We start from the raw sequence: 72,089 nt of genomic DNA on the forward strand, positions 1-72,089 counted from the left end.
GAAGAATACTTGCAATTAATTTTGAGGGTTGATCAGAGTTCGATCGATGAGCTGTGTAATCGGTTCTCAAACTTGGCAGATGGGCCTGCTTGGATGGTAAAAGGAGAACTGACCATTTTCTTGGTTTCTCCTCTTTTCAGTCAGATCAAAGGGGTGTTGACAGTGACCAGTGACCAATTGTCTGGTCATCCTGTTTAGGGGTTGGTTGCTGGGAGTTGTCTACACTCATAACCATGTCCCAGGTACACTTTGTGATACATATTAATATCTCTGCATCTATAGTGTTTACAGAGTGCAAATATCCATATTATTGTTCAGCGTGAGATTTCCTTCCAAACAGATATAAACATGCCATGTCTCCAATGTCTAGTTTACCTAGGAGGAATAAGGGGTACCAGTGGTTTCCCATATGACCTGACATAGGGGTGTCTGGACTTGAAATGTTACAAATTATCTGAAGAAACTAAATATGTCAATATTATGGCTGTGCTATTATTACTTGAAAGTTATGAAACATACTGAAATTTCATAGTTATTCCACTGTTTAAGCTTTATATGCCTAAGGTAATTACGACCGGTATCTGCTGGTTCTCTGAATTGAGAGGGTGACAGTTTTAGAATAGGCCTGGACATCCTGCCAGGGCAGCATTAGCTGTTTTTATAGACCTAGCCTGGTTCTGCCTTCTCTTTTGAGATAACAGCTCCTTTGAAGGATAAACCTAAGAATTCCTGAACATCTGGGAGGAGGGAGCGTGTTCAGATTTTTCTGTAATGTTAAACTGTTAGCCAAGCTGTCATGGCTGCCCTAAGGTTCTCAAACAACATGGCCACTAGCTGCAGCTTGTTGTGTGTCCAGTACGTGATATTGTTACACCTACCCCCTTAGGTGGTTGCATGGGAGGGACCTACAATTTCCCTTCTGATGCGACCGACTCCTGCGGGCTTCATTGAATAATGGACAGGGCACTTGAGGCAGAACAGCGGGGGGGAAGAAGAGGACTTTCTTACCTCTCAAGGCCCCCTTTATCCAGATAGCATTCCTGCAGGCCCGCCAAACACACAGGGAGAAGAGGAGGAGGACTGTGTCAGCATGGCTGTAGAGGATAACACTCAGCAGCAGTCTTCAAGGGATGGTTTTCAGTCCCCAGAAACCCAAGGAGTTTCTTATTGGAGTTTTTATAGCAATAACTTGCATATAAGCCTTTAAAATTAGCACTTTTGATTTTTCACATTCGTGTTCCATAGACTTTAACGATGTTTGCGTGTTTGAACACATTTTTTGCATGTTCTGTTGCGAGTTGTTGAGCCCATCCCTACTCTCCTGCAGGCAAAGGACCCTGATGCTCTTTGCTCAGCACCCTATATACCCCTCTCAGCCCCCTGCTGGTCTCTCTCCTGGTCAGGAATTGGCTGAGACTTATATAGGGTCAGTCCAGACTCTTCTCTCTCCACCCAGTATGTTCCAGTGCCTTCTGAAAAGACAGGGGAGACAGGCAAGCCTTCAGATGCAGAGCCTAGAAATTACTAAATTTACCAACTAAACCTATACTTATGCCGCGTACACACGATCGGAATTCTCGTCGGAAAAAGCTCTGATGGTTTTCCTGTTAGAATTCCGACGGAATTCCGCTCAAACTGTCTTGCCTACACATGGTCACACCAAATTCCAACAAGAACGCAGTTACGTACACCACATATGATGGGACTATAAAAGGGAAGTTCAGCACCACGTTCGGCATCCTTTGGGCTCCTTCTGCTGATGTTGTGTTTATCACATGTTAGTAGAAATTTGGTTAGAGAAGATGCATGCTTTGCAGACTTCAAATTGTTCCTGCTCTTCAGTTTGTGCTTGTTGGTGCGTATCTGCTTATCAGTGCGTTTAGTCAGTTTGCATTCGTTTGTCATTGTGTGCTATTTTATATAGTACTCTTTGATTGTCAGTGCTTATTGTCTGCTTGTTGCTGATTTGCAGTTCGTTCTTTCAGGCCTCATCAGTGCTTTCTGTTAGTCCGTTCTGACCAGCCGACCGTTTTGAAGCGATGTTACGTGTACGTACTCGTTGTAGAGTTCGTGCTGTTCGGGGGCTTGGTGTTGGGGTTCTTCCTGGGACACAAGCCCAGTCCATGAACAGGGCGAGGAGGAGTTCATGGACCAAGAATTGCTTGCTCCAGCATGACCAATTCTCTCATATGCCTTTGCTGCGTGAGATGAGGGAGAATAATCCTGATGATTTCAGGAATTATCTCAGGGTGACAGACCTCATTTTTCACCGTCTGTTGGCTTTGCTGACCCCTTATATCAGCAGGCAGGATACCTGCATGAGGCAAGCCATCACTCCGGAGCAGAGGCTAGTTGCCACGTTGCGGCACTTGGCGACAGGGAGAAGCCTGCAGGGCCTCAAGTTCTCCACCGGCATCTCCCTCCAGGCTCTGGGGATCATTATTCCAGAGACCTGTTCTGCCATCATCCAGGTCCTGCAGAAGGACTATATTAGGGTAAGTTTTCTCCTTTAACATCACATTCTATGTATTTAATGTTTGCTAATGTATTGTATTTCTTTCATCATTCCATAATTATCATAATTGTAATAAGCTGTGAATTTCCTCTTTGTCCTCATACATGTTGGATTTTTGAATGCTCCTTTTTGTCCTTCATGCATATTTGCCTTCACTAACCTCCTCAGCATGCTTTCCTGGGCCCATATACTCCTAGTCTAGTCAATTAAAAATGTATTTTGTCAGCTCCATTGTAGTGCTTTACCCTAAAGACTCCCTAAAATGTGTACAAATATTGTTGTGCTTAAATTCATGCAGAGTTCCAGAGGCTTTTTTTGAGGGGCCCAAAATCATTTGGAACCCTCCCTCCACCCAACCGCTAAGTCAGCTGATACCAATCCTCTATCTGCTGACTTTGCCAAACCCATACACACTATACCTACCTCTTTTGTGGTCATATTTATGGATAAATTCACCAAAGCATGTAGTGCACGGGCCTGCCTCAATACTTTCAAATGCTACTGTTTAAATTTTTCTTCTCCTATTATCTTGATAGGTAATTTCAGAATGTAAAAATGTGCTTCCATTTATTATTATTTTTTTATGCCACTTCTTATTACCTGTCCAGTGGGCTGCCAATAGTGTAATTAAGGAGGGCCCGGCCAAAGTAACACACATGACCTTGTTACTCCATTACTTAGGGGAGAGGGTTACCTGTCCAGAACATACCTCCCCCTTACAATATTTCCAAGTGGCCATCAGGGGGGCGAGGAATCTGATAAGTGGACCTTATATTTTAGCCTTTAAATACTCTTTAGAAGAAATATTATAAGGATGTTGGCCAACAATGTTTGTGTATAATTTGATTGCCATGTTTCTGTGCAAAATTACTAATTTGATTTTTCTTTCTTGACTCCACAGTTTCCTTCAATGCCATAGGAATAGCAGACTGTGGCCTCTCATTTTGCCGAGCGGTGGGATTTTCCTAACTGCGGAGGGGCAATCGATGGGAAGCACGTCCACATCGTCTCACCACCCCATTCGAGGTCATACTATTTTAACTATAAGGGGTTTCATAGTATCGTGTTGATGGCGGTGGTGTCGTCTGTATGTGGATGAGGGGAGGAATGGCTGGATGTCGGATGGAGGAGTATTTGCTTGGACCGAGTTCTACCGATGTCTCGAGAGTGGTGGCTTGCGATTGCCACCCCAGGAGGAGAATGTCGAAGGACTGACGTTTGTCTTTGTCGCAGATGAGGCATTTGGTCTGGGTAAATATGTCATGAGGCCATTCCCCCAGAGGACCCGCATCCCGGAGAAGAGGGTTTTTAATTTTCAGCTGGCCAGAGCCAGAAGAGTTGTTGAGAATGCATTTGGGATCCTGGCCAGCCGTTTCCGCCTGTTTCAAACGGCCATAAATATGGCGGAATACAAACTTTGTTTTTTTTTGTTGCAACTATTTTGTTGTAACCATTGTGTTATTTTGTTGCATCCTGCACAACTTTTTGAAAAGAAATAGCCCAAATTATATGGTCTCAGTTGGGATTGAGGCTGGACTTCAGAAGGACTGGGAGGCATGCCTGAGAGGACTGGGATGGAGCAGTCTGGGGTGGATGCAAAGCCAGTCGGGAAAACTGTGGTGACATGGGCAGGAGAAAGGGGCAGCTGCAGCCAGGAGGGCTGGCAGGGCCTGAAGAGGTGGTACTGGGAGTAGTAGTCACAGATAGGACAGCTAGCACCATAGACTTCTATTTTTGCTACACCAATCAGGCCCGCGGTCCCTGCCTGTAAAGGACATTCTGCTAAGATCCAGCTGAGTCTGGAATAGATCCAGAACCTGTGCTAGCTGGTCCTGGGAGTAACTGTCTTCAAGCAAGTTGTGCTGGAGGTAGAAGAAGAAAGAAAGTGTATACTGGATATATATAGTTCAAGTCCCTAAAGAGTTCTACTGATCCTATCCAAGTTCAATTCCCCTAATAAAAAAACCAAAAAAAAGTCAAACAAAGCTGCAAGGGCTGCTTCTTGTCTCTGAAGTGAGTGGAAATTTGTGTGCCTGGCTGTGCAGGGTGGGAGATGACCATATACGCCAGCAGCCCCTACGGGGCTACCGCTAAACTGATATCACATTGGAATACCAAATACAGAAGCATTATGATGCAGTGACTTTATTTATAAATGTGCAGACACAACAACTCCTTTAGTCAAATGTGGCCATTACAGATATTTTGATCTGGCTGCTGCACTTAAAGAGGAAGTAAACCCTCCTGCTAAAAATAAAATAAAGACACACCCTGCAAGATAAAGGTATAATGAGCATACTAGCTCATTATGAATTACTTACCCGAGAACGAATTCCCAGCAGCCATCCTCGTCTTCCCTTCAGGCTGCCAACATGTCGCCGGAGCTTGCTTCCAGGTATTACGGCCCCGGCGCAGTGAATGGCTGGAGCTGCAATGACATCACTCCCACGCATGTGTGCTGGAACGGCACAGTACAACTGAAGCAACGGCACATAGTGCCATTGCTTCAGTTGGCTTAAGTGCGCATGGGCTGCATGACGTTGGCACATGCAAATACAGGGATATCTCCTAAACCGTGCAGGTTTAGGAGATATTCAGTGCAGCTACAGGCACACCTTATTATAGGCCTGCCTGTAGTTTAAAGTGATTATAAAGGGTTTACAGCCACTTTAAGGTCTTGTTGACTTGTGCTGCTAGGGGGTAAAACTGAGCCGTAGTTTAAACCCTTGGCCCCCTCCTCCCTGACTGCCAACCCTCACAGACTTACAGCTGCCCAATGCTATACACACAAATGTTAAACAGTATGTCTGACTTGGCAGGCATTACCATCGTCAAATATGACCAATGCGGCCATACTGCAACTGCCCATTAATTAACTGCCTGCAATGTTTGCAATTGGGGCACGGTGGGGCGGCATTTACAGGGTTAAATTAGGCAGTGAGAAGGTGACATGTTGCCTTCTTGCTGTCTGTCAAATGGCTCTGAAAAGCGGTCCACCCCAGATCGCATTTTAGAGGAGTGGTAAGGGCTGCCACACATGTGAACAAGCTTAATGGAGACTGAGACATGTACAATATAATGTGGGCAAAAAAAATACATTTTACAGTCATAATTGAGGGGTAACCGTGATAATAGTGGATAGAGAAATAAACATTATAACAGTGTCTGTGGAGGTAAGGAGGATAGTAACAAAAATCTAGTCACAAAGTAGGAAGACATGCAATATACGATATATGTTATAGACAAATGAATGCTCCATGTACTGTGGGGATTTTTTGTTTATTGAAATAAACTCATAAAGATTATTTACAACAGTCTGATCACATGCACGCACACATTATTCACGCCAGTTAATGTTATTTTTTCTTTTTTTTTTTCTTTCTGATACCGAGAAACAAACCACACCCAGATATAGATGAGATTATGATACAAAGAATTCAAGACGACAAATCCATGGTTAGTATTTATCACATGGATATCACATGTGCAGACATGTGCATTTATTTATAGTTGTGTGCTTGGGTAGACATTCAGCTACTTCATTCAGCATTAGCGTGCCATAATTATGCAATGAAGTAGTGTCTGATAATGTGCACGGCACGTGAATCCCTGACCTCATATAATTAAAAAATAATACTGAAAGACTGTTGATACATCTATTTGTAAAACTGGTCAAATTTCAATCCATGTATGGCCAGATTTAGCTCATCAGCAGTAAACTATGACTATGATTGTTTCTGGGTTATCCCATTAACCAATTCAGCCCCAGAAGATTTGGCTGCTCAATGACCAGAGCATTTTTTTTGCGATACGGCACTGCGTCGCTTTATATGACAATCGCGCGATCGTGCAACGCTGTACCCAAACAAAATTGGCGTCCTTTTTTCCCACAAATAGAGCTTTCTTTTGGTGGTATTTGACTATCTCTGTGGTTTTCATTTTTTGTGCTATAAACAAAAGAAGCAACAATTTTGAAAAAAACACAATATTTTGTACTTTTTGCTTTAATAAATATCTCCAATTTTTTTTTAAAAAAAAGCTAATTTTTTTCTCAATTTTTTTTGGTAATAAAAATCGCAAATAAGCTTATATTGATTAGTTTAGGCAAAAGTTATAGCTTCTACAAAATAGGGGATAGATTTATGACATTTTTATTATTATTTTTTTTTTACTAGTAATGATGGCAATGATGCGATTTTTATTGGGAATGCAACATTATAGCGGACACATCGGACACTTGTGACACGTTTTTGAGACGACTGACAATTATACAGTGATCAGTGCTATAAAAATGCGCTGATTACTGTATAAATGTCATTGGCAGGGAAGGGGTTAACACTAGGGGGCGATCATGGGGTTAACCGTGTTCCCTGTGTGTGCTCTAACTGTAGGGGAAGGGGACTGACTATAGGAGATGATAGATCATGATTCCTAGCTATTAGGAACTCACGATCTGTCTCTTATTACAGAACAGAACAGGGATTTGTGTGTTTACACACACACGTCCCTGTTCTGCCTCTCTTGCCTGCGATCGCTCATCGCGACCATTGGCCACGAGCATCGGCACCCCCCGCAGTGCAGTGGGCGCGCGCCTGCTATCCTGCTTAAAGGAGCCGAAATATAGCTACGACAGCTCGCAGGATCGTGCTGACCTGCCGCCGTATAATGACGGCAGCTGGTCGACAACCTGTTAAAAGTTATTTTTTTAAAGAAAATCTATTTAACCACTTCCTTCATATGACGTCCTCCCAAAACGTGCTTCACGCACGCCCTACAGGCCGCACTGCACGCTGCTGGTACCATGTGATCTGCTGTAATTGGACAATTGTAAACAATGAATGGCTTTGATTCATGCCATTCATTGTGTACAATTGTGTTACTAGCTGTGATCACATGGTACAGACAGCACCAATCACCCCTAATCACAAAAATAAACACTGAATGAATCAGTTTCATTCAGTAAAAATAGTTGATAATACCAGTGAAATTCACTGGTTTAAAGAGGTGAGTTTACTTCCTCTTTCATTCCCTGCAAAGGCAAAGCATAATGGACTACTATGCATCGCATAGTAGCCCATTATGTGTCACTTACCTGACACAGGAGCCAGCAAAGTCGCCGCTGTCCCCTGTAGTCCGCCGCATTCATCTTGTTGGTGGTGTCTCGCAGCTCCGCCGCTGTCATTCGTCGAAGCCGCGATGACGCCACTCCCGCGCATGCGCACGGGAGCCGACACGCGCGGCAGCTCCGTCGCTCAGAATGCCGCGCTCAGTGCGCCTGCGTGCCTGTTTTCGGGCAAATATCTCCTGAACCATATAGGTTTAAGAGATATTGCTTGGACCTACAGGTAAGCCTTAATCTAGGCTTACCTGTAGGTCAAAGTGGTTTGTAAGGGTTTACAACCACTTTAACCACTTTCAGACCGGACCAATTTGCTGGTCAAAGACCAGACCACTTTTTGCGATTCGGCACTGCGTCGTTTAAACTGACAATTGCGCTGTCGTGCGACGTGGCTCCCAAACAAAATTGACGTCCTTTTTTCCCCACAAATAGAGCTTTCTTTTGGTGGTATTTGATCACCCCTGCGGTTTTTATTTTTTGCGCTATTAACAAAAATAGAGCGATAATTTTGAAAAAAACGCATTATTTTTTACTTTTTGTTATAATAAATATCCCCCAAAAATATATAAAAAAACATTTTTTTCCCTCAGTTTAGGCCGATACGTATTCTTCTACATATTTTTGGTAAAAAAATCGCAATAAGCGATTATTGATTGGTTTGCGCAAAAGTTATAGCGTTTACAAAATAGGGATAGTTTTATAGCATTTTTATTAATAATTTTTTATTATTTATTTTTTTACTAGTAATGGCGGCGATCTGCGATTTTTATTGTGACTGCGACAATGTGGGGGACCCATCAGAAATTTTTGACACATTTTTGGGACCAATGTCATTTATACAGTAATCACTGCTATATAAATGCAGCGATTCCTGTGTAAATGACACTGGCAGTGAAAGGGTTAACCAGTGGGTGGCAGTGAAGGGGTTAAGTGTTCCTAGGGGTGTGTTACTAACTGTGGGGGGGTTGGGCTTTCATTTAGTGTACACTGATCTCTGCTCCAATCACATGGAGCAGAGATCAGCGTCACTAGTTGCTAGGCAGAATGGAAAAATTTTGTTTACACAGCATTTCCTCCATTCGGCCGCTCCGTGAGATGATCGCGGGGATGCCCGCGGCGATCGAGTCCGCGGGTCCCGCGACCGGACTCACGGGGGTCCCGACCAGCGCGGGAGCGTGCCGCCGGTGGCGCGCTCCCGATGGCAGGGCGGCATCGAATATTGGACCTACCTGTACGCCAATATGCCTGCTTGTGCCATTCTGTCGACGTACATCGTCGTGCGCTGGTCGGGAAGTGGTTAAGCAATCATAGTAGCAATCATAGTGTGGTAAAAGAAAATCCTTAACACTTCCCCAGAGTAGTACAATTTTAATTTGGTAACACTCTGTTGCTCTTGTAACAGTGCATTACATTTTTTTTTTTTTTTTTACATACTGTCACCAGTGTCTCTGTTAACCACCACACCACTTATATGTGTACTCCACTGGTAAGAGTAAAGAAAAAAAATTACAGCTTCAAATAACTCCCCATGCCTCTTACTAAATATGTTCCAAAAATAGTCATTTGGGGGATATTTCTACAGTTCTGGCATTTTTAGGCCTCAAGATATGATATAGGCCAGTGATGGCGAATCTATGGCACTTAGTGCCACAGCTGGCATGCAGAGCCCTCTCTATGGGCATGCAAGCTTACGGAGCCAACGCCGCCAGGATGGGGGGAATCTCCCAGCCAGACAGTCACTTGCACTGGTGGTGCAGGCAGAGGAGCCGGCTCCCTTCCTTGCATCAGTGCCAGTGGCGTCGGCAGGGGGGGTGCTGACAGGGGATATAGCCCTGAGTGGGCCTTCAAAAAGCCCCAGGTCTCGTATTGCTCATTCAGAATCATTAGCCCCAAGTCCCATGGCCTGAGGTTGGCCGGGAACTCTGAGCCAGTGGTGTAGCATGGGGGGTGGGCAGCCAGTCATCTTGCCCCAGGAGCGACATTTAGGGGGGTGTAAAATTATTCCTCTGCCATCCTGAGGGTCTGTACTGCAGCTTGTTGCCTCCCCTGGACCCCTACACCTCTGATGCGGCATTCGGGCATTGCTCTCTGTGGCACCCTATTTCAACTCCCCCTATCCCAGGACTACTTTGGTCCAGCCTGTCCCATTGGCACAGCGACCTGTGGAACAGCGGAGGGGGAGGGGTGGTGCTCGGAGCAGATCATAACCATGGGAGAGGTGCAGTGGCTGCTAGCTGACGTCCCGGCAGTGGAGATACCAAGGAGTGGCTGAATGGTGAGGCCATAGAGAGGTATGGAGGATAATGGGTCCTTCGATATACATTGTACTGTGTGTGGGGGGGTGGTTAGGTAGGTCAGTGTATGGGTCAGGTAGGTCAGAGTAGGGGTCAGGTAGGTCAGTGTATGGGTCAGGTAGGTCAGTGTATGATTCAGGTAGGTCAGGTAGGTCAGTGTAGGGGTCAGGTAGGTCAGTGTATGGGTCAGGTAGGTCAGTGTATGTGTCAGGCAGGTCAGTGTAGGGGTCAAGTAGGTCAGTGTAGGGGTCAGGTAGGTCAGTGTATGGGTAAGGTAGGTCAGTGTATGTGTCAGAGGGGGGCAGTGTATGTGTCAGGTAGGTCAGTGTATGGGTCAGGTAGGTCAGTGTAGGGGTCAGGTAGGTCAGTGTATGGGTCAGGTAGGTCAGTGTAGAGGTCGGTAGGTCAGTGTAGGGGTCAGGTAGGTCAGTGTCTGTCGCACACAGTGTATGTTGCTCGGGAACATTCTGAGCGTAACGCACTCCTGAACCCTGCATTTTGAGCAAATCTGGCAGAATCGTAAGTTTTTGGTCCCTAAGGCCCCTTTCACACGGACGACTGTTCTGCCGCTGTTAAAAGCTAAAAGATAGGCACTGATGAGGCTGCACTGATGGCCACTGATGAGGTGGCACTGATGGCTACTGATAAGCACCACTGATGGCCACTGATGCAGAGGCACTGATGAGGCTCCACTGATAAGGCAGTACTGATGGCCACTAAAAGATGGCATTGATGAGCACTGATATGCTGCACTGTTGGACACTGATATGCTGGGGGGAGTGTACGAGCGGTGTGACCAGAAGGAGCGTCCCGCCCTGCTGTCATTCTGCTATAGGCTGGGCGGAAACTGGTTAAAAAGGTGAACATATACTTTAAAATGACAACACTCTACTGTAATATATTTATAGAGGAGCAACATTGTCACCCTAGGCTGCTTGCTCTTGATTTAAAATGCCAACTCCTCTCTCGCCTTTGAATGGTGGACCAATAAGGGCCTACTATGTATAGCCGACCTTTGCGACAGTAAGGGTATGCTATCCGAACGCTCTATGATGGAAAAATATCAAATGCCGCCAGCGGAATGCTATAGATATACTCAAATACATCATTATGTTCAATCTCTAGCTCGTAAGAGTGACTTAGCAATATTGACCCCAATGGAATACTTATACAATCATTATGATAAACTCTCGGGCCATAAATCGGCTATATATACAATATTGATGAACCTATAGATGAAACTGAACTATATGCTCCAATGGCAAAAGGATCTTCAGGAAACCCTTGACCTGGAGAATTGGCATGCAATATCGGAGACGGCATCTCGATCACTCATCAATACCTTAATAACAGAGAGAACTATAAGGTGTTATTGCGATGGGATATGGCACCGGTCAAACTGGCCATCTTTGTTCATGGAGCTACCTCCAAGTTTTTTTAGAGGATCTGGTCAGGTTGGAACCACCTACCACATATGGTGGACGTGCCCTGAGGTTAGAAGATTCTGGATCAGGGTCTGCAATTTTATATATAATCTTACCCAGATGAATTTGACTAAATCAGCTAAACATGCACTGTTGGGGACAGGGTGGTGGAAGCCTCTGATTCCCAAAGGTGGCTACTTACTTTTATATTCATATCAGCAAAAATAACTATAGCCAGAAATTGGAGATCCGCTGCCCTGCCATTTGGTCAGCTTAAAGGCAAATTGTCATGGCTAATGCTGAACGAAAGGTTGACGGCACTAGTCCAGGATGAGATGAAGTTGTTTCATAAATTCTGGGATCCATGGCTTGATTAACTTACCAAGGATCAGTGGGATCACAGGACACTTGCTACATAGGTACTTACTCGTGCAATGGGTTTTTGGGCACGGGGCCACAGCTCCTCCATAACCCCCCTCCCCAATCCTCCCCTCTTAACCTTATTTCACCCCTCTATTTTTTCTGTCGTTCCCCTACAGTTCTCATGTTTTAGTGTTTATTACAATATTACAGTGTCAGTTGTTTAAAGGGCTCACATGTTTTGGACCATAGATAATTTGGCCCTCCGGGGGTCCGCCCATGCGGGGGGGGTTGCCCCCCCAATGGCTCTTCCCGGTGGGTGGGGCACCAGATGGGCCAGAAACATATAAAAACTAGTAGGCCCCTGTCATGGGCGACTTTTACATTGCCTTTGGCTATCTGGCGCACATCTTAAGGGCTCATTGGGCAATGTTGATAAGGCAGGTGTGCTCTATGTTATGCTAATTGATCAATGTATGACTCCCTAATGGTTTTGAATGCTGTACAAAAATATTCTGAGATTCATTTGTATTGTTTTGAAAATCTTTAATAAACATTATTGAAAGATAAAATGCCAACTCCTTGTCAAATTGATTTGGACTGTAGACATATCCCCCCCTCTTCTCATCTCCATTATATAGAAAAGAGGGGTTGTGTATTTCACAGAAGATAGCTTGGAAAACTTAAAACATTGAGATGTTAGTTCAATACAGAAAAAGCTACAAGGATACAGATTTTCACCCAGGATCAACAGATTTTCCCTGTACTTGCAGAAAATGTGCTTAGCCTGAAAAAAAAGGAAGAAAACTAATGGAGCCACCACACCTAGGGAGACCTGCCATATTTTTTTGTTCTTAGGTTTGGATATACATAGAATGAACAGGTTTCATGTAACCCAACCCTGAAGCAGTTTTCTTCTTTTTCCAACCAGTAGACTATGTCTCTCTGGGCCTAAAGCCTCGTACACACGATCAGATTTTCAGATGACCGAACCTAAGTTTTTTGTTGCATGCTAGTCTCATGTCGAAACTGAAGAGATTACTCACCATACGAAAATTCTCGTACGACAGAATTCAACTTCAGATGTGACGTCATGTATTGAATGCTACTACTACTACTGCGTAGTCTTGCTCTTACGATATTTTTTGGACGAAAGCCATACTAATTAACCCCCCTGGCGGTATTCCCGAGTCTGGCTCGGGGTGGAATTTTCATACCAAAAGCGGTATCCCCGAGCCAGACTCGGGACTGCATCGCTGGATCCAGGAGGAGGTTTACTTACCTTCTCCCTCGGATCCAGCGTTGTCTCCCCGCTGTACGAGTGAGCCGTGTCTCGCTCGATGCATCACATCGCCGATCTCCGTGCCCTGCGAGCGTTGCGACGCACGGGGATGGAGATCAGCGCCAAATTCAAAAAGTGAAACAGACAGTATACATACAGTATAATGTAATCTTACAGATTACATTGCTGTATGTAAATATTTCACATCCCCGTTGTCCCTAGTGGTCTGCCCAGTGTCCTGCATGCAGTTTTATGTAATAAAAACTGTTCTTTATGCCTGGAAACTGGAGATTGTCCATAGCAACCAAACTGTCATTTTACATCAAAAATGATTTCAGACCAGCTAGAAAACAGCGATAATAAATTGGAATCACTCGCAGAATTGAGCGATAGCGATTTGTGGGGAGATCCGTCATCAAATACTGAAAAGTAATGACAGTGACAATTCTGCAACTGAGCAAATTTCAGTGTTTTTGATTTGATTACATTATTGAATAATTTTTATTATTGTTATATTATTATTTGGTACAATTATTTATAATTATTTATTATATTATAATTTATGATTTCATTTTTCAAACTTTATTATACCCGGGATGTCTGCTAGACTCTGGTTTGGACAGATTTAAGTGAGTTATTCCTAAGAATTGCAGGACTACAATATAAAACGCCAAATTTTCATGCAAAATAATGGTACCGCTTTCAGCACCTAAAATCCGAAATAATCGTACCGCCAGGGAGGTTAAATGAAAAATCGGACGTTGAGTTCATGTACGACAAAAATATTATAGTCTGCACATCCAGCTTTTGTTGTAGGAAAAATTGGAATCGGCTGTGGAAAGCACCGTACTAACGATCTGAAAATCGGCAGATCGTTTATCGGATGAAATTTTACTTCCGATTTTTGTATTGTGTCGTATCTCTTAGATGACTGCACAATATACTCTCTACCACAAGGTTAACAGATTGATTGGATCAGGTGGAAGTCACAGGGAATTGGAGCTGAATTTATTATTTACTTGTATGATGGATTTTTTGTACTTTAATTATTGGTGGACATTTTCACATGTTTTTTTTAGATTTGATTGGCTATTGCACTTTATTGTTTTATTTCCAGATAGCTTTATTAATTTATGTATATTTCATGAAAATTTGATTTATACTATCATTTGCACATTTGATATTGGCACTTAAGCATTTTGGTATTTTATATAATAAGTGTATTTTATTATTTGTATTTATTATTATTGTTCACATGATAACAATTTAATTTGTGTCATTAGGAAGACTGTCCCCTACCAACACTGGTTGTCAGTGGTATAACATATTTGGCACCCAGGACAGATTTTTAACGCTCCCTAACCTCCATCCCACACTTTCCTCTATATTTAAATTATTTTCATTAATAAAAATGGCATTAAATGAATACAATTCATGCATAAAATTTCCTGTATAAAAAAAAAACATGAGGTTAAAAAAACAAAAAGTGTAATAGTGGCACACAAAGTGCAGTGCAGGAAAACATAGAGACAATAACTATTAGTGCGCTAAAAACTAGAATGATCAAAAACATTAAATTAAACACAATACTGTGTCTCCACTTCATATGGATTTACAGGGTATACCCTTTTCTCATATCCATGAAAAAAGTGCTCTCGTGCATAATTACGTGCAAAAACATACAAATATAAAGTGAAATTATGACCGCTTGTATACACTATCAACAAAAATCACTCCGAGGGCACACTTAATAAAAAATAATAACAAGTAAAATAATCACGTAAACTAGAAAAATTATAAAATAAAATCTAAAAAAAATCATAAAGAAATCACATATTGTATAGTGCATGGGCTTCATACAATCACTGATAAGGTGCTCTCGTATATAATTACCAAAATGATCCCAATAATAAAGTGCAAAAAATTGCAAGAAATTCACCTATTGTATGGTGTATGGGCTTTATACAATTAATGCTAAGGTGCTCTGGTGCATCAATGTGCTGAAATGTCTCAATTGGCTGTCCTGTACCCCATAAAGGATGTGTTATGGGTCAAAGTTCTAAACAATGTAAACAAATATGTCTGCCGCGAACAGCGCCAGGAGTCCGCCGGTTTGGTGAATCACGAACGAGCAAAGTTCGCCGCGAACCGGCCGCCGGGCGAACCGCAAGGCCATCTCTACACGTGATGTCAGTACCTTAAGTACCCTCTCCCAGAATGCACAGCAAGATGACACTCCCACTGGGCTGGTTCCGAGAAAGAATGGCACTCAATACGCCTAGCTAAACTGCGTTCTCACACTCGCCAGTGATGACAGTGCCACCTGTGGCCAAGCAGAACACAGTGCAATCCAGCTTGACTGGTACTGAAACCATAATTTGGTCTAATTGACCCTAAAACCCAACTGTGGTTTCAGGAACTTTAAATAGAAAAAAACACATAGCACATGCTCTTCAGGAGCTGGTGGCTACATAACTTTGCACACCTAGACTTTGCAATATTTGCCCACTCTTCTTTGCAGAACTGCTTCAGTTCAGTTAAAGTGAATGTAAACCTGAAATTTTTTTATTTTTATTTTTTCATGTCATACAGTAAAGTATAAGATTTCCTATCATTTGAGCCAAGTCTTGCCACAACGAGTTAATCCAGCTCTGAGCAATGCTCTTTTATTGTTCAGTGAGATAAATCTTGACAGAGAAAAACATCGTCAAATCCTCCCCCTTGCTGTGAGTGACAGGTGATTTACATATCTCATGCACTAGCTGAAGAGACATACATTATTTTTTAATTCCCTCCCACTCCTTTCTTCTGCTGCTCGCAAGGATTGGCTGTTCCACACCTCAGCATGATTTGGCATGCTGAAGTCATGTGGGGACTTTTCCGTTTGGCTGGATGTTAGTGATCATAGCAGAAGTTCAGTGTAAGAAATATACAGGAGAAAATGCATATTGATAAGGGGAGTGTAGAGGTGGGTGGGGATACTACTGACATCACGACTCCACCCACTGAGCCCTGGAAAACAGACCCACCCAAAAAATCTGCAGTTTTTCGGGTCTCATAGCAGACTGTGGGCAGACATTTGACAGATAAGTATACATGCATGCGGCATATCTATCCTTCTAGATAACCAATATTGCAGTAATTTAGAAAAGATGAGAGTGGGTTTACGTACACTTTAAATTTGATGGTGACCGTTTATGGACAGCAGATTCAAGTCATTCCACAGATTTTCAGTGGGGTTTAAATCTGGGCTCTGACTAAGCCATGTAAGGACATTCACCTATTTCTCCTTCAACCACTGTGTGGTCATTTTTGCTGTGTGCTTTGGGTCATTGTCGGAATGATGGAAGGTAAACCTTCTTCCCATTGACAATTTTCTGGCAGAGGGCAACAGATTTTCCTCACGAATTTCATGGTACTTTGCCCCATTCATTTTTCCTTCTATCCTGGGAAGTGCTGCAGTCCCCGTTGTAGAGAAACACCCCCATAACAGGATAGGATATTACCGCCTCCATGCTTTACTATGGGAATGGTGTTATTTGGATGCTGTTATATTTTTTCACTTGGAAGTTATAAGTTGCACTGAGTAAAAACAGCTGGATAAATCAAAAACTGTGTCTGTCTTTATTTCAGGCTGCAAAGAAACAAAATAGGATTAATTTAAAAGGTGTGATTCTTTTCTATACCCACTGTACATGGACTAAAAAAAGTCAATTGTATACACTACACAAACAGCAGTTAACAGTTAACCAATTGTGACAAGTGCAGACAAAAATTGGGCTAGTGTGAAAATATGTGGGCAGAAAACAGGTAGTTCTGGTAACATGCGGGCAACAAACATGTAGATGTGACAATAAACTGGCAGTAAATGGGCAATTGTCATAATACACTTTCAAAAACGGGAAAGACTGACAATATAAGGACATCAGGCAATTTTAGAAATACTGTTTATTGCCAAAAATTCCTCCTCCCTCTCCCTGAAGAAAAATATTCCATCTACACATATCTTTGAGGCACATTAAGGAGATATGTAAAGAACTCTGACTTGATGTCTTTCTCATAAGTCAGGATTTTTATTTTAAGCAGGTAGCCTACATTAAATATATGTCATGACTCATTAAAATCAAATAATTCACGTGAGCAGGAATAGGCATAGGGAGAAGGCATATGGAGAAGAAGAATCTAAGTCAGTAGCCCTTCCATATATATTTCATTGTGCTGACTCAGCTTAACTGCCGCATTAGAACCTACGTGTTCATTTTGAATTTGTGTCACTCACTGCCTTGGCTCTGTGAAAAACATCTTACATGTGTTACAGACTGTATGAGAACTGCCATGTCCCTCTTTATATCTGTGGACTGCAGTTGGGGTGGATTAATGCTTCCAATGTTGCATAGTAAAAATAGAGGCCAAGGTACTAGAACAGGGTGGAAGCCTGGTGTGTTGTTGCATTTCAACTGTAATGTATCACCCCATCTAGGCCTAACAGAGTATGTGCCTGGTAGCACCCTGTAAGTGGAGGTACCCAGGGAGGATCACAGCTTCCCTCTGTTATGCCACTGCAGACAACTAAAAAGATCATATGGTATCGGCAGTTACTTATATCTAGGAGATAAGAGAGGGGGCTCCACTGGTCCCAAATAACTGCTTCTGGTGAGTGACAATGTCCCCCTCAACTATGCAGGCACCATCAATTCTGCCCCTACCTAAAGCAGTAGTAAACTGGATTAAAAAAATTATTTTAAAATGGACTCCTGCAGGTTTATGCCATAATGTGCTAGTATGCACGGTGCACCACATATTCATGGCAGACTTACCTGTCAAATGATCCCTTCCGGCACTACTCTCTCACCTTTTTAGCAGGTCCTGGCTGCTTCCATCTTTGCTGGGTCTTCTTCTGGGTTTGTGCTCTCCAGCCTCTTGAATGACCGGGTCTCAATGATGTTACTTCCACATATGTGCGTGGAAGTCATTTCACCACAGCACACAGTGGGTGTCGTAAATTTTATCTGAGCTGCGCATGCATGGCTCAGATTACTGCTGATGGGCTGGTTGAAGCATTTATAATAGAAGAGACAACTGGGTTTTTTTACTGTTAAAAAAGCCCTGCTTTAAAGCAGAGCTCCACCCAAAAGGGAAAGCTTTTCTTGTCTGCCTCCCCCCATCCACTGCCACATTTGGCACCTTTGGGGGGGAGGGGCCACTTCTGGCTGAGTTCGTCATGCCCCCCTCCTCCTTCTCCACAGCTGGACTAATCACAAAGCTCAGGACGCTTTGCACATACACAGTAAGGAACTGGCTGTGAAGCCACAAGGCTTCACTGCTGGTTTCCCTTAGCCGAGATGGTGGCGGCAGCACCTGAGAGCTGATCGAAAAATCAGCTCGGGTGAGGACACCGCTGGATTCATGGACAGGTAAGTGCACCAATATTAAAAGTCAGCAGCTAGAGTATTTGTAGCTGCTGACTTTTATTTTTTTCTGAGGGAGCCTAGAGCTCCTCTTTAAGGAACTCCTGGCAATTTCTGGAAAAAACAGAGGATGTGGATATTATCTTATTGAATATTCATATATCATATTGGTGCTTTCTCGCCGTAGAGATGGTATTGGAAGCTATGGGAGGCTATTACTTGACGCAGGGAGGAGATGTAAATGGAAAATAGGAGAGGTCCAAGAACAGAACCTCGGGGACCCTGACAGAGAAAGGAAGAAGAAAGGATAATGTAGAATTTTAAGTAACGTTAAAGGTGTGGTTGGAAAAGTAGGATGGGAACCAGCAAAGAGTACAATCACGGAGACTAAACGCTTGAAGTTTTTTGAGGAGGAGAGAGTGGTACATCGATCGTCTCAAAGGCAGCAGTGAGGTCCAAAAGTAGGAGTACAGAATAGTGTTCCATTGAATTTAGCTGTTAGCAGATCGTTTGTGAGTTTAAAGTGGAAGTAAACCCATCGATTTAAACAGTTTCAAAAAATGGCATGCCAGGAATGCTAACTGCACATTGGCTGTGCTCTCAACCAAACTGTCAAACCAACCAATGGCTGGTGTCATAACGGATCACATGTGCAGCACTGTGGCAACTGAAGATTAAACAGAGGCAAAGATGGCAGCTTCTGTGGATGAAAAAGATAGGGGAGTTTACTTCCACTTTAAGAGAGCAGTTTCAATGGAGGGTTGACTGAAGGGGATCAAGAAGGTTATTCTCAGTGAAAAGGTTGCTCAGTTGATTATAGACTAGATGTTCAAGGAGTTTGTATAAAAAGGGGAGCAAAGAGATGGAGCATAGGTTGTTAAGATTGGTGGGGTCCAATGAGGGCTTTTTAAGTATGAGGGTGACTAATGCATGTTTTAGCATGTTTTAGCAAGTTGGGGAAGATGCCAGAAGATTAAAAAAAATAAATAAAATTGTTTAAAAAAAACAAACAAGGGTTTACAACCCCTTTAATAGCACCTGTGTTGCGTCCGTTCATTTCATTGGGCAGGGCGGTGCAGGAGCTGTGTGTACACCACGCCCGCACTGCCCCAAAGATGCAGGACTTTTTTGCTGTCCTGCAAGCGCACCGCCCAGTGTGAAAGTACTTGGGCTTTCACACTGGGGTGGCTTAAGAGGCGCTTGAGAGGCACTTTACAGGTGCTATTTTTAGTGATAAAACGCCTGAAAAGCACCCCAGTGTGGAAGGCGTCTTAGTGTGTTTTTTTCAATGTGTTCACCCACTTAGTAGCCGATCTCCCTCTTCGCTTGGTTCCCTTCGATCTTCCCAAACATTATTTCCTTTTCCAGTGATCACTCTCTCCTGGCAGCGGGGCTAACTAAAAGTTGGGTGAAATCTTATGCAACTCTGCATAGAAACCAATCAATTTCCATTTTTTTTTTTTTTGTCAAAGCCTAATTGAACAAGCTGAAGTTAGAAGCTGATTTGCTACCATGCACAGCTGCACACCAGATTTTGCACTGTCAACTTTTAGTAAATCAACCCCAGTGTGACCAAAATATGACAGTCATAACTTCATCATTTGGGCTTCTAGGTATATACCTGGTTCAATCTCTGCCAAAATCAATTGATTAGTTGTACGGGCTGTCCACAGCATGCAATGACTTATAGCTTTAGAGAAAAGGTCCCAAGACTAAAAAGCAAAATATAAATACTGGTATTTTTTAACAATTCCTTAGATTTGGGGCTGCATTAGTTTCGTTTTTTAAGTTTATTTTTTATTTTTCACCTGTCAATCCAGCCACGCCTTTGACAGACCAAGTTGTCCAGCAAATGTTGCAGATGAATGGTTTTGCTGTGTAACTGTTTAAAAAACGGAGTTACTTACCGGTAACATCCTTTTCCGGGAGTCTTTCAGGACAGCCACCTTAGAGAGACCCTGGCTCCTCCCCTCTTAGGAAACACCGCCTTCAATTTCACAATTTAAGTCTCATCCTCCCTCTGTCCCTCAGTTCTTCCAGAGTACCTCTGGCCAACTGGGGAGACACAAGAACACGTCAAACAAACAAACTTTTAATCTTACCTAACGGTCTCTTGTGATGAGTTCTCGAAGATCTCCAAAAACCTGGGTGGGAACCGGTGCTGTCCTGAAAGACTCCCGGAAAAGGATGTTAGTAACTGCTGGGAGCGTGGATGTCAACAAGCCCAAGGCCGACATGACCTTTCTCACTGAGATCTGACGGCTGCCCTGGAGAAACAACAGTGCTTTGTCTACCTTTTGGATTTTCTCTAAGGGAAGGAAGACCTTTTGTTCTGTTGAGTCCAACACATACCCCAGGAAAGTGACCCTTTGGGAAGGAATTAAGTTGGATTTCTCTAGGTTCAGAAGCCAACCCAGGCTCACTAACATGTCTTTTGCTACCTGTAGATCCTGAATCAACTGCGCCGGAGAAGGGGCAAAGGGGAGAAGATCGTCGAGATATGCGATCACTGAGATTCCCCTGAGATGCAGGAATGCCAGAACTTCTGCCATCACTTTGGTGAAGATACGGGGAAGGAGGATAGCCCAAAAGTAAGTGCTTTGAACTGAAGGTGTAGCACCCCTACTGAGGTTCTCACTGCCATCCTGAGGAAACGCTGGTGGCTCTCTGCGATGGGAATATGCAGGTATGCATCTTTTAAATCTATCGATGCCATGAAACAGTTTGGCGGAAGAAGTGCATTCAACGAGTAAACTGAATCCATCTGAAACCTTCTGTAGGTGACTGAGACATTCAGAGGCTTCAGGTTCAGAATGAGCCTGAACTTTCCCGAAGGCTTGTGAACCACAAAAATGTGAGAATAGAAGCCTTTGCCTGTCTCTCCTGCTGGGACCCGTACTACCACTTGCTGTTCCTCTAACTCCTGAAGAGAGGAAAGAAGGGCAGACGATTTTTCTGCACACTTTGGCAGCTCGATGACAAGGAGTCTCAGAGGGGGGAGCTCTGAAAACTCCAAACGGTAACCTCTTCTGATGATCCCCAACACAAACTGATTGGAGGTGATCATCTCCCACTGTGGGAGGAAGGCCCCCAACCTTCCTCCCACCGTGACCCTGTCATTGAGACTTTTTGGGCTGTTCAGGAGGGCGCTCCCCCACGCCCCTTGCCCTTGAGCCCCCAACTTTTCTTCTGCCGATCAGTTCTAGGGGCTTCAAATTTTTTCTGAGGACGAGTCTTTCTTTTTGACTGCTCCCCATATTTCCTCTTAACGGGAAAGGCCTTTTTCTTATCAGCCGTGCGATCTAGCACTGCTTCAAGACCTGGCCCAAACAGCAAGTCTCCTGTAAAAGGGATCCCACAGAGCTTTGCTTTGGATGCATTGTCCCCCTGCCATGTCTTCAGCCATAAGGCCCTCCTGGCTGAGTTGGTCAGAGCTGAGGACCTTGCAGACATTCACACAGATTCAGCCGAAGCATCCGCAATGTATGCTATCCCCTTAAACGGCATGGGAAAGGAGGATAGAATAGTCTCCTTTGCCGTCCCTGCTTCAATGTGCGCATTAATCTGGGTAAGCCAATACTCCATATTACGAGCCACCACCATGGCTGCCATGGCAGGCTTCAGATTTCCCTGTGATGAATCCCAGGCTTTCTTCAGAAGTGAATCCATCCTTTGATCCATGGGGGCTGAAAGTACCCCCATGTCCTCAAAGGCCAGATCAGTATGTCTGGACACCTGAGAAAAGGCAGCATCTAACCTGGGAGATTTATTCCAGACAAGAGCCTCCTCTTCCGCAAAAGGAAACCTTCGTTTTAATGCACCAGAAAAGAAAGGTTTTCTTTCGGGATCCTGCCATTCCTTCCTGATGGCATCGATCAAGACGTCATGAACCAGGAACACCTACTTTTTTTGTTCCCCCAGGCCCTTGTACATCTGATCGTGGAGTGACAATGCCTTCTTTTCCTGTTGTATGCCTAAAGTGGTATGAATAGCTCCCAAGAGCTCATCCACTTCTTCCAGGGAAAGTTTATACCATGAGGTTCTTTTGGAGTCCCCATCCAATCCCTCACCGTCAGATTCCCCTTGGGAGTCTGAGACGGCACTGTCAACTTCTTCCTCAACTTCCTCTCTGGAACCCCCTGGATTCTCCCCACCCACGGGTGTAACATCCACTGGGCTAGGTGGTACACTCTGCTGCGCTGGTGGAGGAGTGCTCTGGGGCTGAGGCCACTAGAAACTAGAGAAGAGCGTTTTGAAGGACTGGAAAGTACTAGAGAGTTCCTTCACAGAACCCTGTTCTGCTGCCTGCTCCCTGACCAACCCCTCAATACACTCCTTACAAAGTGCCTTGGACCAGGAATCCCCCATAGAGGCTCTACATGAAGGACACTTCTTCCTAGAACCATGAGGGGACTTGCTCGTGGCTTTCTGAAAAACAGAAATAAAAGAGAGGGCAGCATAAGATTAAAAAAGAAAAGAAACACCAGCACTACTTAGAGGACCACCGGGAGTGCCCCCCCTAGGATCAACCACCACCAGGATCCCAGACGCACTGCCCTTCCCCCCCGACCACCAAGGGGGAAAAAACACTAGTGGAGCTACTGGTTATAAAGTAAGGGAACACCTCCCCAGGGTTCCCCTTACCTTTGAGTGGCTGATGCTGTTATCCCCAGGAGCTCTTGAAGCCTCTGCTTCGGATATTCTCCTGTTGAGGAAGAGTGGTACGAACGTGCCTCCGACAGCTGTCTGTACAACTTAGAAAGAGAGACTGCACAAGCCGAACGCTTGGTCCCCTTTCATGAACCGCGTCCGGAACCGGAAGGCGCGGATCCAATGAAGATGTCCGCTCCCACCGGAACTGACGTCGCCTGTCATCCGGTCCGGGCCTCCAGCTCCAAGCCAACTGCAAACACAGGGGGACCTAGGACATCCTGTTGCAGCACCCCACTGGGCGAATGAATGGATGGACCTCCCCAAACTTCCTGCTTTCCCCAAGCGAAGTTTAGAGTGCGTGAAAGACGGTCAGTACGAAAGTCCAGCTCCCCAGCCGACCGGACTGCCGAAAGTAGTCCGATAGAGGATCGGACTGCCGTGTGGAGCCAGAGAGACCCCTGTCTCCTCCACCCCAGATAACGTAGCCTCAGTCTCGCCGACTGATTTAGCTAAGGTTCCTTAGCGGTGTCTCCCCACCAGAGGAAACATCATAACTGAGGGATGGAGGGAGAATGAGACTTAAATTGTGAAATTGAAGGCGGTCTTTCCTAAGAGGGGAGGAGCCAGGGTCTCTCTAAGTTGGCTGTCCTGAAAGATGGACTTGGGAAAAGTATTAGCTGGAGTTCAACTTTATGTTGTTAGTCAAGTCAAGCTAAATCTGCTAGTCAACCTAACACTACCCTCTGGCCAGGCTGAAAGATGCGGTGCAAAGACGGACCTCTTGCTCATCCTCTGGAGTGGAACCACCCTAGTATAGGAAGTGTGTTACTGGCTAGATCACTAGGTAAAAAGGACAGAAAGTTCAGAGCTTTGTCCTGAGCCCAAGTTTTAAGGAAGTAAACTTCACGTTTACCAAGGGAGTTTCAACTATTGACTAATTTAAGAACAATACATCAACTTCTTGACTTGTTAGAACGAGGTAATACAGTTAAATATGTATTTTAGCTTGGGCTTTTTATCTTGTCATACAATATCAACTAGTACATTTTAAATGTATTACATAGAGGCACCCACAAGTCACTGAAAAACTTTAGATTTTGTTGTCTGATCTTTAATGTACACTTGTCCAACGGTCCAACAACAACCACAATGTTAGACCCCATTATTTATGACTTAATTGTGCCATATAACATAGAAGGGTCTCCTTTGAGCGCTTTAGTGCTTATGCAATGGGGTGGGTTTAGTTCTCAATTTTAATATGACATAAAGCTGGCCATACACAATAGATTTTAAAATTAATTTTATTAAGAATATTCATACGAATATTTGTATGTAAATTCTGTGTACAGTTAATGACTTGGCAAATGTTGTTTGGAAGTATTTCAAAATTGAATTTGCTTTTAACATTTGTTTTTGGGATGAATATAATTTCCCACTCAAAAGCCACATACATTATTCCAAATTGGTTCGTTTGAGAAAACATTTTCATCCTGCTCCTTTGAATGTTCTTGTTGCTATGGTGCAAAATGAAACATCATTTGAACCCAATAATATTTAGAAAACCGTTGATTTGACTCCAATAATGATTACAAAAATCGAAGATTCTTAAAATGAAAAATTTCAAACAAAATTTTTCTAGCGTTGCAGGACCAAGAGTCTGTAGTTTCAGCTATAAACAAACTGCACTTATGGTGTAAAGGGGTCAATTCAGTAACGTTTACCGCATGCGATAACACGGTCACGTAACTAATTTGCATATATTATCGCATGCAGTAAAGTCCAATTCACATAAAAAAATAAAAATAACGAGTATGCAGCATTTACCGCAAAATGAATAATATGACAGGAAATATTATCAAATAAACTTGCGGTAAGTTCTTAAATCCAATTCACAAATGGTACGGGGAGTAAAAAAACAGAGAAAAAAATTTATCAATAGGGTTTTACTTGGAAGTATCACATGTGGTACTTGTCAGAAACAGCGTGGGATCCCAATAGCTGGTTGATAAGGAGCGGGCCAGGAAACCGGCCGCCACATCCTTAACAACGATTGACTCATCAGCTGTCAGCGTGTTCCCCGCTGAGAGCAGAATGTAAAAAAAACATGCCGGCAATTAAATGGAGTGGGTTCCCCCCAGAATCGAATCCATACAAGACCCTTATCTGAGCATGCACCCCGGCAAGTTGGGAAAGGAGAAGGAGGATGAGTGAGTGGCCCCCTTCTGAGCCATACCAGGCCACATGCCCTCAACATGGGGGATACTTTGGGGGACTCTGCCCCTCCCCAAACCACCTTGTCCCCATGTTGATGGGGACAATGGCCTCTTCCCCGCGACCCTGGCCTGTGGTTGTGGGGTCTGAGGGCAGGGGGCTTATTGGAATCGGAACTCCAGATATGGCCCCCCTCGTGTGAATGAGTATGCCTACCCATTCACCAAAAAAGTGTAAAAGTGAATAAAGACATTACAAACGTTTTTGACAATTTTTGTAAAAAAAACTGTCCTATGATGTAGATCCATCGTCAATCATGACGTTCGCCACCACCGCTGGACCCGAAAAAAAGGGAAATAAAAAGCTCCGCTCGCGGCGAACGCTCCCACAGTCTGCCTGCTGTGCCATTTGACAGTTTTTCAATAGGTAAGAGGCAGGACCACCCAGTGACTTCACTTTTTTACCGCATTTTATTTGCGGTTATTTAACAGGAGCCTGTGCATCTGATGAGCTCTGATGATCAGATGCAGTTTACCCGCTTGGGTTCTGCTCTGCATTTATTTATGAATGAAAGAAAGTTACTATTGCAGCATTCAATTATGAATTACTGTTATGTGTGAAATAAAAAAAACAAAAATCAGCTGTTTATTAACCCTTAATGAACTTTAATTAGCATTAATTAACTAATTCAGTCATTTAGTTCATTCTTACCTAAGTATTTTTTTTATTTTTTTTGCTGTTTTTTTTTTAAACCATGTGTTAAAAAAAAAGTAATTTGAGCTTGTTTGTGATTGTAGCTTCAAATTAAAAAAAAACAAAAAACAATTGTATCAAAATGTGTATGTAGTGCCTTTCATTCCTTTCTTTAGCTTTTTTTTCTTTTTTAATTCATGTAACCTGCATCTACAATTCTTTGCTGGCTGAAACATTGCATTGCCTTGCTCTCTTAAGCCATAGGTGGTACGGGGGAGCCATCCCTGCCAGGAGAACACACAATGATTATTGCTAGTCACTGCCAATAATTGCATGAAAAATCAGACAGGCTGGTTGTACCCAAGTTGATTGTTAAATCCACTTGGGTACAATGAGCCTGCCCATAGATGGTTTAAATCTCGGCCAGTTTAGTAGGGACCGGCCGAGATTCGAACTGTCTATGGCCAGCTTTAGTGGGGGAGCAATGGAGGAGCATAACACTTTGCTCATTCAGCCAGTAGGGCAGTAATACCATGGAAGCTGTGAGTGATCACTGGCAGCAATAGCAAGATCACTAGCGTAAGATGGTACTTACTGTAATCTGAAAATACATTCAGTATTGTCTATTAACAGGGCCGTCTTTAAGGCAGGGCAAAAGGGGCAGCTGCCCTGGGCCATGTCATTGTTGTGGGGCCCAAAGCAGCTGCCTCATACTTGCCAACTATCCCAGTTTACATTCCCTTGTTCCTTGAAGTTTTAGTCCTGTGCTGTGTCCCGATATCTCAGTGTGAAGTGCTGCTACTAATGCTGCCCAACTCTGCCCTATTGTTGTGTACAGGTGACTCACCTGCAGACCCTGTGTTTACATGTAAATAACCGGCATTCATATGTAAATAGCTGAGGCCAACTGCATTGATATGTGAATAAAGTTAGCATTCATATGTATACTATGCTCCCCTGCAGTGCGGAGAAGATATGCTGTAACCTATAGCAACCAGTGAGCAGTATTACTGTACAATAATCTCTAGCAGCCAATCAACAAGCAGAAATCATGTGCTGTAACCTCTAGCAACTAATCAGTGAGCCTTAAGGGGTGCTGTGACCTCTAGCAACCAGTCAGTAAGCGGTAATGATATGCTGTAACCTCTGGCAACCAATTGCAATTGCTGCCTGATCTGATACAGTAAACTGATTTTAAGTCTAGCTGCTATTTATTGTATGTCTCAGAGCAGGTGGAGAGCGAAATTGCATGGGGGGAGGGGTGCCCTAAGAAAATGTTTGCCCCGGGTCCAATCAATATTAAAGACAGCCCTGTCTATTAAAGTTAAGTGTGCTGAGAGAAAAAGTGACCAAATAGTTTCAATTTTTTTTCTGAGGCAATGATCTAGAACAAGTATACAGCAAGTGAAATGAGGGTGAAGTCATAGCTTCTGCTATGCATTCTTGTGCCCAGGTGACCAATGACTCAGAACACAAAGAACCAAATAAACTGGCAGCCAGTAGGTTGAGGCAGATAAGTGGGTGCCCCTTTTGGCCTCTGCCTCTGCCTACTGGCTGTCACTGATGACTCTACCTATGAAAATCCTAGAAGCTTAACTTCCTTGCTGATGTATTTGTTTCTTTGTGTCCTGAGTCATTGGTCACCTGGGCACAAGAATGCATAGCAGAAGTTATGACTTCACCCTCAGCTGCAGCAATCTCTAAGGCTGGCTATACACACATAGATTTTTTTTTTTGACTCAGTCTGCAGTCTGAACAAACAATTTTTAAGAGATTCCTACAGATGGATGAATCAGCCAGTGCAGCCATGGTATTCTTACAGCCAACTGTTGCAATATCTGGGCAAGTGGCTGCATCTAATTAAATGTAGCCCCTGTTTAGCTGAAAATTTTACACCCAGTGTCCGACATATGTTAATGAATTATGTCAGGCAGGAGGGTGCCTGTAGAGAGGTGCAGTCTACTTTCTCCACTATAGGGGATGCTCTTCCACAGCTGCGCTGTTATTGGAGATGAAGTCAAGAGAAACAAGGTTCCTCTATGGTTTCTTGGGTCACTGGGAAGCTATCCTATTGGATGCTGCTGCCCGATGTAACTCCAGCGACCATCTTGGGTCAGGGAAAGCCTATTTAAGGCTCCCAGTTTTTCGTACATTTGCAACTTAGTAAAGTAGGGAGAGGTACCGTGCCTGTTAAGGACAGCATTAGCATTAGGGAAAGGTTCCTGACAAGGAGGGAAAGCATAGGGCTGCAGCTCCTTTGGACATAATCCTGCTTGGGCATGAGACGGACAAGCTGCATTCTGTTTACTAAACAGACGCTGTCTGTCCTACTCTCTTCGCATTATTGGAAACCATGAGTGTACCTGGTTGGCACCCTTCCCACTGGGTTTGTTGTGAACTTTTACTGTATAATATCAATACAAGTTTTCCATTGCACCCGACTGATTAATTGCCGCCACATCACGCTGAACCCCACTTACACGCCTGACAGGGGCCACCCACAAATTTTGGCTGGGTAATTAGGGAACCAGACAAATGAAATACGTGTAAAGCCAGCTTAATACACACTTAATGCCAGTTCTGAATACTCACTTATAAGTCACAAGGGGGCCCATATGCAAAACCAGTTTTTGGGCCCCCCATTTCTATGCTGGTCAAGTAAAAAGACCTAATCACTCTGTATTAAATGATAGAAAGATTAAAGTGAAGCAGTGTCTAAGTCTACATAATAGGTGGAGGGGTTCCAACACCCATTTTACCCACATCTAAATAAATTACACCCTTAAGTCCCAGCAGCTGCACAGTGTGCACAAATATATATCTCTGCCTGTGCTATGAGCCTCTATTACAAACACCTTCCTCTCTGTGCCATGAAAGTCAGAATGCACCTCAATTTACCTTGGAAGGTCACATGCAGACACTCTATAGCAGGGGTCATCAACCCCCAGGGGGGCGCTACACTGTTAGAGATGAGTAGGCGACATGGCAAGGGACAATCCACATCTGGTGGCAAGTGACGTGGCAAGTGACAATCCGCATCTGGTGGCAGGCGATGTGGCAAGTGACAATCCGCATCGGGTGGCAGGTGACGCGGCAAGTGACACTCTGCATCTGGTGGCGCATTCTGCATTATGGTGAGTTGAACTATTTCATTCTATATTACAATGTAATAATAGAAATAATGCGCTTTAATCATCTTGACATCCTATAAACCATGGTGCCGTGACGGTTGAAGCTCTAACACCAGGGATTTCCCCGATAAATTGCCAGCGAAAAGCCACATACACCCCCCTTAGCCTTGGCACAATTTTCTTCCAAAACGCCAGTCCCCGGTGGCAAAAAGTTTGGGGATTGCCGCTCTATAGGACTAAGCTGATTGCTTAGTAATCCCAAATCTTTAAAATGCCACTAAGGCAATAAAATAACAAATATTCCCCTTATATTTATAACATAATATTATGTATTTATATTTAATATCTAAGAATATTAAGAATAATTATACATTTCATTAAGTAATAGTTGATATAGTCTGAATATCCTTATTTGTGATTTAGACCCATGTGTGTAAGCGTATTTGGAGTGATGCACATGTTCAGCTATGCAATATAATTATTTACCATATTACTAAAGTGAAAATGTTAATACAATGCCAGCGGCTTGAGTACTCATGACTCATTAACATATTCTAACACGCCTTTTCCTCTGGTTTCTGCTGTTGTAACCAATTTAGTAGCGGAAGTATATATACCTAATGCAACAGCTGATTCCATCTTACACACTCTCTTACCTTGCAAAAGTCAGCTGCGGATCAGGACCTGTCCAACGAGTTTCCCTTTGTTTTTAAGTCTGTTTACTTTTTGAATTGTCCAACCTCTTGTGCATGACATTGGATATATTAAGGCTGATAATATAATCAGAGCTGCAAGATCAACACAGTTTGGAAAGAAAGGTGAACCAACTAAGAATCCAAGGTAAGTTTGCTGTTATCCCTCAATTTTTATTTTTTTTGCTGAAAATGTTTTAAAAAGAATAGAGCTAAAGCTACTATTATAAACATTTATCTAGCCCATGATTTGCTACATGCTTCTTATCGCTTATTAGGACTTTCAAAGAAATGATTTACTGAGGTAATCTATGGTAGAGCTTTGGGCAACCAGTTAAAGTTTAGGATCCCCCAATAGCCCTTGATTTTTGTTTAGGGTCACAATTAATATTTTCTACTTACCCAATGAATTTTAATTACAGTAGTTAATTTTAATGGATTTGTGGTTAGGTAAAGATATCATTCTATGCTTGAACATCTGAATCTACAATGCATAATTATATACAAACTGCTTTACAGTTTCTTGAATACTGAACATGGGTTCTATTGTTTCTGAAAACACACAAGTATACATAGCCCCTGGGACTGAGGGTATAAAGGAGATTTTCATTAGTGCGATAACATTACTAAAATCTCCTGTGATTAATCACTAGTAATTGCTGCACGTGCATTTGAATGTAGTGGTGATTGATCTGAAAAATCGGAGCACTGTGCTGTCACTGTTACTTCATGCTAACTCCACTGTTTCTTAGTAAAGGATTGATCACAGACAATTTTAGTAGCATGAGACAGTAGCAAAAACTGCAAAAACTGCCCATGCGTGCCCAGAAATACTTATTGGGTCCCCCTCGGGGCACTGACCACTGAAGGACGCTAGATTTTTACGTGCCCTCCTAGCCTGGTGAATTGGCCTGTAGCTGCACCTAGCATTTACTGACCCACTGATGGCAACAAATAGTCACACTGCAATCCCATATTATTATTTTTAGCAATTTTCTTTTTTTTTTTTTGGCTCAGTTGTTTGGGGTACCCAAAAACAACAACAATTCCCTCTGCATAGTAGTATTTTGTAATATTTTTTACTTCTACTTCAGACTAATGCAAATTTGGTAGACCAGACTGGCAGCATCCCTTTGGTACAGTATCTTCAGCCTCCCCTACAGGCTAGTTGCAGACTTTAGGCTCAGACAGGAGTCTTCTTCAGCTTCTTTCCTCCAACAGCAGGCCTGAGGCCGCGTACACACGGGCGGACTGTTCGCCCAACTTTGTCCGTCCAACAGTTTCGGCAAACAGTCCGCTCAAAATTAGCATGGACGGACATGGCCACACACGACGAACGAACAGTTTGCTGAAACCGTGCGCGATGACGTGAACGGCACGTACGACGGGACGAAAAATACGACGTCCTATACACTGCATTATAGCTTTCGGCGTGAAAATCCTTTCTGAGCATGCGCGCAACTTTGTTTGACGAAGAAGCCTACACATGAGCGGACTGTTCGCTGAAACAAGGTTTCAGCGGACAGTTTTTCGGAAATTCCGAAAAACCTTGTCCGTCCAACTGTCCGCTGAAACTGTCCGCTGAAAGCCCACACACGAGCGGACTGTCCGCCCAAACACTGTTCAGCGGACAAAGTTGGGCGAACAGTCCGCCCGTGTGTACGCGGCCTCAGAAGTAAAAAGCTTTAGACTCACATCCTCCACAAACAGCAGGCTTGGGGGGCCAAGACTAGATCCTTCACGCACATATTCTCTCCAGGGATTTTGGATTGCTGGTCTTTTTCTTACATGCAAGTTAAGCACTACGTGTCTACAAATGTATTCTAATTATTGTTGATTATCACAGTACTTGCTCTCCTAGTTTAATGCTTAATAATGAGTCACCATGAAAAATGTTAGTTCATCGTTAATTACTTGGATAGAATGGCAGGGCAGAGCAGCTTACTCATAAACATTTAAAACAACACGCGCATTTAAATTTCAGTGAAAGTATTATTACATTTTCTGTCACCTGTACACACCACGTGTTACTTCTAGACATGTGCACACTGAAATATTTTGTTTCGTAATTTCGCTTTCGTCCGAAAAATACATTTATTTAGTTACTCCCGAAATTAATTTTTATTTATTTAGTTTTTCGTTAAAAATTGCATTCGTCCGAAAATCCAAATTAATTAAGGTCGAATCTGTCATTGAAGGCTTATGGTGCCTGTCGAATGCTCAAAGAAGATTCGACGGAGCAGCTAAACTGTATGACGCTGTATAGTTTAACTGCTCCGTCAAATCTTCTTAGAACTTTCGACAGACTCCATAAGCCAAAGATTCAACATTTGTATGTTTTTCCCTGCTTTGTCGAATCTTTGTCGTTCATGTTGAATGTATATAGTTCAAACAGAAAATGGACTGGTGATAGTGATCACTGATCAGACAGGTAACAAGATATGGTATATAGAATCTATATAGAATCTCAATCTATGATATAGAATCTATAATAATAAATCCCCCCCCCACAACACGGGCAGCCTCTGAGGCTGTCACAACACTAGTATCACTATCAAGTTCACAACACTAACACAATAGCAGCAGATTATTATGAAAAAGTTAAGTTGAACTGTAGCTTGCTTCACTATTGTTCTGCTGCTGTGCTCGTGCTTAATTGCTAAATAATTCATATTCTCTGACAAACGGACCAGCTAAGATTGACTGACTTCTGAAATGATTTAGGCCCATTTCACACGGGGCGGATCAGTAATGTATGTCCGTATTTCATCTGCAAACGGATGGATGAAATACGAACATACTGTCCGTATGTGTGAAAGGGGCCTTAGTGTGTGTGTCTCTCTCTGCTAGCAATCGTAAGTGGAAGTAAGTTGGCTGTACGTGTGTACTTAGTTCTAGCTATTTTACTGCTCCTTCTCTTTGGTTACAATCAGCCAATAACATTCATCAACATCATTACTTTTATTTTACTTCCCCCACCCAATTCCAGCAGCGATCTTTTCTCTCTATGTCAAATCTTTTCTCTCTATGCCGAATCTTTTCTCTCTATGTCGAATCTTTTCTCTCTATGTTGAATCTTTTCTCTCTATGTTGAATCTATGTCAAATCTTTTTCTCTCTATGTCGAATCTTTTTCTCTCTATGTCGAATCTTTTTTCTCTCTATGTCGAATCTTTTCTCTCTATGTCAAATCTTTTCTCTCTATGTAGAATAATCTTGGACTAATAGAGCTAAGATTAGGCACATTTGACCAAAGGTTCGATAGGCACAGATTGTTATTGTCAGGGTCATGTCGAATCTCCTATCTATAACAAACTGTTGTTCTTCCTTAAGCCCTGCAAAAAAGAACCAGAAGTGCTGGAAACTGCAGGGGAGGTGGGAGGACATACAGGGGAGACATGTCATTCCAATAGTAGGTTTAGTCCAGTGGCAGGCTGCTGCTGTACCCACAGCACAAAATCTAGGATGCTTCCTGGTACACAGTTAGCCTAGGACTGTCCTGTAAAATCCGTGGCAGTTGGCTATTATGCTCTCCTATGAGGTGGCAGAGGTTTTGACCTTATTCACATGAAGGTACAAACCGGTACATTGAGACAAAGGGCCATCTTCACCCATGCTGGATGCACTGGTGTTCCGTGAAGTCCCATGCAGGTACTCTTTTGAAATTTTTGCAAGATATGAGTCAAACTCATTGGTGTGCACAGCCTATTGCATTAGGGTGTCACCCCAAAGCTCAAACACATATGTGTGTATGTACATATGTATACAGTAAATACTGAGGTGTCAGCAGGGCAGAGACTGGTGTCAGTAGGGCCATGGACAGTCTCCATAGTTTTTTTTGTTTTGTTTTTAAATCATTTTTTAAACAATTTTTGTTTTAGGAGACCTGTTAGGAGGCTTTGATGAAATATCAAGGGTCCAAACAGGGGTAATCTGTGTCACGTGGGGTGATTAGGGTGTGCCCAGGAACACCTGGCATACCCTGAGTGCACGCCTATGGTCACACTACAAAAAATACCCGAGTACCAAATTGTAAATGTTTGGTTCTCCAAAAGAACAATTGTATACAAGATGATATCCTAAAGAAAAAATACCTGTGTGAGAAGCCTCCAGTAGAAACTACTTTTCTATTACCTTTGGGCAGATTACGGTTCTGGAGCAATAAAGTGATTCATCTATCAGTTGCTTGGGGTTACTGCACTTAAGAATGAGGTTAAATTAATGAAATTGTAAGGCTCTATCATTTACAGAAGGGGTTACACTATTTTTCTTGTGTGCATTGATGTACCCACATTTCTTAATAAAAGGTTTATGTCCAGTGACCACATATTTTGAGTTATTTTTGCAGTTTTTCTGGTCTATATTTTATGTGTTTAAATAGACACTTTTTGCTTAACTACTGTTGAGATAAGATATTTGTAACATAGGGACTGTATTGTGTGCAGTGAGTTGGCTGACTCATAGACTTGCATTTTAAAAGGCAGTAGTAAAGCAAACTGTGTAGCACTGGAAGTCACCTGGAGTTTGGGTATGTTATGCGCAAATAGCTATTCCCATGTGCATGAGTAATTACAAACTTAACATAGAAACAAAGAATTTAACACTCACTTACTGTAGTTACACCAAGATGTCTTTCTTTGTGCTACATTAAAAAAACATTCTGATTTTAGTACCCTTTCTTGTACAGGATGCTTGAGGCCGGAGTACTGCTGAAATCCAGACAAGCCAAGATTACGATAATTGTCATCAGCGTGACCATCTTCATTATTGTAGCAGCTGTTATTGCTGCCATTGTTATAACAACTGTCCTTGGTAAGACTGTATAAAATAACACAACCCTTTATATATAAGATTTATTTTTTCTAATACTGTTCAGTGCCATGAAAGCCAACTTTGAGCTTGTGTTGAACCATTCAAGTTAATTGACAGGTGCATTTGAGCTGCCATTGACCTTCTTATTATATAGAGTTGACCTCTTCTACACTGCATGAAACTGCTTCAAGTTGTTATTATGTGCATGAGGTGTATAGGTAGAGAAGTAGTTCTAGGGCAAACAAGTCTGCCAACATAGGTTTTTATTCTAGCTCACTGAGAATATTGATGAATAGAATATATGAGTACCCTTGATCACATTACCATGATGTCATGGGCAGCCCTGATGTTATCACAGCCCAATCCTCACCAAATCAATAAAGTATAACTGAAGGCAAAACTTTTTTTAGTTTTAGATAAAGTAGAGATGGATTAGAACACCTGTCCGTTTTTATTGCTGTGTGTGCCTCCATTAAGGATATTCATCCTCTCTATTTGTCCTGTTTACCATTATCATTGAAAGGGAAAGTAAAGAAAATCCCAAATTTTAGGTTGTCCCCAGAAAAATAATAGAGGAGAAATCTTCTGGCCTGGGGGTCCCCAAGGGATTCCCTTAATTTTCAGGGATTTAACTTCCTGTATTGCTATGGGACAGGAAGTGAAGGAAAATCTCTGCAATAGGACATAGATGGTGAAGAAAATCTGACAGGGCTTATAACCTTCCCTTACTATATCCAAAATCGAAAAAAAAAAAGTTTTGCCTATACGGTAGTTCTACTTCAAATCTGCTGCAATGTTAGCAAGAACAAATGGAGGATAGCCCCCTTCAAAACTGGGTGGTATTTAGCTGAAGATTTTGCGATATGGTTGGATGTGGACAGGAGGATATACCATGTTTTTGATTCACGTTTCTTCCTAAATGGATATCTTTGGGCCAGAAGCCATGGTAATGTAGCAAATAAAAATCTAAGACAAAAGTTTTGGTGTTAAAGTTTTGATCTTAAAGCATTTATTACCACAACATTTCTGAGAATCGGCAGTGCTCTGAGCACACAACCTCAGACCGCCATGGATGCATATGGATGCTGACCTTTTGCTGCATATATTTTTTTTACACGGTGGGAAAGAGGTTAAATAAATGTAGCTATAATGCCTACATTTGTGTAATCATATTCAATAATCCTGCAGGAAAGAGCAAGGAAAATGGTTTCTAATTTAGGCCAGCTTATTTTTATATGGGCAAGTCTCTCAAATTCATGATAGAGACAAAATTGTAATATTATATTAATAATTGTAGGTGATACTTAAATATCTAAATCATGTTTTTGTTTGTACAATTATTGCTATTTCTTTTTTCCAGGTAACCAAAATGCTGAGCCTGTTCCGCGCTACTATGAAGGATCGTTTAGAATGAGCTACACAATTTCTAATAGAGATGCCAATAGTGCTGAATTTAAAGCATTGTCAGTTCAGATTGAAAGGCTTGTAAGTATAGATTCATCTTTTATTCCTAAAAAACAATTATTGCTATTTGTTTTTTGTTTTTGTTTTGCTTTTTCATTTAAACTCTCTGAATATATATATATATATATATATATATATATATATATATATATATATATATATAGTGTAAGCAAGAACTTTAAATGTAACTACACTTTTTTACCAATATTGTAAGAGAGGGCTGTAAAATGTCATATAACATATGTTCCTTTATGGATGATATCAAGTACCCTGCTAGATGGATAGTATTCGTTTTTTTTTGCTATTACGCAAGTACAATATGTCAACAGTTATCTACAACTATTTTTAAATGATTGCATAGGCATACATATTCATTCATTGGGCCAACTAAAGACTAGGACAATGGAAATGGAGCAAAAATAGAAAACCTTTGTTTGTTGTAACTGAGAATGGTCAGCCCTCATCTCCTAGAGAATCCATTCACCACTTAATCTAGGAAAGAAGATTGTCACATCAGGGAATGCCATTAGCGTCAAATCAGGCATTTATGGCAACCCCTTAGGCACCTTTGCAACTTACTTTATGCACTGTCGATCTGTTATTGGCCTGTGTAGCTGCTATATAAGTCATTGACCTCTTAGTTTTGGTTTATAGTAAAATTGACACATTTCCTCTATATGTTCTGCTTATAGACGAAAGAAACATTTGAAGGTTCAGTCCTCAAAGGTCTATTCAGTATGGCCAAAGTGATCAGTTTGGGGTAAGTCATTATTACCATTTTTTGCTTTCAACAAGTATAGGTGATGACTTATTAGGTGATGCTTAGAGATGGGTAGCATGATCAGTTTTTATGATGTAATAAAGAAAGTTGCAGGCTTGGTGAACCAACAAAGTCATAACTCTGCTAAGATGTAGCCACAGTTGTTACAAGTATTGCATGAATGAGGCATGTTTATATTGGAAAAATTGTCAATATTTAGTGCCACAGCCAATATTCTTGCTATAACCGCAGTCTTACATCTGTGCATAAAAAAATTTTTTTTATGCATTTACCTATTATTATTACTGCTAGCAGAAAATGAATTTATCATAAAATATAAATTATTTAAAAAAATCAAAATGCTGTTTCAGATACAGTGGTCCAAGGATAATTTTTAAGGTAAAGAGTTACATGTTTTAAAAAAATAACCATAGACATGAGGTGAGTATCTTCTGATCCTGCTGAATCTAGCAATCATTTCATGTCTATGTTAAGAAAGTTCCAGAATACCATTTTACAAGGGATTCAATTAACTGGGCAATTGTTACTGGTTCAATTTAGATGAACCAATGTCATTGCTCCCTCTTCCTGCTTAGTCTCCTTTCCAAACATTTTAACTGCAATGCTTAATTTGCAAGGATAGATGTATTGTGTACAGATGACCATCTGCCAATGTAAATCATACTGTATTTTTTTTAGCTTTGAGTAGTGTTGTAGTGCTGAAGGTTTATCTTGCTTTTTGTATTCTGACTGGGGAGATCCACCTTTTCTTCTTCTTTTTTGGTGACCATTATCACTGGTCCAGAAAGTGATAACAAATCGAAAATTTTTACAGCTGTCAGCAGAACAGGATATAAGATCATATTTTTTCCATGGTAACACTTGTTCCAGTGACAATCGTCTAAGTGGGTGTTATTTTTCAGGGACAGGAATCAATAGGTAATCTTCCAGATGGGACACAAACAACAAAAATAACCTTCTTGGGCCATTTATGTCACTGTGCTGTGGAATACCTCTAAAGTGTTAGGTCTTCTCTAGAGAAACTACTTGGGTTATTGTTACACAGCTAATGCCCAGAGTGAAACTCAGGGAAGGTTCTACAGTAACAGATGGGTAGCTGGCAAGCCAAGTGCAGTACCGTATTGAAGGCAAAAGCATAGTCAGATAAGAAAATGGTAGAGAGCAGACAGAATGGTCTGAGATTGAATTCAATAAAGCAGAATAAATGCCAGGCAGGAAACCATATTAACTTATCCCTTAGTGATCTGGCACAGGGTGATAACTTTTAGGTCCCATTTTAGGTCCCATTTAGGTCCCATAGGTGATTAATAAGAGTCGGGTATGCAGGCTACAGAGTGGCAGTGTTGCTGTGCAAGAAAATGTCCCTAGAAGATGGAGAGCATATTACAGTAATACAAAATCCCCTACACAATCTGCGACCAAAGACCAATGGCAGTCAGATTTTTACATCTTTAAGTATTTCCTACTCTATCAAAAATGTTATAGTCATTTTGGATTTAAATACACTTTGGGATTGATTTACTAAAACCGGAGAGTGCAAAATTTGGTGCAGCTTTGCATAGAAAGCAATCAGCTTCTAGTTTTGTATTTGTCAAAGCTTAATTGAACAAGCTGAAGTTAGAAGCTGATTGGCTACCATGCACGGCTGCACCAGATTTTGCACATTCCAATTTTAGTAAATGAAATCTAGCATGTCTTTGGAGTGTGAGAGGAAAGTAGCTCACTCAGGAGTAGCCCACGTGGAGAAGAGGAGGAACAGACATCGCCAGCGGGGGACCCCAGAAGAGGAGGTAAGCCAGGCAAGTATAAACCGCTTTTTTAATTTATTTATTAATTTTAAAAAGTTTGACTTTAATATTACTTTAATATCATGAATAAAGTACTTTGAATATATACTGGAATATATAATTCATATAGAGATCATAACAAATCTCCTAATGGCTAGTGGTGGTTGATCACATTCAGATAGGTGTGTCCTGTATTGTTAAAGATGTTTCGCTGCTCATCCAAGTAGCTTCTCCAGTAACTGCTTCAAATTGCATAAATTACATTATTAGTTTATATCACTGAGTTACTAAAAAAATATATGACAGCATGATTTGAAATGCCTCTCAGTTTATAACACATATCTTTTTTTTTGCAGGTCCACTGGGAATGTTCAACCAAGATTAGTGATCTTATTCCAAGTCTTACCTACAGAAATGAAGAACTTTTCCTCCACTCCTATTCAAAATATATTTAGAGAAATTGCATCTAGGTCAAGTTTTAACATTGATAAGGACTCTGTGCAATTGACAGGCAAGTATATGACCAGCTTTCGCAAACTCACTTTTCCCTTTGTAAACGTTAGGTACATATACCTTCCAGTGTTAATTTTGTTGACAAAAATATAATGAAATGAACACTATTTTAGTCTACAAAAATATGACTAAATCTATAACAATTCAGATGAATAAAATAAGACCGAAACAAAAATGCCATTTTAGTCAAAAGTCTATGACTAAAACGAAATCAAAATTAGCATTGATACACCCCCCCCCCCCTCAACTTTAAAACTAGAGAAAGAGGAACACTTTGGGGTGGAGATTATATGCGGCATGAGCGCACGGCAGCAAAAAGGGGCGTGGTCAAATTAAAATTTTTACATGACTGCATTATGCAAAATGGGGCCCTAGGCAAACATCAAAGTATATCTGAACCCAAACTCTGTTTTCAGTATGTATACAGTTTCCGTAAAGCATATGTGTGCTCTTTTATTCTTTTTTCAGTGTACCTGTAGCAAAGTGTCTTACCTGTAGATTTTACCAGTAACCACTTTTCCTATTTCAGGCTGACAACGCTTAGCTTCTGCTTTGCAATTAGCAACAATGTTTTCAGACTGCCATGCTCATTCCTTTAGTTTGCCATTGGACTATCCTTTTTGGTGTATGCATGCCTCCTGCAGACCTGATAGGTAGCCCAATGGTCAACTGAAGAAATAGAAATGGCAGCTTAGCAACATTTTTATAAGCAGCTTTGTCACCCTGAAGCAGGAAGTGATGATACTGGTAAAACCTCTAGGTAGGACATTTTGCAACAGGTTCACAAAAATGGGTTGCTTAAGAAAACTGTATACAGTGAGACTTAATGCCAAAACATACTGAAAAACTGTTTTTGGATTTACATACACTTCAAAGTGAGAGCCCCATATGTTGACATTTTGTACTATGTGACTGGGATGATTCAACAGAAAAGGGGGCCGAAAGCGAATATAAAAATGAGGGCTATAATATGCATGGTCAGTTGTGAGAGAAGCTAAACATGGGCGTTCTTTTAACAGTTGTGGTTATATAGCGATAAACCTTTCAGACACTACCTGCCACCAGCATAACAACATTCATAAAGCAGCAGTATAATACCTCAATTCATCATCAGCATAACAAAGATATATCAACCAAAGACTTTAGTAGATGAAATGGAAGTAAAATGGTTTATAGAAAATGAGCTTCACACCATGTTCAGAATAATACCCGCCCTCAGAATACAATATTATTTGCCTTAGCAGAAGGGTTAGGTCCTTCAGGGCAGCTTTGGGGTGTGAAGTTTTACAGAGAGACAGAGCTTAAATTAAACTGCACTGTGCCCAATGTGGCATGCAAAAGCTGCAAGAGGCCACATTGCTCTAAATATATTGGTCGTGGCCTAAAGGATATGGTTAAATAAAGCCTGAGACTGCTGTATATACTGCACATTTTTCTACATACCTTGCATCCACAAATTTCTGCTTAATCATTGTGCCACAAGTGATAGTCGCACAGACACACATAAACCTCAAGACAAAGGTTTTCTTTCAAAAATGTAACTCTTATGCACTGTACACATGATCGGATTTTCCGACAACAAAACCGTGGATTTTTTTCCGAAGGATGTTGGCTCAAACTTGTCTTGCATACACACAGTCACACAAATGTTGGAAATTCCGAACGTCAAGAACATGGTGATGTACAACACATACGACGAGCTGAGAAAAAAGAAGTTCAATAGCCAATTCAATAGCCTTCTGCATGATTCAGAGCATGCGTGAACTTTTGTGACTTATGTACACACAATCGGACTTTCCATCAGTTTTACATAAAATCCCTTAAAAAAAAGTTCTGAATCTAGGTCCAGAGGCCCCAGTATTTGCTGCCTTTTCACAGAGCCAGACTTGAATGAACCTGTGTGCATGACCTAGGAGATATTTATTTTATTTATAGTAATTATTTATATATTTTTTTCTAGAAATCTCACTTGCTGAAGCCGGGAATCTCCTTTATGGCGGTAAGATCTTGACACCTGTTGTACTTTATAAACCTAAAGTGTACCATATACAAAATGAAACACCACTTACATTATGTAGAATTGGGGTTAGCCAGTGAAGCAAAGTGGCATTGTGCTCTTAGGCTAGGTTCATAGAGACGTGAAGTTTTTATTGCCCCCTGTGAAAGGCAACTCACCTTGAATTCACTTTTCAGAGGGTGGCAGAACCACTGTTTCCAGCCATTCAGGGGGAACTAGTCTCTGTTATTGCCATGGCAATGTTTCCAAAATTGGTGCAAATGCTTGCCTGAATTAGATGTAGGTAGTTCTAAAGGGAACTACTGACAGCAAAGGCATCATTACCACGTTAGTGAATTCCTCAGAATGTGTTTAGCCTGCCAGCAAAAACGAATACAGCTACCATATCTAAGGACTTGTTAACTGCAATATATTGCATTTTATGTTCCTGGGTGTAGGTATACTTAAATACATATGCCAACTCTTCGAAAAGGAAATAGGTGTCAATGATTTAAATTCTTCCAAACCTGCCACATACCACCTCCTTCTTCCACTGAGCATTTGGAACTTTCTAGTGGATTCATACTGGGCATGTGACATCTATTGACTGAGAACACTTTTCCAGGGATGTAATTTGCATTGAGTATTATCTTGATATTTGGGCATTCCAGAGATATGACTATTTGTTTCTAGGGAAAGGGATATGGTTTACTCCTTTTGCCTTGGGTGCCATCATTTATGAACATAGCAATTTAGGAACTATAATAACACAGTAACAAAAACAATATTAAAATACCGGTAATTGATATGTTACTGTGAATATAATAATTATTGCTCTTAAATTTTCCCTCTGCCCCTTACTTAATTACTCTCCATTCTATACTGTATGTAAGTTACAACATGTTCTACATACTGTACCATTTCAATGTCCTTGGATTTTTAATGGAATTATAACAAATGGTATCTGATTTAAAGAAGTCAGTTATGCCATTCAGGACATTTTAACAAATGGCTATTTTGTTTGTTTTGGTCCATCTCTTCATAACCAGACTAATTGTGCATCTAAATGTGCCTGCATAAAAGAAAGAAACTTGACCTGCAGTGCCCCCATGTGGACAGTTAATGTAGCACAATAATGAAAAAAAAAAAAAAAAAAAAACAATGAATCACACAATTTAGAAAATTACTGGATTGTATAATAATAATAATGGAAAAAAGTTTTGAAAACGTGTTTACATATATGTATATAGATTAAATAGAATGGCAGAATTTAAGGTCATACCAAAACATGCTGAATGTATTAATTTCTCTGCTAACCAAAGACATTAAATGTATTTCTTATGATCTTGGCCACATACTTGATCTCAGAAATTCCTAATTTGTCCCTCATTTTGGTCTTATTATATACTGTACCTGTATAAAAATGTGCTATCTATCTATCTATCTATCTATCTATCTATCTATCTATCTATCTATCTATCTATCTATCTATCTATCTATCCAAAAGTGTTTAATAGTGCTAAACGTTGCATCCAATTTTTAATTGTTGTATTTCAAAAGCCAGTATAAGAGAAGAGTAGTGGGTGTAACCGAGCATTTCTTGTGTATTAATTCTCCATGTAACAGAGTGTGGCAGGGTGTGTCCTTTGCCTACATAATTTTTGCTAGTTGATGTCCCTTTTTCCCCATCTCAAAAAGTCGGGAGGTATGCTTCCATAATTCAATAAAGACAAACAGGTGGTATATATGTAAAAAACACCACCACTGATGTTAAACTGGTATTTGAAATGATAGTATTAATATATCAATATGGGTGGAAGGATCATAGCTTCACGCAATGCTTCTAGGCTTTAAATGAGAATGTCAGCACTCAAAACATGCATAGAGGGTTGAGCCGAGGGGTGTGCAGGAGGGGCAGCTGCCCTGGTGCAGTGAAGCAAGGGGGCAAAGAATAGGAGCAGGGTTGTACACCCATTCTACAGCATATATTACCAGTGGAGGAGGGGAGTTGCAATTCTGGATCCTTGCCCTGGTTGCTGGACCACCCTGTGCCAGTACTGCATGCATATTTGGTGACGTTGTCATAAAACTTTCATGCTGGATGCATCTTCCAAAGGTAGTGTATGTGTCAATGTAACAGTTATGTTATAATCGTGCAGATGTTTTGTCATCTTAGCTTTAGCCTTTTGTTGATCTGCCCATTCTTTACTCCATTCTATTGCCGACATACCCTTGGTACCAGCTTAAAAACAGCAATAGCTTTATATATGTATTTTTAATTTTCTAAAGTTAATTCAGTAAGGTAAAAAAAGCATTAAGAGGAGGAGAAACACCACAAAGTTCCAAAAAGAGGAGAAATAAATCCAGGAGCTATAGCAATCTCACCACTGAAATCCCAATTGGATAAGAGAAGCAATCTGGTTACTCAGCCCATTAGACATCCCCTTGAAATGTCTTTGAGTGCTGTGAAACTTTCAGCTGACATTTTAAGCCAATTTGTGGAATATAGTTAAACACATTTTAAAATACTTCTGTTATTTGCATTCTGAACAGATTGCGGTGTTGGAGGTCCTGAAACAAGTAGGATAATAGGAGGGAGTCCGGCACCTTCAGGATCATGGCCCTGGCAGGCCAGTCTGCGTTTGAATGGGATACACAAGTGTGGAGCCTCTCTCATCAGCAACACCTGGCTAATTTCTGCTGCTCACTGTTTTGAATTGTAAGTGATCGTCTGTGTAACAAAACTGAAGCTTTTCTTCTCATTTGTGCTAACAGCAACCTCATGCCGCTCAACTTTCTGAAATGGCAGAGGGGGACATTTTTTAAATAAAAGTATTTAGGCAAGGGACACACTCTCTATTACCCCACAGTTACACAAAAAATGAAGAATGAATTTACAAAAATAACGGGTTAAACTTACACATAATAACCAAAAATAAATTATTTCCTAGTCTAATACAGTATAACATTTTTGTAGTTAAATAGTGCATTTTTTTTTTTTTTAGGAAAGTCTGTACCTCAGACATGGGTGTGCGCAGCCAACAGCATTAGGGTGTGCACCCCAAAGCTGAAGCACACACGTGTGTGTATTATATATATGAGTGTATATATATTTTTTTTCTCAGAGAATGGGTGCAGGAACTCAACCAAGCCCTCCATTTCTCCATTTTTCCCTGAGCGGAAGTGGGAGAGCATGACGCATCAAATGGCAGGTGTGGCCAAATTGCACAAACACTGGGAGGGTCTTAAAGGGAAATTTAATTACCAGGAGTGTACTACATACAGAATGAAGAGTTCAGGAGTACTCTTCCTCATAGAATGCCGAGTTCAGGATCAGGCTTTGTACAGAGTGCAGGGTTCTGGAGTGCATTACATACAGAGTGCAGGGTTTAGGCGTTTGCTACGTACAGAGGGAAGAGTTCAGTGGTGCACTACATACAGAGTGTAGAGTTCAGGGGTATGTTACATACAAGGTGCAGAGTTCAGGAGTGTACTACATACAGGGTGCAGGGTTCAGGGGTGCACAGTGTACAGAGTGCAGGGTTCAGGAGGTGCACAGTGTACAGAGTGCAGGGTTTAGGTGTGTGCTGTGTACAGAGTGCTATGTACAGTGTGCAACCCCAACCCCCCTCTCGCTTCCTTTCTCTCTCCTACCTGGCCTGACTTAAGTACCTAAATTAGCTGTTTTAAGGCAACATCTGACTGTGTGTACGCTCCATCGGAAAAACATTCGGTTTTCATCAGGTAAAAGTTTGCTCTGCAAACAGACAAACTTTTCGGAAACAAAAGTCTGATGGAGCAAAGTCCAATCGTGTGTACAGAAAACCATCGGACTTAAGTCCAAAGTACAAACAAGCATGCTCAGAATGTAAAAGATCAGACAATACAGAAGTTGACCAAAGGGTGATGGTAAATAGCAGAAAAACCACGTGATTTGGTTAAAGTTGGCTGAAAAAGCCCTGCCATGTGTATGCAATACAAGTTCATGGCCAACGCCTTTGGACAGAAAACCACAGAAATGTTTGTTTGAAGTCCAATCTTGTATACGAGGCTTTAAATTCCATAAGCATGAAGCCAGAGATTCCTCAGTTATATTTTATTTAAATATTTACCATCACATTGTTTTTACTTTATTTGGCTAATTGGTACGTATATTTCTACAGAGTAAACATATATTTAATGTTGGTATTTAAAAATTTCAAATATGAGGGTATATTTGCTTAATATGTACATTTCATCTTGTGGTTTTGAAGGTCCATGTCTTGTTTCTCTGCAGAAGCAAGGATGTAAATTCGTGGACAGTAGTGTTGGGTGCTTCGTTATCAAGCCCTGGAAATGGGCTAAAGCTCCGGAGGATCATAGTGCATGAATCTTTTAGCCGTCCAGAGATTGGAAATGACATTGCACTTCTTGAGCTGTCCGCTCCTGTCATTCTTCAACAAAACATCCGCACTGTATGTCTACCAAAGGCATCTGACAACTTTCCTGATAATTCATCCTGCTATGTCACCGGGTGGGGAGCACTTGAATATGGTGGTTAGTATGATATCATGTATATCAGCATATTGTAGTCTATATAACTGATTGTTTTCTTCTTGTATTATGCTTGATTATTTAACCACTTAACAGCTGGCCCATAGCCAAATGATGGCTACAGGGCGGTTGCTTAACTCTGGGAGGACGTACTGTGATGTCCTCCCAGAATTCTGCTCTCGTGCGCCCCCTGGAGCACGCATTCAAGAGCATCTGTGACCACCGGGTCCTGTAGACCCGGCGCATCACGGATCACGGTAAATGGCTGCTCATCATGGCCATTTACCACGTGATCGCTCCGTCAAATGACGGAGCGATCACTTGTAAACAAACCGGCGTCATGTTATGATGCCGGTTCCTCCCTTCTCTCTGTACAGATCAGTACAGAGAGGGGAGAGATCAGTGTCAGCAGCGCTGTGGGCTAGATCTGTAGTGCCCATATCGCTGCTCACTGACAATTAGCCCTGCAATGCCCAGCCATACTCTCCAATGCCCAGCCATACTCGGTGATACTCTGCCATGCTCAGCGATACCCTGCAATACCCAGTCATACTCAGTGATACCCTGCAATACATGGTGATATCCAGCCATGCTCGGCCATGCTTGGCTGTACTTGGCCTCTGTATGTGGCCAGGCTGTGGAAGTCTCGCCGTACTCAGGAGGAGTAGGAGATCGCCGTACTCAGGAGGAGTAGGAGAATCTATTTTGGGGTGTCATTTTTGCTATGTACATGCTATGTGTTAGAAATATTGTATAAATGCACAACTTTGTGTTAAAAAAAAAAAATGCATTTTAACCACTTCCCACCCACCGGCCGTCATATGACATCCTTGACTTTGTGCGAGGATATCTGAAAGACGCCTGTAGCTACAGGCATCATTCAGATATCAGCTTTTTTCAACCTACACCATAAGAATGATCATAGCGGCTTTTCCGCTGCTTGATCGTTCTTACAGGAGGCGAGAGGGGAAGTCTACCGACTCACCAATACGTTCAAAGCCAGAATCTTTTTATTTTTATTTTTTTTCAGGCTTATATTTACATCACTGCTGTGTATTTAGCAGTTTGCCCGGAGTTCAGCTTTAAGTACAATATATCATACAATACAAATGCACTAGGTTTTGGTGAACAGAAAAATGTTGGCTCATTACTTCCAAATGAAACATGTTGTTTTGAGTAGAATATATGAAATTAGTAGAAAATAAAGGCTTAGCTTTACAGTGAAACATACACAGGCACATTTAAATAAACCCATCACACACCTGGCAATTAAAAGTGAGGACATAGTGAAAAAATGTGTTAGCAGTGGTGCCCTTTAGTGAAAACCACATGTCAAAACAGTAGCTTAATAGCTAAGAGCAGCTGAAGTTACCGCAACTTGAAATCTAAAAATGTCTTGTAAATGCCGAGCTTGGCCTGGCTCAGGGCTGTCTTTAATTTTGATTGGGCCCTGGGCAAACATTTTCTTGCCCCCCCCTAGCCCCCCCCCCCGCCATTCTGAGACGTACAAAAAATAGCAGGAAGACTCAAAATCAATTTAATGCAGCAGATCACGCAGTGATTTCAATTGTTTGCCAGAGGTTACAGCCTATATTTACTGCTCAGTGGCTGGTAGCTAGGAGGTTACAACACCTAATTTCTGCTTGCCAATTGGTTGCTAGAGGTTAATGCACATCATTACCACTTACTGATTGTCTGCTAAAGATTAAAGCAGATCACTACTGTTCGCTGATTGGTTGCTACAGGTTAATGCACATCATTACCTCTCACTGAGCAGTGGAGCAATCCTAAATAATTGAGCAAGTAAAGGGGCACAGTAATACACATACTACAGGAGAGTGTCAGAGAGTGCAGACATACTGCAGGAGAGTGTCAGAGAGTGCAGACATACTGCAGGAGATGACTAGAGACTGCCGACATACTGCAGGAGATGACCAGAGACTGCCGACATACTGCAGGAGATGACTAGAGACTGCCGACATACTGCAGGAGATGACCAGAGACTGCCGACATACAGCAGGAGATGACCAGAGACTGCCGACATACTGGAGGAGATGACCAGAGACTGCCGACATACTGCAGGAGATGACCAGGGACTGCCGACATACTGCAGGAGATGACCAGGGACTGCCGACATACTGCAGGAGGTGACCAGAGACTGCCGACATACTGCAGGAGATGACCAGAGACTGCCGACATACTGCAGGAGATGACCAGAGACTGCCGACATACTGCAGGAGATGATCAGAGACTGCCGACATACTGCAGGAGATGACCAGAGACTGCCGACATACTGCAGGAGATGACCAGAGACTGCCGACATACTGCAGGAGATGACCAGAGATTGCCGACATACTGCAGGAGATGACCAGAGACTTCCGACATACTGCAGGAGATGACCAGAGACTGCCGACATACTGCAGGAGATGACCAGAGACTGCCGACATACTGCAGGATATGACCAGAGACTGCCGACATACTGCAGGAGATGACCAGAGACTGCCGACATACTGCAGGAGATGACCAGAGACTGCCGACATACTGCAGGAGACAACCAGAGACTGCGGACATACTGCAGGAAACAATCAGAGACTGTGGACATACTGCAGGAGACAATCAGAGACTGCAGACATTATACAGGAGATGGTCAGAGAACTTTCAGCAATGCACAGCTTTACAGTTGAATAACACAGCTCAGAGTTTAAGCAGTCAGGCATTTTATGGGTGTAAGGACATACCTGGCCAGCCAAACTCACTACATACATTTAGAGGTGCGTGGACGGGGCTTCCATTCTCTGTTCTCACTACAACAGTCAGGAGCTCCACTGATGCTTTGTAGGGGGCCCCCCGTTACCTGTGAATTGGGGCCCCGATGAAGGTTTTGCAGAGTGCACAGAGGACACGGGAGGCTGTATTCCCATGTTAGCCACCTGAGAGGGGACGGGGCCGGGAGCTCCACTGATGCTCTGACCCTGCCCCCGTGCAGCCTTTATGCTCGGAAAAGAGAGGCTGTAGTGAGAACCAGTGATTGGAGAGGGAGCGTCAGTAGATCTCCCAGCCCCACCCCCTCTCAGATGGCTATCATGGGAATACAGCCTCCCGTGTCCTCTGTGCGCTCTGCAAAATCTTCATTGGGGCACCAATTCACAGGTAGTAGCGCTGGCCCCCCTACAAACATTGGGTCCAGGGCAGGTGCCCCGTTTGCCCTGCGCTAAAGACGGCCCTGGCCTGGCTTGTTCCAATATCTAAAAAAAACTTGTTGGCCTTGCCCTTTCCTGTCACCAAATGTCCCTATTGGTCCTTCTGTTTCATGTGCAATCACACTGACCAATGAGAAGGCTTGGTGACAGAAAGGGGCAAGGCCAAATATACTTTTATGGATTTCTGGGTTTTTTAATGGAGTTTTTAATGGATTGTCCAGGTTTTTTATGACTTGTCCTGCTTTTTAATGGATTGTCCAGGTGGTAACATTGCTATATAAAATACAGCAACTCATAGGTAGTAGCCTAAGCTTACTTAGTCACCATTCTTGTATAGATGGGATGTCAACTGTGAGATGCTGGCTTTCTAGCAAGACCTGGATCGGTCAATCAGAAAATAAAGTTGTCCATTCATATTCATTCCAGAGAAACATACTGTATTCAGTAAATCTGTTCCTGCACTGGGCCAATACTATACAGACACACACCACTTATTAAAGTAAAGAGCTCTGCAAAAGCTTGTGTTTCATAAATGAATGTTTACTAAAAGTAAAAGTCTGTGCAAATTAGGGGAGTGTAGTGCAGGGTGGCGACTGGCTATAGTGCCGTCTTGAGTGGGACTTGGGCTTGGTATTTGTACCCTACCCTGGAAGGCCAATGTTTGCACTTTTTTGACAACAATGCAACCTTTTCTCATTCTCAGCATCAGGGAAATAATATGTCGTTTTTTGCATACACTTGTGTCCTGTGACTAAAACAAGTGGTACTATGCATTTGTCCTTATGTACACAGCAATCGCTTAAATCGTACTGCATAGTAGATTTATAACACATTTTTACATTTACAGGTCCTGTATCACCGATTCTACGACAACTTGAAGTGAAGATAATCAGTTCAGATATGTGTGCTAGTCCTCAGATGTATGGAAGTTTAATAAAGCCATCAATGCTATGTGCTGGATATACGGATGGGGGAAAAGATGCTTGCCAGGTGAGTTGAGACAACATTTATGTCTTCAATGTGTTAAATCTAATTTGTGTTGCAATTTCTAATTAATTTGTGCAAAAAGTGTGGTATTTTACTGTGACAGCATTGATATCCTTTTTTGGTTATCTTAACGTGTTACTAAACCCAGGACCTGCATTCACTATATCTGATCTCCCACCGTACACAGAACATGGAAATGCAATTATTTTAGTAAATATAAACTGCTAAATACCTTTTCTCATCAGCAGTATATAACAGTCTCCTGACTACTATCAGTGTCCGGCCAAGCACTGGTTAAAGCTTGTAGGAGGAGTTTTCATTTTACTATGACTGTCCTATGAGGCTGCATGACTCCTGACCCTCTGTCTGGACAGTGCTGATTGGCCCTGTGTTGATCACATGCACTCCCCCCCCCCCCAAAAAAAAAGCATGTGCCGAGTGCCTACAAGGCTCTCTACTATCAGCAGATGGATTGGGAACAGTAAAAGAAGGGGAGAATCAGAGAAGACATCATCAAACATCCTTTTTTCACAATGCGCAGGATTAACCCCTTAGGTTCCACAGTGAGTATAACAAGCATGCTTTCCTGCATATACAGACAGATTTTACAGTTATGGGTTTAGTAACACTAATTCTTAAAGATATAAGAATTGTATAAAACCAAAACAAGGCATCTAAAGCATCCTAAAAGCTTGCACCTTTAATACTTAAAGTGATATTAAAGTCTCAGATTTTTTAATTAGAATATAAATATGTTATATTTACCTGCACCACACAAGAATATTGTAAAGAGAAGTCCTTTACCTCTTTTTTGAAGATGCTGTGTCAGCTCCTCTTCTCTGGGAGCTCCCGCAGCAAGCCCCGCCCCCCTACTCCCATGCCCTCCTCACAGCATTTGACTGACAGCAGCAGGACCCAATGGCTCCTGCTGCTCAAAGAAACTCCTGTTAGAAAAGGAAGAGAGGGGAAAATAACTGCAGCCAGGCACAGCATCGGATTGATAGAGTATTTTTACTGGCAGCCAGTAAAAAATAGGCACCTTTTTCCTGCCAGTAAATGCCAGTGACAGAAAAAGGTTGCGAGTAAAAGTATGTCTGTGATGCTCGGCTCGGAATTGCACATGCATAGATCCAGTCTAGAGCAGGCTGAGACTATTCAAGTGCCTGCTACAGTGTGTTTGGGTGGCACCGGCAGGGGAACGGGTCTGGCAGGAAATGGTGCCTGAGCCTGATGTCATGAGGCAAGGGAGCTGAGTAGAGCGGCCGGAGCCTTGTGTGTGAGTCTGCGGGTCAGGAGCAAGGCAAGCCAGGAGCAGGACTGTCAGTGCTGTGTGGACTGAAAGGACCACCTGATGTGGAGATAGGGTTGCCACCCGGACATTTCGCCTGAAACCCAGACACATTATTCAGACCAGACTGTGGCTTCCCAGCAGGGTTGCAGGCTGCAGTTATGTAAGCCGAGAGTGTCTGTTACACTCTCCTTTCATGCTGCTCAAAGCCAGCACTAACAATCCCCCCTCCCCCACACAGACGGGAGAGGAGAGAGGGCTTGATCTGCTCCTTTTCCTCCCGCCCCTATCCCTCTGTGTCTGCCCACACTCCAATCCCTGGAGCTGTGCCTCGGAAAAGGAAAGTGAGGGCCGGAAATCTGAAGTCCAGCAGCTTCAGCTTTATCTGGATGAAAGGTGCTGACTGCTAAAGGGTGAGTGAGCTCCTCTCTCCTGCCTCTGAGTGAGTACAATAAGGTAAAGCACCCCTTACATCAGAGTTCCCCTTTACACCAGAGGCCACAGTGTTCCGCCTTACATCAGAGTCCTCTCTGTACATCAGAGTTCTCAGTGTTCCCCCTTAGATCACGGTTCAGAGAGCATCCCTTATGTTAGAGTCTCTAAAGTTCTCCCTTACATCAAAGTCTGCAGATTCCCGCTTTACAGCGTAAGGGAACTCTGATGTCAAGGGGGAACTCTGTGGACTCTGATGTAAAGAGGGACTCTTGTGCTTAACTTCATTTAAGAAATGTTATTTAATTGCAAAATATATGCATAGTTTATATTTAAAAAAAATTTGCTGTGTGGCGCTAAAGTGTTCGGGTTTGACTTGAAGAAAAGGTGGCAACCCTATGTGGAGAGAGACTGTCCCTGTGACTCAGGAGGGGACGTGTTGTGTCGGTGAGGTGTCATCATCTGATGCACACTGTTGTCCGTGTCACTGTAAGAGTCAATTTCATGTGTGTGTGCCACCTATTCTAATTTCTTACCCTCCTGAGTTCTGTCCTTGAGCTACTTACTATATCAAAAATAATATAAGTAATAAGTTTGTTTTGCCTTAAGACACACCCTAAATCACATTGTTAATTGCATATTGTACTTTTTTGTAGCATAAATACTGAACTTTGCACTTAAAACTGTAATTTTGCCGGGTGGGCGCTTCCTCCTGAGTGGATGTTCAGGAACGTCCTTCAGAAGGAGAGGGTTTCACATGCGTGTGCCCACTCAGGAACACAATCACGATGTGCTTGTGTCACCCGGACACGGTGCATCTCAGATCGGCAGGAGGGCCCTCTTGATCACAGGATGGCTGTGTCTAATCACAGCCATCATGTGACGTAAATAGAGAGCCGGTTGCTAGGCGATCAGTTCTCTTCTCCTCACACAGATGTTGTCAATGAGGATAGAGAGTGCGGATCACTGCAGCCGGCCGGTGATCAGTGAGTATGAGCTGTTTTTTACAGCCTTTTACACAATGAGCACCAGTCCAGTGTTCCCACATGTCCCCAAACAGTGTCACCACACAATGTCCCCACAATAGTGTCCCCACAATAGTGTCCCCACACAGTAAAAACATCTGTCCCCCACATATGTCCCAGTGATCATCTGCACACATATGTCTGTGATCATCTGTGCACAACTGTACATGATCATGATCACAAAACAATTATACACTTAACAAGATTTTTTTTTACCAAAGACATGTAGAAGAATACATTTTGGCATACATTTTTGACAAAATATGATTTTACTGAATTTCTTTTGAAAGCTGAAAATTGGCCTGGGAAGGAAAGGGGTGAAAGTGCCTGGTATTGATGTGGTTAAAACTTCATTAAGTCAGCAAAGAAAGGGTATTACTTAACTTTCAAACTTTGTGCACTAATTCATTTATGTACAATGTAAAAAATTTTTTTTTTAACATGCACTTAGATATATTTTCTTAAGCTGTTCTTACTTAAATATTAGTCATTGTAAACTTAGTTTGTGAAAAAGCATGTGTAAAGGAAGAAAAAAAGTTCCCATGGGGAAACCCCTCACAGAGACTTCCTGCTACCCTTATGTAACAAGATGAGGACGGACCAATATCACAAACCAGTGGGAATAGACACCACCCGAAAAACAAAAACAAAACAAAAACAAATTATATATATATATATATATATATATATATATATATATTTAAATGATGAAAAATCATTGAATAGATTAATAATTGATAGCATAAATAAATGAATGATGAACAAATAGGCAATGTATATAGTAGCCGAATACTTATTAATAAGTCACTACTCTGACTAGTGATGCAACAAGTGGACCAGGAGGGGGCTCTCCATCTGTAGTTCAAACAAACTAGATAGAAACCAGTTCAAAGAATGTATAAAAACATATTTTTTTTTAATGCACTGACAAGAGGAACTCAGACTAGGCAGAATGGGGTAATCAGGGCACAATCCGGAGGGTGGACAACATTGTGTGGGACATCCAGTCTATATCACAGGCAAAGAGGTAGAAACAGGTGCTAAGGGTCACTATGAGAGGTTCGGGACTCGTCCGTGACTAGGAAGTCTGGCAACGATGGCTAGAACCTCCCGTTGCCTGACATCACTCCTGATTCTGCCTTGCTCATCCCATTCTGCCTGGTCTGAGATACTTTTGTGAGTGCATTTTTATTAGCTCAATAAATACATACGGTTTTATACATATATACATATAACACTATAGAGTGTTTGCGCAGGTTTCTATTATTTTTGTGTATTACCTTCATTATTACTAGAATTACTAGAATTAGAAGCATTTTTCTTTGTAGCTATAATATATAACCAAGTCAAAACTACTGTACATTTGAAACACACCAGAGTAGAAGCTGTATGATATTATTAGTTAGCAAATACTTGACATATTAAACTAACGTATTGCTCTTGTCTCACTCTAGGGTGATTCTGGTGGTCCTTTGGTCTCTATGCAAAATACAAAAAAGTGGTTCCTTATTGGAATTGTTAGTACTGGTGATGAGTGTGGATTACCTAATAAGCCTGGCATCTACACCAGAGTTACATATCTGCGCAACTGGATTACCCAGCAGTCTGGATTATAATGCCCAGGAGAAGAATAAATGTGGTGTGGAGGAACTTGAATGGCCTGGACAAAACACTGACCTTGGAAGACTGCTAGTGGAGACACACAGTCAAGTAGACATCATGTTGCCCAAAGATGTATTAAAATTTGGTCAGGTTCAGCAGGGACTGGCCAAAATTCGATCCACCCTGTCGGAAAATTTCCTCTTGATCAGCACTGCAGGTTATGTGCTTAATGTCACGTTAAACAAAAGCTAAAAGTTACAAGTTGAGATGTCAAAGAACTGGCACGCTTTAGCAAATTACTACTTTAACTTCAGTTCAAAGTAAATATAATTCATATACAGTAAAACCTTGGATTGCAAGCATAATTCATTACAGAAACATGCTTGTAATCCAAAGCACTTGTATATCAAATCAAATTTCCCCATTAGAAATAATGGAAACTCAAATGATTCGTTCCACAACCATTTATTCATAGGTCCTTCAGTTTATAGTCCATATAAAAAGATTATAGCAATGTGACCAGGTTGTGTAAACGGAAAATGTCCATCCACAAATAGAAGCCTCCGCAAAGGGGATTAGAAGCAAAATCCATCAGGAGCTAAGAAGAGGGGCGCCTCTAATTGTAGCAATATGTTGCTAAATGTTGTACCCTGATTAAATGTAACCATATTGTTACACTTATCTTTTATACTCAGTTGTGACATGATGCTACTTGTATTTTAAGACAGCGCTGGTATATCAAGTCAAAATTTATTAAAAAATTTAGCTTGTTTTGCAAACACTCAAAACAACAAGTTACCCTCAAACCAAGGTTTTACTATATAAGACTTATAAGGCTTATAATAAGTTTTGTTGACTTATTTTAAAGGTTATTATTGCATGGAGAAAATATATTTATAATAATGGCATTTAAAACTTTGTGAGTCAAAGAAATAATCTGCTCATTCATTGCAATGTTTTATATTTTCCTGTTATACAGGATTGTGCATAAGTCATTATTTTATGTAAATGTGACATGTATTTATTATTTTTTAGACTTATGTGCAATAGTCATGTACGCAAGTACAGAAAAGAATTGCTGCTTATAATTGCATAAAATTATATTGTATTTAATATACTTTTTTGCTATATTTAATAAATTTATTATTTTTGTAATCATATTCTGATTTAATAAAACTGAAATAAATACCACTCCCTGTTTTTCTTGTAATAACAGTTGCACTACAGTAATGCAACTACAAAATAAGGTGTATTTTTGTACGTTGGTAAAGGGCTTTAAGAGTAAGTTCACTTTAGAAAAAAAAAAATGTGCCTATATTTTCCGGGGAAAAAAATCTGCAGTTATTTTTTTCATAGGAGCAAAACATTGCATCTGCAATCAGTGGATTGCGAGTGCAATGCCAGATTTCTCCAGCCTCTTTCTCCAGCTCTCTGCCCCTACTGTCGTAGGGCTTTCTGTTGGAGAACTGGAGGAAGAGTCAATGGACCATGAATGTAGTAATTACCACATTCATGTTCCATTGAGGACTACAAGTACATCTGCCCCAGTGGAAGTTGGGACTTGTAGTTCATTCAATAACCGATATGTAGGGTGTAACATGGTACAAAAGGTGGAGTAAGCCTTTAACCGATTGCCGCCTGCCCACGGTCAAATGACGGAGGGGCGGTGTGGCTCATTCTTCGGCGCACATTGCGGCAATCATGCTGTGTTGCTAGGACATGGCATAACCCTGATCTCTGTAAAGAGCCACGGCTCTTTAACCATGTGATCGGCTGTGTCCAATCACAGCTGGTCACATGTAAACACAGATAGAGGTGGCTCAAGGCCTTAGGCAAAACTTACACATGAGGCCCCAATCACACCCATAATGGGGAAAAAATTCAAGCAATAAAAATGGCTGCAAAAAGATGCATAGATCTAGCCCACAGGTCATCAGCACCACTTCCAGGGCACCCTCCTCACCCATCAGACATATGCAGCCAATAAAACATCTGGGATCCAGCAATGTGGCAACCCCTCTAAGAATTTTCCGTATCTTGGGAGAATGGGCAAAGTAGAGTGAGGGGTCCCAGCACAGCGCAGGGGGAGAGAGAGGGGGGAGAGAGAGAGGAGGGGAAGGAGAGAGGAGGGGAGAGAGAGATAAAGGGGAGGGAGAGGGAGAGAGAGAGGAGGGGAGGGAGAGAGAGAGGGGAGAGAGAGGGGGAGGAGAGAGAGAGGGAGGAGAGAGAGAGGGAGGAGGAGAGATTGTGAGAGAGAGGGAGGGGAGAGAGAATGAGAGAAAGAGGGGAAGAGAGAGGTAAGGGGAGAGAGAGGGGGGGAGGGAGAGAGAGGGGAGAGAGAGCGAGAGGGAAAGGGGGGGCGAGAGGGGAAGCAAGAGATTGTGAGCAATAGGGGGAGAGCGAGAGGGGGAGGGAGAGAGAGAGAGGGGGAGGGAGAGAGAAAAAGAGGGGGAGAGCGAGAGGGGGAGAGAGGGGGAGGGAGAGAGAGAGGTGGAGGGAGAGAGAAAAAGAGGGGGGGAAAGAGAGGGGAGGGAAAGGGAGAGAGAGAGAGAGGGGGAGGGAGAGAGAGAGTGGGAGTGAGAGGAGAAGGGGGAGCAAGAGGGTGAGCAAGAGATCAAGAGAGGGAGGGGGAGGAGACAAGTGGGAGAGAGAGAAGGGGAAGGAGAGAGGGGGGAGGAGAGAGAGAGAGGGGGAGGAAGAAAGAGAGAGGGGGAAGGAGGGAGCGGGGGGAGAGAGAGGGGGAGGGAGATAGAGAAGGGGGAGAGAGGAGGAGGGGGAGAGAGAGGGGGAGAGAGGGGAGGGAAAGAGAGAGAGAGGGGAGGGAGAACGAGAGGGGGAGCAAGAGATTGTGAGTGAGAGGGGGAGGGAGAGTGGGTGAGAGGGAGAGAGAGAGGGGGAAAGAGCAGGGGAGTAAGAGGGGTAGAGAAAGTTTGTGCAAAAGGGGGAGAGAAAGAGGCTGAGTGAGGGGGAGACAGAAGGATATGGAGAGGGGGAGAGAGAGAAAGAGAGAGGGGTGAGAGGAAGGGGGAGAGAGGGAGTTGGGGGTAAGACAGAGAGAGGGGGAGGTGAGAGAGAGGGGGGTGAGGGAAAGGGAGCGAGAGAGATCTCTAGTCCTGTCCAGGCTGTCCCTGTCTGCAGCCTCTCCTGTGCCCCATGTCCCAGTCTTTGAGAGCACTGGGGGGGCAAAGGGCAGGGAGGTGCTGGAGTGTGCTGGGGGGGCGGAGAGTGCTGGGGGGTGGGGGCTGGAGGCCGGAGAGAGCTCAGCTGGATAGTTTCAACAATCCCCCTCCCACTGCTGAACCAAATAGGAGGCAGGTATGGAGAGGTCGGAGAGCGGTGCAGGTTGAAGGAGCAGCTGAGCTGCGGGTCTCACATGGACATGCCGCAAGAAATCATAGTAATATAGTAGGTGAGGTTGAAAAAAAGACACAAGTCAGTCAAGTCCAACCTGTATGTGTGATTATATGTCAGTAATGCATTGTATATCCCTGTATGTTGCGATCGCTCGGGTGCTTATCTAATTGTTTTTTGAAGGTATCGATGCCCCCCGCTTAAACCACCACCTGTTGAAAGGAATTCCACATCCTTGCCACTCTTATGCCGCATACATACAATCGCACATTCCGACAACAAAATCCATCTTTTTTCCCGACAGATGTTGGCTCAAACTTTTTCTGCATACACACGGTCACACAAATGTCGAAAATTCCAATCGCCAAGAACGCAGTGATGTACAACACCTACGACGAGCCGAGAAAAATTAAGTTCAATAGCCAGCAGGGCACATGACAGGGCAGATTACATGGGGCAGAGCGCATTACATGGGGCAGGACACATTACATGGGGCAGGGAACGTTACATGGGGCAGAGCACATTACATGGGGCAGAGCGCATTACATGGGGCAGAGCGCATTACATGGGGCAGGGCGCATTACATGGGGCAGGGCACATTACATGAGGTGGGGGACATGACAGGGGACATTACATGGGGCACACTGTTGGACACATTGTGGGGGGAGGAACACAGCTGGGCACAGTACCGGATTCTTCTTCTGGCTTCAAAGCACAATTAATTTCTCCTCCAGTGGCGCACTGTTCCCCCTCGGCCCCTCCTCCTCCTATCCTGTCCACCTCAGATGATGTCACGTACTGAGGAAGGAGATGGGGGGAGAAGGGGCCTGCAGGGAACAGCGCGTTCCAGCCAATAGGATGCCAGCCGCTTCCCTGCCTATCTCTGCCTGTATTTGTGCGATCCTCCTGTCAGTTGCCTGACTGACAGTCAGATCGACGCGGAACCCCTGGGGACCTCTCGTGGAACCCTGGGGTTTTTCGCTCCATTTCCAGTACATCCTTCCTGAGGACTGGTGCCCAGAACTGGACAGCATACTCTAGGTGCGGCTGGACAAGAGTCTTGTAGAGTGAGTGAATTATCGCTTTATCCCTGGAGTTAATCCCCTTTTTAATGCATACCAATAATCTGTTTGCTTTGTTAGCAGCAGCTTGCCATTTCTGAGCCTATCATCTACTATGACCCCCAGGTACTTTTCCATCCTAGATTCCCCCAGAGGTTCTCCCCCCAGTGTATAGATTGCATTCATATTTTTGCCACCCAAATGCATTATTTTAAATTTTTTTACATTTGCCATGTAGTTGCCCACCCCATTATTTGTTCAGATCTTCTTGCAAGGTTTCCACATCCTGCGAATAAGTTATTGCCCTGCTTAGCTTAGTGTCCTCGGCAAATACAGATATTGAGCTGTTTACCCCATCCTCCAGGTCTTTTATGAACAAATTAAACAGGATTGGTCCAAGCACAGAACCCTGGGGGACCCCACTTCCCACCCCTGACCATTCTGAGTATTCCTCATTTATCACCACCCTCTGAATTTGCCCTTGTAGCCAGTTTTCAATCCATGTACTCACCCTATGGTCCATGCCAACGGACCTTACTTTGTAAAGTAAACATTTAAGGCGGACTGTGTCAAATGCTTTAACAAAATCCAGATACACCATGTCTATGGGCCTTCCTTTATCTAGATCGCAGCTCACCTCCTCATAGAAGGTTAATAGATTGGTTTGGCAAGAACGATTCTTCATGCATCCATGCTGATTACTGCTAATGATACCGTTTTCATTACTAAAATCTTGTATATAGTCCCTTATCATCCCCTCCAAGAGCTTGCATACTATTGATGTTAGGTTAACTGGTCTGTAATGACCAGGGATGTGTTTTTGGCCCTTTTTTAAATATTGGTGCTACATTGGCTTTTCTCCAATCAGCTGGTACTTTTCCAGTCAGTAGACTGACAGTAAAAATTAGGAACAATGGTCTGGCAATTACTTGACTGAGTTCCCTAAGTACCCTCGGGTGCAAGCCATCTGGTCCCGGTGATTTATTAATGTTAAGTTTCCAAAGTTTATTTCTAATTCTGTCCTCTGTCCCATGAGGGTGCTTCCTGTGATGTGTCATAAGGACAAACACTGCAGTTTTGGTTACTGAAGCCCCCCGATTCCCTTGCGAAGATTGAGGAGAAGTATAAATTCAATACCTTCGCCATCTCCCCATCCTTTGTCCTTCCTCATTCTTTATGGGGCCAATATGGTCTGTCCTTTCTTTTTTACTGTTTATATACTTAAAAAGGTTCTTGGGATTTTTTTTGCTCTCCTACGCTATGTGTCTTTCCTGTTCTATCTTAGCACCCTAATTGCACCCTTACATATCTTGTTGCATTCTTTGTAAAATCTAAAAGCTGATGATGAACCCTCAGCCTTGCATTTTTACATTAGAGTTAAGCCACCCAGGAATATTTTTTTCATTCTTTTAAACGTATTTCCCAATGGGATGCACTGGCTAATGCCCTTATTTGTAATGCTCTTAATGCAAACCCATCTCTCCTCCGTGTTCTTTGTTTCTAAGATTTTATCCCAATTTATATCCTCTAGCAAGGTTTGTAGTTTAGGGAAGTTAGCTCTTTTTTAAATTCAGTATCTTTGTGTTGCCCTCGTGTTTCCTATTTGTGTGATTTATACTGAAGCCAATTGACCTGTGATCGCTGTTTCCTAAATTGCCCTGTACCTGTGGAAGGACAGAGAAGAAATCTTCAGATGAATGAGAGCTCTAAAAAGAAATCAGCTTCATGCTTATCTGGCAAGATCCTCCAGTGTCATCCCTACAGTCAATGTGTCCACCCTGAAAGAGGAGAGAAGAGAAAGGCACCAGGCAAGCATGGTGTAGGACAGTTTATTAGAAAAACAAATATATAAACATCAATGGCACTCACAGAGTGGTTGGGGTGACAGTAGGTGACCAAGGGAGGAAGACACCAGGAGGATGCAACAAGAGCTGTGGTCTGTATCTGGGAGAGAAGTATGTTCGAGTCGTCTCCGGGGAAACCTGAAAAGACAGGTGTCTGTCCAGAGGGAGCAGAGGCCTGGCAGACCAGGATTGCCATGGTGAAATGTCCAAAGCTCGAACGCTCACCCAGGGAGAGGGTCTCCAGCCATGTAGGTGTGCTGTCAGCCCAATGATTTGGGTGACCAATAGGAACGCATTTCGGAAGCAAGCCACGCATCCTTCATCAGCTTCATTTATTCCTAACCTCCGGGAATATACCCTCTTTTGAGATAAAAAAATATAAATACTGACTGTTCCTATATCTTTTAGATCCCACACTGGGGCGTGGAGGGCCTAAATCGTAAAGGCGTAAAGTGGCGCTAGTTTTAGCGTGCTTTACCGCTTTAATTGCTGTGCATTTCGGCCACTAGCAGGGCGCTTTTAACCCCATCTAGTGGCCAAAGAAAGGGTTAAAGGGGTTGTAAACCCTCCTTTAAAAAAAACTTCTGACACTGAGTAGCCCCCAGGCCCCCTGTTTTGCTCACGTGAGTCCGTTCGTTCCCACGGCAGAGACGCACTCTACCTCTCTGCTCGTTGTCTCGGCTCTTGATTGGATAGATTGATTGATAGCAGTGCAGCCATTGGCTCTTTGCTGTCAATCAAATCAAATGCACTGTGGATGTAAGTATGACATGTTTGTTATTTTAAAAAAAACAAAAAACAAGGGTTTACAACCCCTTTAATAGCCCCGCGTTGCGCCCGTTCATTTCATTGGGCAGGGAGGTGCAGGAGCAGTGTATGTATCACTCCTGCACTGCCCCAAAGATGCTGCTTGCAGGACTTTTTTTGCTGTCCAGCAAGCGCACCACCCCAGTGTGAAAGCACTTGGGATTTCACACTGGGGTGGCTTAAGAGGCGATTGAGAGGCACTTTACAGGCACTATTTTTAGAGCTAAAATGCCTGTAAAGCACCCCAGTGTGAAAGGGGTGGGTCTTAGTGTGTTTTTTTCAATGTAATCACCTACCTAGTAGCCAATCTCTCTCTTCGCTTGGTCCCTTCGATCTTCCCAAACAGTATTTCCTTCTCCAGTGATCGCTCTCTCCTAACAGTGGGGTTGATTTACTAAAAGTTGAGAGTGCAAAATCTTGTGCAACCAATCCGCTTCCAGTTTTTTTTTTATATATATAATAGAATAGAATAATTGAACAAGCTGAAGTTAGAAGCTAATTGGCTACCATGCACGGCTGCACACCAGATTTTGCACTCTCAACTTTTAGTAAATCAACCCCAGTGTGACCAAAATATGACAGTCATAACTTCATCATTTGGGCTTCTAGTGATATAGCCGGTTTTATCTCTGACAAAATCAACTGATTAGTTGTACGGGCTGTCTACAGCATGCAATGACTTATAGCTTTAGATTAATAAAGTGATATCAAAAAAGGTTCCAAGCAGGGGCAGACTGACAACTCATGGGGCCCCTGAGCAATAGGAGATTATGGGGCCTCCAGGCAATCAGAGATTAGGGGGCCTCACAGTATACACAAACACACACAGACAGTATATAATCACACAGTATACACAGACGTGTTTCTATTGGCTGAGAAGGTACTGGAGAGGTGGGGCAGCTATAATCTCTGGATTTTTAGACCAAAAGGATGTTTGTAAGGGAGATTTCAGAGACAGATGTAAAAAAAAACACAAATTTTTACATACTGTCCCTGGTTTTACTGAGGCTGGCAACCCTGATGGGGCCCCCTAGTGGCATGGGGCCCTTGGGCAGTGCCCGAGTGGCCCAATGGTCAGTCTGCCCCTGGTCCCAAGACTACAAAGCAAAATATAAATACTAGTATTTTTTAACAATTCTTTAGATTTGGGGTCTGCATTCGTTTCCTTTTTTAACCTTTTTGCTGTAACTGTTTAAAAAGTGTTAGCTGGAGTTCAACTTTATGTTGTTAGTCAAGTCCACATAAATCTGCTAGTCAGCCTAACACTTTTTATCTTGTCATACAATATCAACTAGTACATTTTAAATATATTACATAGAGGTACTGTACCCACAAGTCACTGAAAAGCTTTTGATTTTGTTGCCTGGTCTTTAATGTAGAATTGTCCAACGGTCCCACAACAACCACAATGTTAGATCCCATTATTTATGATTTATTTGTGCCATATAACATAGAAGGGTCCCCTTTGAGCGCTTTAGTGCTTATGCAATGGGGTGGGTTTAGGTCTCAATTTTAATATGACATAAAGCTGGCCATACACAATAGATTTTAAAATAATTTTTTGTTACAGTTAATGACTTGGCAAATGTTTAAAAGTATTTCAAAATTGAATTAGCTTTTAACATTTGATTTTGGGATGAATGTAATTTCCCACACAAAAACCACATACATTATTCCAAATTGGTTTGTTTGAGAAAACATTTTCATCCTGCTCCTTTGAATGTAATTTCCCAAACAAAAAACACATATACTATTCCAAATTTGTTTGTTTGAGAAAACATTTTCATCCTGCTCCTTTGAATGTTCTCGTTACTTTAGTCAAAAATGAAACATCATTTGACCCCAATAATACTTAGAAAACTGTTGATTTGACCCCAATAATGATTACAAAAATTGAACATTCTTAAAATGAAAAGCTAGTGTAGCAGAACCATAGTTTCAGATATAAACAAACTGCACTTATGGTATAAAGGAGTCAATTCACTAACGTTTTCCGCATGCGCTTACACGGTCACGTGACTCATTTGCAGAAATTATTGCATGCAGTAAATAAAGTCCAAAGCAGTAAATGAAGTCCAAAAAAAAAAAAAAAAAAATAACAATTATGCAGCATATACCCCAAAATCAATAATATGCCAGGAAATATCGTCAAAAAACATGCGGTAAGCTCTTAAGTCTAATTCACAAATGGAACAGAGAGTAAAAAAACATGCAAAATATATCAACAGGGTTTTACTTGGTGGTATCACATGTGGTATTTGTCAGAAACAGTGTGGGGTCCCCCCCCCAATAGATGGTTGAGAAGGAGCGACGTTCTTAACAACAAATGTAAATGTAAAAAAAAATGCTGGCCACATCCTTTAACCTGAGGAAAATGTTTATCAATCTCCAGGCATCTCCGGGCATTACATGACAATCCAGGATCCAGGGTAATTGTAGCCTTGGATACTGCCAAGGCATTTGACTCCATGGAATGGAGTTACCTATGGACCTGGCTGGAGAGGTTTGGTTTAGGCCCCACATTTATAAAATGGGTTCAGCTCCTGTACCAAAGCCCAGTGGTGAGGGTTTTGGCTAATGGGTGGCCCTCAGAACAATTCCCCCTCTCTAGGGACACAAGGCAGGGGTGTCCTCTGTCGCCACTTCTGTATGCCACTCGCAATAGCTATATGCACACACCAGGGCATAGTGGGCCTGCAGAGGGGAGAGGTCACAGAAACAATCAGCACCTATGCAGACTATACCCTACTGTATCTAGATGACTCTGAAAATTCCCCGCCACTTGTATTAGCATTGATAGAACGCTTTGGCACTTTCTCAGGCCTTCGGATCAATTGGGACAAATCCCAGATACTCCAACTCGAAAGTTTCCCACCACCTAGAGACAGAGCCCTGTTCCCTTTGAAGAGGGTAGATACCATGAATTATTTAGGAATTTGGACTACTCGTGAGTCTGCGGATTACATCCCACTCAATATAACACCAATATATGAAATGCTTAAGCAGAAGACTCAGATGTGGGCTCGCCTCCCCCTTGGGGTTATGGGTCGCATAAACCTTGTGAAGATGGTCCTGCTGCCAAAAATGTTATACCTGATCTGGCACTCGCCGGTGTACTTGGTGCTTAGGCATTTCAAAATAATGGAAACCATTCTTAAACCATTTATCTGGGGCAACAATAGGCACAAACTTGCATGGCATAAGTTAAAACACCCGACTGACCTTGCCGGAATGGCACTCCCCGACTTTAACGTATATTACCTTGCGGCTCAACTATCACAAATCTTCCATATTGACAAGGATGACAAAAACAGGTTTTTGCACTGTTTATGTCCAAGATGGATACAGCCAACTCTAGACCCCCTAGTGGCAATAGCGGGAGGAGTGGAGGGCGAGGGACGGCTAGCTGACAACTGGTCTCTACTGCACCAATATAGGAAGATATGGAGTATGGCATCAGATAAAATGCACATCACACCACCGCACAGTTATACCTCTCTTTGGCACAATAGAGCCCTACCAGAGTTTGGCCTCATTCAGGATAGTGGGGTGTGGAACTCTAAGGGAATGTTCTACTTGTCATACATCACTCGCAATGGGAAACTGAAGTCCTTCGATAGCTTAAAAACTAAATTTGCACTACCAAACCACATGCTATTTAGATATATACAACTCCGCCACGCCTTTCGTACACAGTTCCCTTTAGACGATCTCTCCTTAAATGATAACCCTTTAATGGCAGGTATCAGGTACCCAGATCCTAAGAAACTGATCTCTCAGTTCTACCATGCTAACAATGCCACAGGCGACCACGTCAGCATGTGCTTTAAAGTCCAGATGGGAGGGAGAAGTGGGTACTATAGCAGATGATGAATGGAGCGATGCCCTAGATACATGCAAATTAGTGTCCCCCAAACTATCAGATCGACTAACCCAAATCTTCATAATACACAAGGCCTACCTTACACCACTCAGGATCTCTCGGTATAAAAACAGCCAATCGGCCATCTGTCCAATGTGCGACGTAGCTGTGGGCAAATTTTTCCACTTGCTGTGGCAATGCACCAAAATCCAGGCGTTCTGGGCACAAGTGGTGCAGTTTCTGCACGATACAATGGGCTCCCCAATAACGCTTCAACCGAAACCGTGCCTCCTGGGAATCTTTTCATATACCGGGTTCAACAAATTCACCAAAATATTTCTGCATGAAGCAATTTTTTCGGCACGAAAGGTCATAGGCCGAGCCTGGATAAGGCCCAAACCACCGGGACTCTCACATTGGATAGTGGAAGTTAATAACGCACTACCTTACAAAAAGCTTATCTATTCTCATAGAGGATGTCCGTCCAAATATGATAAGATATGGGACGAATGGCTTAAAGCCCCAGAAACTTGTATTTGATTGAAATGGGATGCACCATGTTCTCCACCCTTATAAGCCTCTTTTTGTTACCTCTTCTCGTTTAACACTTTTAGTTTTGATGACCCTTCAATATGTGTATGATTACTGAAGGGTGTGCTTATCACGATATAACTTGTATACTACATGGATAAGACCAACTGTGAATGGTACTAGCAACAATGTCTCGTACAAGTGCATACGATAATTAGAGATGTCAATATATACCTCCTATAAGGAATACTGCTTATTATGCTTGTCATGTGTCAAAAAGCCTATTGTATGTACTTTTCCTTATTTTATGTTCAATAAAAGACTTTGTTTAAGGAAAAAAAAAACATGCCGGCAATTACATTTAAAAAAAAAATGGTGTGGGTTCCCCCCCCCCCCCCAGAATCCATACTAAAACCTTATCTGAGCATGTAGCCTGGTAGGTTGGGAAAGGGGGAGAGATATGAGCGAGCACCCCCCTCCTGAAACATACCAGGCCACAGACCCTCAACATGGGGGATGCTTTGGGGTGCTCTGTCCCTCCCCAAACTACCTTGTCCCCATGTTGATGAGGACAAGGGCCTCTTCCCTGCGACCCTGGGCTGTGGCTGTGGGGGTCTGAGGGCAGAAGGCTTATCGGAATCGGATCCCCAGATACCGCCCCCCACACACACAAATAAGTATGCCTACCCATTCACCAAAAAAGTGTGAAAGTGAATAAAAACATTACAAAAGTTTTTAACAGTTCCAAAAAAACTGTCCTATGATGTAGATCCATCGTCAATCATGACGCTCGACGCCACCGATTGATCCGAAAAAAAGAGAAATAAAAAGCTCCGCTCGTGGCGAACGCTCCCACAGTCTGCCTGCTCTGCCGTTTGACACTTGTTCAATAGGTAAGGGGCAGGGACACCTGGTGACATCACCTGGTAAGAGCTATTTTACCGCATTTTATTTGCAGTTATTTAACAGGAGCCCCTGCATCTGATGAGCTCTGATGATCAGATGCAGTTTACCTGCTCGGGTTCTGCTCTGCATTTATTTATGAATGAAAGAAAGTTACTATTGCAGCTTTCAATTATGAATTACTGTTGTGTGAATTAAAAAAAATCAGTCCTTTATTAACCCTTAATGAACTCTAATTAGCATCAATTAACTCATACCTAAGTATTTTTTTTTTTTGCTGTTTTTTTTTTCTAACCATGTGTTTAAAAAAAAGTAATTTGAGCTTGTTTGTGATTGTAGCTTCAAATAAAAAAAATAAAAAAATGGTATCAAAATGTGTATGTAGTGCCTTTCATTTGTTTCTTTAGCTTTTTTGTTACCTGCATCTACAATTCTTTCCTGGCTGAAACATTGCATTGCCTTGCTCTCTTAAGTCATAGGTGATGCTGGGGGAGCCATCCCTGCCAGGAGAACACACAATGATTATTGCTAGTCACTGGCAATAATTGCATGAAAAATCAGACAGGCTGGTTGTACCCAAGTTGATCAATCAATCCACTTGGGTACAGTCAGCCTGCCCATAGATGGTTGAAATCTTGGCCAGTTCAGCAGGGACCGGCTGAGATCCAAACTGTCTATGGCCAGCTTTAGTGGGGGAGCAATGGTGGAGCATAACACTTTGCTCATTAAGCCAGTAGAGCAGTAATACCATGGAAGCTGTGAGTGATTACTGGCAGCAATGGCAAGATCACTAGCGTAAGATGGTACTTACTGTACATCTAAAAATACATTCAGTATTGTCTATTAAAGATAAGTGTGCTGAGAGAAAAAGTGACCAAATCGTTTCAACTTTTTTCTGAGGCAATGATCTGGAACAAGTATACAGCAAGTAAAATGAGGGTGAAGTCATAGACAAGGAGGGAAAGCATAGGGCTGCAACTCCTTTGGACATCATCCTGTTTGGCCATGAGACGGACAAGCCGCAGTCTGTTCACTACACAGACGCTGTCAGTCCGGCTGACACCTACTCTCTTCACATTACTGGAAACCATGAGTGTACCTGGTTTGGAAGCCTTTCCACTGGGTTTGTTGTGAACTTTTGCCGTATAATATCAATACAGTTTTCCATTGCAATCGACTGCTGCACCCCACTTACATGCCGACGGGGGCCACCCACGAATTTTGGCTGGGTAATTGGGGAACCAGACAAATTAAATGAGTGTAAAGCCAGCTTAATACACACTTAAGGGGGTTGTAAAGGTTTGCGTTCAGTGTGTACAAATATCTATCTCTGCCTGTGCTATGAGCCTCTGTTACAAAAACCTTCCTCTCTGTGCCATGAAAGTCAGAATGCACCTCAATTTACCTTGGAAGGTCACATGCAGACACTCTATAACAGGGGGTCATCAACCCCCAGGTCGCGGCCCACTACCAGGCCACAGCCTGTTTGCAGCCAGGCCTCGAAGGCTGCACTGTCTGACGTGCGGAGGCAGAGTGAAGAGAGGTGACATCATCTCTCACCGCCCACCCACATCACCGCTGTTCCGCCCTCACAGTGGGGCCGCTACACTGTTAGAGATGAAGTGAGTGAGCAGGTAACGTGGCAAGGGACAATCCGCATCTGGTGGCAAGCGGTGTGGCAAGGGACAAACCGCTTATGGTGGCAGGTGACGTGGCAAGTGAGAATCAGCATCTGATGGCAGGCGACATGGCAAGTGACAAACTGCACCTGGTGGCAGGCGACGTGGCAAGTGACAAGCTGCATCTGAAGTCAGACAATGTGGCTAGTGACAATCCGCATCTGGTTGCAGGCAGGTGATGTGGCAAGTGACAATCCGCATCTTGGTGGCAGGCAACATGGCAAGTGACACTATGCATCTGGTGGCAGGTAACGTGGCAAGTGACACTCTGCATCTGGTGGCAGGCAACATGGTAAGTGACACTCTGCATCTGGTGGCACATTCTGCATTATGGTGAGTTGAACTATTTCATTCTATACTACAATGTAATAATAGAAATAATGCGCTTCAATCATCTCGACACCATATAAACCATGGTGCTGTGATGATTGAAGCCCTAACACCAGTCATTGCCCCATTAAATTGCCCACGAAAATCCGCATACACCACCCTTAGCCTTGGCATAATTTTCTTCCACAATGCCAGTCCCCGGTGCCAAAACTTTGGGGACCGCTGCTCTATAGGACTAAGCTGATTGCTTAGTAATCCCAAATCTATAAAATGGCACTAAGGCAATAAAATAAAAAATATTCCTCTTATATTTATAACATAATATTATGTATTCATATTTAATATCTAAGAACATTAATAATAATTATACATTTCATTAATTATTATTATTATTATTATACACGATTTATAGTTGATATGGTCTGAACATCCTTATTTGTGATTTGAATTTTTAGACCCATGTGTGCAAACGTATTTGGAGTGATGCAAATGTTCAGTTACACAATATGATTATTTACCATATTATAAAGTGAAAATGTTAATACAATGCCAGCGGCTTGAGTACTCATTATAGCATATTCTAACACACCCTTTACTCTGGTTTCTGCTGTTGTAACCAACTTAGTAGCGGCAGTATATATACCTATTAATGCAACAGTCGATTCCATCTTACACAATCTCTTACCTTGCAAAAGTCAGCTGCGGATCAGGACCTGTCCAACGAATTTCCCTTTGTTTTTAAGTCTGTTTACTTTTTGAATTGTCCAACCTCTTGGGCATGACATTGGATATATTAAGGCTGATAACATAATCAAAGATGCAAGATCAACACTGTTTGGAAAGAAAGAAAGGTGAACCGACTAAGACTCCAAGGTATGTTTGCTGTTTCTCCTCAATTTATATATTTTTGGATGAAAATGTATTAAAAAGAATAAGCTAAAGCTACTATTATAAACATTTATCTAGTCCACATGCTTCTTATCGCTTATCGGGAAGTTCAAAATTTTTTTTACTGAGGTAGTCTATGGTAGAGCTTTTGGGCAACCAGTTAAAGTATGGGATCGCCCAATAGCCCTTGATTTTTTATTTAGGGTCACAATTAATATTTTCTACTTAACCAATAAGTTTTAATTACTTTATTTTAATGGATTTGTGGTTAAGATATCATTCTATGCTTGAGCATCTGAATCTACAATGCATAATTATATACAAACTGCATTACAGTTTCTTGAATACTGAACATGGGTTCTATTGTTTCTGAAAACACACAAGTATACATAGCCCCTTGGACGGAGGGTATAAAGGGGATTTTCATTAGTGCGATACCACTACTAAAATCTCCCATGATTAATCGCTAGTAATTGCTGCACATGCATTTGAATGTAGTGGTGATTGATCTGAAAAATCAGAGCACTGTGCTGTCACTGTTACTTCATGCTAACTCCACTGTTTCTTAGATGTAGACGATAGATCACAGACAATTTTAGTAGCATGAGACAGTAGCAAAAACTGCCCATGCGTGCCCAGAAATACTTATTGGGTCCCCCTCGGAGCACTGACCACTGAAGGAGCCGCTGGATTTTAACGTGCCCTCCTAGCCTGGTGAATTGGCCTGTAGCTGCACCTAGCATTTACTGACCCATCGATGGAAACAAATAGTCACACCTCAATTCCATATATATATATTTTTTGCTATTTTTTTTGGGCTCAGTTGTTTGGGGTACCCAAAAACAGCAATAATTTCCTCTGCATAGTAGTATTTTGTAATATTTTTAACTACTACTTCAGACTAATGCAAATTTGGTAGACCAGACTGGCAGCATCCCTTTGGTACAGTATCTTCAGCCTCCCCTACAGGCTAGTTGGAGACTTTAGGCCCAGACAGGCAACTTGTGAATTTTAATCTGGGACAGGCAGTTGACTTAACAGTAGTCTTCTTCAGCTTCAGCTTCTTTCCTCCAACAGCAGGTCTGAGAAGTAAAGAGCTTTAGACTCACATCCTCCACAAACAGCAGGCTTGGGGGGCCAAGACTAGATTCTTCACACACATATTCTCTCCAGAGATTTTGGATTGTTAGTCTTTTTCTTACATGCAAGTTAAGCACTACGTGTCTACAAATGTATTCTAATTATTGTTGATTATCACAGTACTTGCTCTCCTAGTTTAAGGTTTAATAATGAGTCACCATGAAAAATGATAATTCATCGTTAATTACTTGGATAGGATGGCAGGGCAGAGCAGCTTACTCATTAACATTTAAAACAACATTTGCATTTAAATTTCAGTGAAAGTATTAATATATTTTCTGTCACCTGTACACACCACGTGTTACTTCTATGATGGCAATATTCCCTAGGAGCTGTTCTTATGATCTAAGATATTTCGGCCATAAAAGCTCCATACACATGCAAGCATATATCAAAACATAGTTCCTAGAATTCATGAAAAGTGTGGTAGAAGTTCTTTAGAAGTCTGTCTTGCAGTAGTATGTATGTGTCAATAAGGATGAATATGATTCTGTTGTAACTCAAACAAAACTGTTGCAAGCATCTCAGTTGCAAACATTTCAAAAAAGGTTCCAGAGGAGACCTTTTTTTGCTGTGTGTCCAGCAAGACATTGTAGGAGGAGCACGTACTGTAACTAGGGGTTAGGCATTCATTTGAAAATAGGCGTGATTGTACAAGAAGCATATTGTTAGCCTATTATTTGATTTGTTACAGACACATATATATATACCGGTATATATATATATATATATACCGGTATATATATATGTATATATATAGAAAGCCTACGATTTTCACAGTGCTTTGCATATTATATGTAACAATTTAATTTTAAAATACTGTATATGCAGGAAAAATGATCATAATAGGGACAAAAATACAGCCAAAAATATCTAGTTTATTAGTAAATCATCGGTGTATTTTTTTAGCTACAATAGTAAAGTCTGTTTAAAGTGTGCCAACCAAACAGCTGTTGCGGAGAATACAGGGATAAACAGCATTTACACTGCAAACACATTTTGCATCAAAAACTCTGAAAGCATAATTTGACACTATTCTGCCGAGTACTGCAACTCCTGCAGTGTACAGAGGTCAGTAGTAAACAGAGCAGTGTACAGAGGTCAGTAGTATACAGGGCAGTAAGCAGGGGTCATTAGAATGTAGGGCACTGCACAAGGGTCATTAGAATGTAGGGTAGTGTACAGGGGTCATTAGAATGTAGGGCAGTGCACAGGGGTCATTAGAATGTGGGGCAGTGTACAGGGTTCATTAGAATGTAGGGCAGTGCACAGGGGTCATTAGAATGTGGGGCAGTGTACAGAGGTCACTAGGATGTAGCACAGTGCAAAAGGGTCAGTAGTATACAGGACAGTGCACAGGGGTCAGTAGTATGCAGGGCAGTACACAAGGGTCAGTAGTATGCAGGGCAGTGCACAGGGGTCATTAGAATGTAAGGCAGTGTACAGAGGTCAGTAGGATGTAGGGTAGTGCACAGGGGTCAGTAGTATACAG

The 72,089-nt window shown here is 42.3% G+C and overlaps 1 protein-coding gene across 1 annotated transcript; it reads left to right on the forward strand.

Annotated features, from left to right (window-relative positions):
* The first annotated feature begins 29,722 nt into the window (after nt 1-29,722).
* LOC143974791 (transmembrane protease serine 11D-like) lies at nt 29,723-55,279 on the forward strand. The gene is made up of 10 exons (XM_077476528.1): nt 29,723-29,930; nt 34,469-34,593; nt 35,954-36,078; nt 36,750-36,817; nt 38,982-39,136; nt 41,099-41,137; nt 43,688-43,853; nt 45,411-45,670; nt 49,715-49,857; nt 54,054-55,279. The coding sequence occupies exons 2-10, from the start codon at nt 34,470-34,472 to the stop codon at nt 54,213-54,215; spliced, it is 1,242 nt and encodes a 413-aa protein (XP_077332654.1). The 5' UTR covers nt 29,723-29,930; nt 34,469; the 3' UTR covers nt 54,216-55,279.
* The last annotated feature ends 16,810 nt before the right edge of the window (nt 55,280-72,089 follow it).

This window comes from Lithobates pipiens, unplaced genomic scaffold, assembly GCF_037356315.1.
Source record: "Lithobates pipiens isolate NorthernLeopardFrog02 unplaced genomic scaffold, aLitPip1_a1.2 Scaffold_13, whole genome shotgun sequence".
NCBI classification, from domain to species: domain Eukaryota; kingdom Metazoa; phylum Chordata; class Amphibia; order Anura; family Ranidae; genus Lithobates; species Lithobates pipiens.

Coding starts and splice junctions, on each gene's coding strand:
- LOC143974791 (XM_077476528.1), top strand. CDS start 34,470: ATGCTTGAGGCCGGAGTACTGCTGAAATCCAGACAAGCCAAGATTACG. Junction 43,854..45,410: donor GCTGCTCACTGTTTTGAATT/GTAAGTGATCGT, acceptor GTTTCTCTGCAG/AAGCAAGGATGTAAATTCGT. Junction 45,671..49,714: donor GGGAGCACTTGAATATGGTG/GTTAGTATGATA, acceptor TTACATTTACAG/GTCCTGTATCACCGATTCTA.